This window comes from Sorghum bicolor, chromosome 1, assembly GCF_000003195.3.
Source record: "Sorghum bicolor cultivar BTx623 chromosome 1, Sorghum_bicolor_NCBIv3, whole genome shotgun sequence".
In the NCBI taxonomy this organism is placed as follows: Eukaryota; Viridiplantae; Streptophyta; class Magnoliopsida; order Poales; family Poaceae; genus Sorghum; species Sorghum bicolor.
The window spans coordinates 16,354,659-16,423,503 of NC_012870.2; the positions used below are offsets into that span (position 1 = coordinate 16,354,659).

The window sequence follows — 68,845 nt, forward strand, 5'->3', positions numbered from 1 at the left end:
TTCATATGTGAATTAGCCACATATGTCGCTAGATTTAAATTATGCAACGTCACACCTACGCTCTGGTAAGTGTGAGCTGTGAGAGCATGATCGTCCAAACGGCGGTCTAGGGGAGTGTTCGCGGTGGTTTTCTGGAGTGGTTACATGTCAAAACCATGGAACCACGAAAGAAACTTAATTGGGGAGCATTTAATTTCTCGGGTAGCTGTGGTGTCATTGTTTGTGCATGTTGGGCATGTCCAAGCAATGTGCACTTAGTTTACTGCTTTCTTGAGTGATATATTGGGAACTGTTGGGCTGAAATGAAGTTTTCTGCAGGTACACTAACAGCGCACGTGTAAATCGATAGTTATCGTATCGAGAGACGAATGTATGCCACCGTATATCCGTTAGAATGTTAATTTTCTAAGTTTGTGAGGACGTACGGTTTGTGCATGCATCATGTCGCATTCATACATACATTCTGTCTACTCCTTCCCTTATAATGTCGTCCCTTTTAATTAAATAAATGTTGCTTAAACTAATCCTCTTTTATCCATGGTACTCCTATTCCTTTCCACAGATGGACGCGCCCGCTTCACCCCGTCCCAGTGACACTTTCTTGAGCGAGTTTGGCACTCCTACCCTGCTCTGGAGAGTGTTACAGTCTGTCGGGTATACTGAGCCACCTCAGTATTCTTGGTGGGAGTTGGAGAGCACAGGAGGGATACAGTGGTTTGCTGTGCAGGGAGTTGTCCCTCCACATGGGGACAAGCCTGCCTGGACAGGCTGGACTTGTAGCTCAGATGGGCAGACTCCTTGGGAGGCAGCTCAGGTTGCAGCCCAGACTATCCTGCTCGATATCTGTCAGAGGTGTGGTGATGAGCTGACGGGAGGACCAGCGGCCTCCATTCCCCGTGCTGACCCAGCAGCAGCGGAGTGGAAGTAGGCTGATGGTTGTGCTTTGGTTCGAGGCAGGGGAGAGAGAGCTGAGAGTTCTAGTCCTGCTATGAGTGCTATGATGGCGGTGCTCAAGCTGATCAGTCAGCGAGAGGACACCTATGCACAGGTGATGGTGGCTGTTCGCCAGGCTCAGGAGATGCAACGGAAGGCTGAAAAGCGTGCTCGCAAGTTTCGCAAGCAAGCTAGACTCCTGGAGCAAGCTCAGAAGGACCGCAATGACTGGGAAGACATTGCGGAGTACCGTAGGCAGCAGTGGGTGAAGGCCATTAGGGAGAGGGATCCTAAGCAGGATCAGATGAGTCAGTTAGCTAGAGAGAAGGAGACCATACAGGAGCGCTTGGTGCAGATCACTCGTGAGAGGGACACTGCACTCCGCGTGTCGGAGAACAGGCGCCGGGCATGGGAGATGCACCGAGTTCAGTCGCTTGAGCGGGAGAACTATCTACAGGATCAGATTGAGGCTGGTCTTGTGGAGATTCACCGTCTCAACAACTTGCTACACCCTATTCCTCGCCCTATACCCGTGTATCCAGAGGTGGGACCTCAGGTGATTGTGGCCGATGATGATGGTATGGAGGTCGATGGACCAGCAGTGGCTGCACCACCCCTGCACGAGGACGTGGAGGACGAGGAGCTTGAGCCGGTTAGCGACGAGGATGGAGAGGCGATCTTCGACGCTGACTCGGACGACGAGCCTGGAGTGTAGGGAGTAGTGGGTAGTGTTATGTGAGAATCTTTTGTAGTATGCCAGTCAGCCGTGGTGCTTTTGTACCCATGTTGTAATCTGGAACTTTGACCTTGACTCATGGCATGTACTGTGATGGTGTAATAACTTTGTGGACCCAATGTGTAACCTTAACATGTTCGTATGTTATGACGATGTTTTCCGTTGTGGTGCATATTGCGGATATCTCTGTCATGTGTTGGATTGGTGATGTTGTTTTGTGGAATTGAATTATTGTGCCTTTCTGTAAAGCTATTCTCTCGAATACTTTCAGGCATAAATTTAAGTTCTTCTGCGGCAAATCTTGTCATCATCAATACTCACTGACTGTGTCTTTACAGATGTCTCATGGCACCCGAGGTGCGGAACAGCGTGCAAACATGAATCCACCCCCTCCTCCTCCACCACCAAATCCTGCTAAGTTAATGCAAATGATGGTGGAAAATTAGAGAATGCTCACTGAGACCATCAATCGGATGGCGAATCAGGGTGGTCGTAATGCACATGAAGGGCCAGCTCCTAACCAGTACAGTAGCTTCAAGGACTTCATGGATACAAAGCCCCCACCTTTCAGAGAAGCTGAAGAACCCCTTCAAGCTGAACAATGGCTGAACACTGTGGAACAAAAGTTCCGCTTGCTTCGGTTGACTGAAAGTTTGAAGGCAGAGTATGCAGCTCATCAACTGCAAGGTCCAGCAGGCATCTGGTGGAATCAGTATCGGGAAGCTCTTCCAGCCGACACTGTGCTTGACTGGAATCTTTTCCGTGATGCTTTTAAAGGGCATTTCATTCCTCCTGGTGTCATGGAGATGAAGCATACTGAGTTCATGCAGTTAACCCAGGGTAACAAAACTTTGAAGGAGTATTTGCATGCTTTCAATCATTTGTCTAGGTATGCTCCTGAGTTTGTGAACACTGAGGCGAAAAAGATTGCTAGTTTCAAGCGGGGTTTGGGCCCCAAGTTGCTGAAGACTATGGGCCGCACTAAGTGTGCAACTTTCAATGAGTTTGTCAGTGATGCTCTCACTCAAGAGAACTATAACATTGTGTATACTGCGACCAAGACTCGCAAGAGGGCTTTTGAGGCCGGGGCAGGGTCATCTCAGTCCAAGGCTCCAGTGGCAGCTAAGCCACCGTTCCGTGCTCCCACGCCTAACCAGCGGTATCGCCCTCCGGTGAAGAAGAATCAGGCGAAGACGGGTTTCCGCAAGGGGTACTCTATTGCTCTTCCTAGGGGCAACACGGGTCCCAGCTATGCCAAGACTCCACCTGCCAACCGTCCGTGCTGGAACTGCAATCAGACCGGGCATTGGCAGAGCAACTGTCCTTACCCGCCAAAGAAGGGCAACAAGGGGAACGTCCGTCAGGGGCGTGTTCACTACACAACTGTGGAAGCAATCCCCTGCTGGTGAGGTAGTCACGGCTGGTAAGTTTCTGGTTAACCAACGTGATCAATTGTGCTTTTTGATTCAGGAGCATCGCATTCTTTTGTGAGTTCTGAATTTGTGTCTAAGCATAATATCAAGGCAATTACACTTGATAAGGGCAGTTATTGCATTAGTGCTGCGGGAAATGATATTTCCACCAATCAAGTGGTTTTGGGGGCAACTCTGGAAATAGGAGGCTGTCAGTTTCTTGCTGATTTGGTTGTTCTACCCGGGGTGCGCATAGATGTAATTCTGGGGATGAAGTGGATGAGTGGCAATGGAGTTCTTATCGACACCACCACTCGTGTAGTGATGTTGAAAGACCCAAATACCAAGGAGGCATTTCTAGTGCAACTCCCTCGTGATATTCAAATCCGTAGCACTGTGAATGCAGTTACATCTAAGGCTATTCAGGACATTCCGGTGGTGTGTGAGTTCCCGGATGTATTTCCTGATGATTTACCTGGGCTTCCTCCGGATCGGGATGTGGAGTTCAAAACTGAGTTGATCCCAGGTACCGCTCCTATCTCTAGAAGACCTTATAGAATGCCACCCAATGAATTAGATGAGCTTAAGACCCAACTAAATGAGTTGTTGAAGAAGGGTCTTATCTGTCCTAGTTCGTCTCCATGGGGTTGTCCGGCTACCTTTGTGAAGAAGAAGGATCAATCTTTGCGCATGTGTGTGGACTATCGTCCCTTAAATGCGGTAACCATCAAGAACAAATACCCTCTCCCTCGCATTGATATCTTGTTTGATCAGTTGTCTAAAGCTAAGGTATTCTCCAAGATTGATTTGCGATCTGGGTATCATCAGATCAAGATCTATCCTGAAGATGTACCTAAGACAGCTTTCTCGACGAGGTATGGGTTGTATGAGTATCTCGTCATGTCCTTCGGTCTTACAAATGCACCTGCTCACTTCATGTATCTCATGAATTCGGTGTTCATGCCTGAATTGGACAAGTTTGTGGTGGTCTTCATTGATGATATCTTGGTATATTCCTGCAATGAAGAGGAGCATGCAGAGCATCTGCGTATAGTGTTGTCGCGTTTGCGCCAACATCAGCTTTATGTCAAGTTTAGCAAATGCGAGTTTTGGCTGAAGAAAGTACCTTTCTTGGGCCATGTCTTATCTGAAGAAGGTATATCGGTGGACCCAGCCAAGGTGCAAGAAGTGCTGGATTGGAAAGTTCCAACTTCGGTACACGAGGTTCGGAGTTTTCTCGGTCTGGCTGGATATTATCGTCGATTCATTCCCGAATTCTCAAAAATATCCAAGCCTATGACTCAGCTACTTTAGAAAGATGAGAAGTTTGTGTGGACGCCTGAATGTGGAGAGGCATTCCACAAGTTGAGGACATTGCTGACATCAGCTCCTGTCCTAGCTCAACCTGATGTCGAAAAGCCCTTCGATGTCTTTTGTGACGCGTCAGGCATCGGTCTAGGCTGCGTGTTGATGCAGGAAGGTCGCGTTATCGCGTATGCCTCGCGCCAACTTCGAAAGCATGAGGTCAATTACCCTACTCATGACTTAGAATTGGCAGCAGTTGTTCATGCTTTGAAAATCTTGAGGCATTATTTGCTGGGTAATCTGTGTAATATCTACACCGATCATAAGAGCCTCAAGTATATCTTCACTCAACCTGAACTAAACATGCGGCAGCGAAGGTGGCTTGAGTTGATTAAAGATTATAATCTACAAGTGCACTATCATCCGGGCAAGGCGAACGTGGTTGCGGATGCCTTGAGTCGGAAGCGCACTCTCACTCAATCCAAGTGGAAGATCCGTTATTGTCACATCTTATGCATCCACTTGTGCTCAACCAGATTTCTCTGGAGAGTACTCTTCGCAATCGAGTTACTGAATTGCCGCAAACAGATGTAGGCATCTATCATATAAAGAGGAAAATGAAAGAAGAAGAAACCAAGCATTTCCGAGTCGATGAGAACAGAATTCTTTGGTTCAAGGATCGGCTTGTGGTCCCAAAAGACCGTGAGCTACGAAATCAGATCTTGTCTGAAGCTCATTCATCCAAATTGTCTATCCATCCTGGTAGTAGCAAGATGTATCAGGATTTGAAACCTCTGTTTTGGTGGACAAAGATGAAAAAGGAGATTGCTGCTTTTGTCGCTCGTTGTGACAATTGTTGTCGTGTGAAGGCTGTTCACATGAAAGCTGGTTTACTTCAACCCTTGTCAATTCCCGGCTAGAAATGGGAAGAAGTCAGCATGGATTTCATCGTTGGACTCCCAACTTCTGTTAAGGGTTACGACTCCATCTAGGTAATTGTAGATCGTTTGACCAAGGTTGCTCGATTTATTCCAGTTCGAACTGACTATCGTCCACATCAATATGCAGAGTTGTATTTCGAGCACATTGTTCGTCAGTATGGTGTGCCTCGAACTATTGTATCAGATCGTGGACCCCAGTTCACTGCTCGTTTTTGGGAATCTCTGCATGAGCAGATTGGTACTCATTTAGTCCGTAGCTCTGCTTATCATCCCCAAACGGCTGGTCAAACTGAACGGGTTAACCAAATCCTAGAAGACATGTTGAGGGCATGTGCTCTCTCTTCAAAAGGTTCTCGGGTTAAGTGGTTTCCATTAGCTGAGTTCTCCTACAACAATAGTTATCAGGAGAGTATCAAGATGGCTCCATTGGAAGCCCTGTACGGTCAAAAGTGTCGAACCCCGTTGAATTGGGTAGAAGCCGGAGAGCGAAGGTATTATGGTATCGATTTCGTGAACGAAGCAGAGCAGAAAGTCCGTACCATCCAGCAACATCTGGAAGCTGCTCAAGCTCGTCAGAAAAGTTATGCCGACAAAAGAAGGAAGCCGATTGAGTTTTCAGTTGGCGACCATGTGTATATCAAGGTTTCTCTGATGAAGGGTGTACAAAGGTTCGGAGTCAAGCGAAAGCTTGCACCTCGTTATGTGGGACCTTATCGGATTCTTGAAAAGAAAGGGAATGTGGCGTACAAAGTTCAACTCCCAGTTGCGCTTCGAGCTATTTTCCCTGTCTTCCACGTATCACAATTAAAGAAGTGCCTTCGTGTACCAGAGGAACGAGTGGAAGTTCGAGATATCAAGTTGAAGTCAGACTTGGTGTATGAAGAAAAACCCATAGCGGTTCTTGATCGCAAGGAACGGGAAACTCGTAATCGTGTGGTTAAGTTCTACAAGGTGTTGTGGAGTAACCACGGGGAGGAAGATGCCACTTGGGAGACGGAGGATTATTTAAAAGAAGTTTACAAAACATTCTTCGAAAATCAGTAAGCTTTCAAATCTCGGGACGAGATTTTTGTAAGGAGAGAGGGCTGTAACACCCTAGTGTTATGGTTGCATTAATCATGTGCATAGCATGAGCATCATCATCTACTCAAAGCATATCATGATCATCATCTATCTTGAGCCATGTCATTCTATGCAAATAAGTGATCTAAATTGCTTAAATAGGCTTCCTATGCTTATGTTTGAGTGAACCATGCTTGTGTTTGTGCTCTATGCCTTGGTAATTAGTTTATCTATGCTTAACTTAACCTTGGGAACAATGTTCATGTTGATCACTTCTCCAAAATAATCACTTAAGTCATACTTATGCTAATGGGCCCTAGAAACCTCTTTTCCTTAGGCTTTTAAAAAGTGTTTCATAAAATATTTGCATGTCAAAACTTTCTACAGAAAAGTTGTAGCAAATTTTATAAGGAACAAAAGTTGTTTTATGTCCATCTTATGAAAATGACCACAAATAGCTCAAAATTGACCCACAAGGCAGATTTGGGGCTGTTTCCAACACTTAGGAAATTTTCTAAGTCCTGGAACGAAACCAGTTTGCTTGATCGATTTTGAAAACTCCATATCTTTCAATCCAGGCCGATCTGGCTTTTGCTCTAGTTGACAATGTTGTAGAACTCGATTGGAACTCCAACTTTGTCAACTACACCATCTCCTAACTCGCTCTGGTTTGGAAGTTATTCATCGCTGAAGTCGCTCTGTCACACCCTGATCGCGTCGCTTGATTCAGAGAGGAGCTCGTCGTCGGGAACGTCCAGAGCGCCACCTGTCCGCTAGATGGCGCCCGTACGCCGGTGATGGCCCCGCTCGTCAGCTCCCAGCGCGCGCATCTCATCCACGGCGACGCCCTGAGCGGAGTGGACGCGTCCACTTCCTCTCTGCCTCGCCTCTCTCGCCAAAAGAGCGCCCGCAGCGAGCTCACCGTCGCGAGCTCACTCCGGCGAGCTCGTGTGCGCTCCTCGCTGCGTCTCAGTCCACCAAACTTCACCCACAGCTCCGCCGTGAGCCGCTCTTCACTCTCCACCCTCTAGCTCGCCGCGAAACCCACCGGTGAGCCGATATTTCCTTCTTCCCCCAAATCGGGTCGTCGTGGTCATCTTTTCCGGCGAGCTCAATGCTGGGCTCCTTAGGGCCTCTCGTCTCCTTTGGTTAGGTTCTAGAGGTAGCTTAGGTTCTTAGCTAGCGGTTGCGCCTCTCGGGGAACGCTCTACCGAACCCACCGTCGCCGGACACGATGCGCAGCGCCGCCGTGTTCCGCCGGAGTTGGGGTCTCTCGTGGCCAGCGTGTTCCACGACGTTTCAAGCCAAGCCGCTTACCTAGGAAGCTTCGTCGTAGTCCACTGATGCTGTAGGAGGCCTTAGGTCGCGCTCTACCAGCCTGAGGGCTCCGGCGTAACGCCGAGCACCTCCGCCGAGCCGCCATGATCGACGGCGAGCCCCTTCCGGTGGCTCCGCCGTGGGGAAAAGGGGATCAATCGAGTCGCTAGAGTCTGGGGATCACGTTGGTGCCCTTGGTTTGGCCAGAGACCTCGCCGTCGCGGAGAAATCGCCGGCGAGAGTCGCCTCGGCCGTGAGGGAGAAGAACCTGACATGCATGGCCCGCTGTCAGTGTCACCTCCCTTCCCTCCTTTTCTTTTATTCAAATCTGGATTTTTGGCTTTCTTGCAAAAATCATATCTCCTGTTTCCGAGAACCAAAAATGGTGAAACCAATTTTGTGGTATTCCTTGAGATGGCTAGTTTTTAATAAAAATATAAAATGAATCATGTTTTCCGGAAAAATATTTATTAAGGATTTAATCTTGTTATTCATGAGTAAATTCATATCTTTTGTTATACTGTTTAGTTTGCTCTGAAAATTTTATGGTAGTCTCTGTGTGATACTAGAATGCTATGATAAATATTTCATGATTTTTGGAGTACTGCAGCTTTGTTATGTAATTTATGATTGAAATTTGGCTTGTTTCTTTAATCAAATTATGTAAAATAATTGGTGTTTATGCTGGTGCTCTATTTTGGTGGTAAACTTGTTTATGGCATTCATAATATGTAAATAATCTAAAATCTGTTGTTTGACACTATATAAGTCATGTTTCTAAATTTATGAAATAAAAACCTTGTCACATGTTAAATGCATATCTTTAATTTGGTATGTGCAATTGCTCTGAAATTTTTATGGTGATGCTTTGATGCTACACTTGTGCCTCTGTAATTTTTGTAGATTTTTCTGAGCACCTTGATCAGTATCTTGTAATTATGCTCCTTTCTAGAATTAATTAATAAATGCCTTGTCAAGTAAATGTTTGAGGGTGATCATCTGATGTTCTGGTAACCTTGTGATATGCTTGTGCTCATAAGCCATGTGGTTGGCATGGTTTATGTTTTGGTTGTGTCATCAAATAATTAATTAAAGGGTTAAAGGCTGTTCTGCACAGCAAGGGAGTAATTTAACTTTTGCTTGATGATAACTTGGTTTTCTGGGAAACTTGTCTAAATCAAAGTTGTTGTAAATTTATTGAACTAGCTGTGATTTAAATTTGGGATCATTTGGTCCAGTAGTTTTGAAGTTATGATCTTTCCAAGTGGGGTTCCAGAAATAGGTGTTTTCTGTTTTTCTGGGACAGAACCTAGAACTTTGTTTAAATGAGTTGTTTAATGTATGAATCTGGCTGTAATGTTTAAAGATGAATTGTAGACAATTTCATAAGCTTTCCAAAATGTTCTCCCTCATGTTTGTTGGATCTGCCTAGAACTAGTTATGATCTGTTTACTGAGCTATTTCTGTTATATGTTGCTTGCAGTTATAGTCTATCATGATAGGTTTTGGGGCTAAGTTAACTTGTTAACTTGTGTGAACTTGTTATAACTATTGCTCCGTAAATGAGTGTCCAGTGAGTCCATTATGTTATCAAGCATTCATCTTTTAGCATGTACACCTTCTTATTCCTCGAGCATGCAATAGGTGCATCGGACGCGACAGCCTCCTTCGAGCTGCAAGTGAACCCCGAAGGCTAGGAGGGCAGCCAGGAGGTGGAGGTCCAGCAAGTCGGACTCGAGGAGCCCGAAGAAGAAGTTGAGTGCCCGAGTCACGAGCTAGCCTCGTTCGTGAAAGGCAAGCCCCGGAGCATTTTAAGCCTCCCTTTACTTTTGCAAGTTTATTTAATATGTTATATCTATTGCTGCATTAAGTATAGGAGTTGTGATGAAACCCTTGCTGCATTTTACTCCATCCTTGTCCAGATAACTCACCACACCCTGGTTGTAGAGTTAGGATCGAATAGCAGCTTAGCCATGCTTAATCGGTAGAAGTCGGGTGATTTCCTGTCACCTGCGAGATATAGGGTTGTGTCGGATCACGATGGTCTATATGTGCTATCGTGGATGGAACCTGATTAATTTGACTTAAGCCGGGCGGAGTTTTGCAAGGTTGTAGTAACTCCGTCTGTGGCAGCTAAGGACCGACCGTTGTACGTCCTCTTGTCATGTTGAACGCATGCCTAACACTTAGTTGGCCGGATAACTCGTTCCGACCGCGAAGCCGAGTAGTATGACTCAGGCCGGAAGACCGGCAAGTATAAAGTGCGCACTACCGGAGGAAGTGCGGTGTGCGGGGGACCATTGGCGTAAGCCCAAAGGTAGGTGAGTTAAAATTCCTGACCTCCCTGGCAGAGTGGTAGCCCTGGGAGTGCGGCGCTGATCGGAGCCGCGATTCCTGAGTTGTACCAAAGGTGACCCGTTGGCTCTCCGACGGGGAATGCTTGGGTGAGTGCTAGGAACACACCTCCAGCTGGATAGGAATTTGATTCGAATCGCCGTCTCTCCCGGTTAGTGAGAACTTGACAGAGCAGCGGGAAACGTAGCATTCACTAATGAACTTGGTTCATGATAATGATGATAGCAAAGAAGAACATATGATGAATTTGATATGGTTATTATTGTTTGTAATAATCAAGTGATGTGTTGTAGTACAGGTGCTAATCTAGTGGTAGACTGATGATGAATAAATATGATGCTCTCAAAATAATTTAGTTTTAATGAAAGCTTTTGGCAAACGATGAGTCAACCAGCTCCACTTGATATTAGCCTTGCATGATCCTTGGTGTCTTTTATGTTTTACTAGATGGGTAAGTCTAGCTGAGTACAATCTCGTACTCAGGGTTTATTCCCACCTGTTGCAGATGACATCTTTTATGACGGTTTCTGCAAGACCTGTCTCCATCCCGCTGGGGATGAGGACTAACCATTGGGCGCGGTTCTCTAACAACCTCGTACCTGATGCTTTTAGAAGGATGATGTAGACTCTGGCAGTAACTCGAACTTAAGAACTGATTTTGGAAAGTGTGTGTGTAACTATTTTGCTTCCGCTACTTCAAACAAGTGTTGTAATAACTTAATACTCCGATGTGGTGCCGCTTCGACAGCAATGAATGACTTTGTAACATTCGCTGTGTTGTGCTGAATTATTACGATCTTGGTTTGTTGCAAGTTTGAAGTCCATCGTGATTTCAATTGACTACCGGGATTATATGGGCTCAAGTTTGGAAACTTGATTGCTTGTCGATCGTTTCTACACTTGAACTCTTATAATTTGGTCGGTTCTGTGACAGCGGGCATAAGTGAGTCACCATCAGACCACTCACACATTTGTGTTGTAGACTTGTATGTTGCTTTATCTGTTTAGTTATTAAACCCAACTCTACCTTTTATATTTCCCAAAAAAATTAAAAAACCCTCTCTAGGAAGGTTTGAACCTTTGACTTGTTGGTTTAGGCCTTGTTTAGTTCGCAAAAATTTTTAAGATTCCTCGTCACATCGAATTTTTGGTCGCATACATGGAGTATTAAATATAGATGAAAATAAAAACTAACTGCACAGTTTACCTGTAGTTTGTAAGATAAATCTTTTGAGCCTAGTTACTTTGTGATTGGACAATGTTTATCAAATAAAAACGAAATGCTACATGTTGACACTAGCTAACACCACTTAGATACTAGGTTGTCATCCCTAGCATGGCGCCAGAGTGTACAAAGGTATTTATAAATGTAAAGGCTCTCTAGAAAATAATCTATTCTATCCGCAAGCGCACAAATAAAACACCTCATTGTAGCGTTTCACTAGAATAAGTATTCCAGGTATCGTTATTTATAATTTTGCTCAAGGGATCTAAAGAAGATGAAATTAAATGAAGGGACAAAATCTATCAAGGCATAGACTAGAGATAAACTTGCAAGAACATGATTACTAATGAGAAACTCGTCACACAGTCACTTACTTTAGCAGGAGGTAAACCATAAAGATAATGATAATGAATTATAAGTTCATGGGTAGATAACACAGCGATTAGAAAATAGACTACTCCTCATATATGTAGGTGATGTCGGATTAGCTAGAGAATGGATTCTAAGTTATCTACTAACTACTAAGTCATAATCTACTCTAGTTATCTACAAGATCATATATAGCATAAAAGACTCTTCATTCATGTATAAGGAACATTGATAAAGTAAATCAGAACATCGCATGACTTACTCCACAATACCGGTTCTGCCTGTCCTATCAACGGAGGGTGGACTATATAAGAATCAACGAAGCTGTCACTATCGCGAACTACCACACGACCCGGCCAATAGGATACATTTGCAGATAAATAACATCTAAGCACCACGCTCACATGTGATCTATCACCTAACTCCCTCGCGTCAAGAGCTAAGCGCTTTGCAAACTTATACATAAACTCATTATCAATTAGAACTATATCAAATATAGAACTAGAGCAAACTAAGAACATAATAATTAAAGACATAATGCAATTAGAACAAAGAATTAGAGAAAGATATGAATAATACCAATCTTTATTACCGAAGATCCGAATCCAGAGCGTAGTGCTCTACTTCTCTAATTGCTATCTAATCAAACCTCTAAACTTGAAGGATTAGGGAGTAGCTAATTCTAATTCTCTGTGGGAGAGAAGCTCTAAACCCTAACTTTGATGGCTACCTCTGAATAATGATTTCTTCTCCTCTCCTCCAGGGGCCAGGGGGTCTGGTTTTATAGTCCCCTCAAGTGAACGTGAGCCATTGGATCAAACCGACATAGATTGTATGGTTTAGATTGATCCTTTAGGTCGGTGGAGTTTTGCCCCGAAGCAGAGTCCTGTTTGGGATCCAACCCTGGGCGGGCGCCCAAGGGGGGTGGGCGGCCGCCCTGCCCCCGAGCCCGAATCCCTTCTCGTTCGTTTCCGTGGCTTCTGGACTCTTCTAGATTGAGGAAAATTGCGCGGCACGTAATTATCTCGTTGTAAACATGACATGTGGGCCTTCTCTCCATATTCTCTGATAACCCCCTGCAGAAATAGATAAACACCAAAGCTCGTGGAATTCTGTCAGATAAAACCCTAATTCTAAACGTTTGTTTCATATTGATCCTTTTTCATGTTTATTTGATTATTAATTTTAGTACTTAAGGACCGTCAACACTACAGTAGCCAAAAACAAAAATTTTTGTGAACTAAACAAGGCCTTAGAGGGTGCTACCTTTACAACGAGACCTTTTATGTTCCTGTGGCACATGTTTGTTTATTTGTACACTAATTATTTTTTTAACCCGTCCGACTTGATGGGTCCTATACCCATAATCCGTTATTGGTGGAACACTTCTACGTATGCGCGAGGTGCACTAGGAGCCCTCGCGTGAGTTCGTTCTTGGTGGCTACACGCTTGTATAGGGTCCCCAGGTGATCGCTGCCGATGCCGTGCATCCCCAGCAGGTGATCATCGCCGACGTCGTGTGTCTCCACGTGCGTCCCAGGTGATCGTCAAGTGCGTCCCAGCTGATCGTCGTCGTACGTCCCCATGTGATCGATGCCGTGCGGCCCAGCTTGAATCCTCGCATGCGTCTCCTGGTATTCTTCTTTTGTACATGCATGTATATAGGAAGAACTTTTGCCTTTTCTATTTTTTCCTAAATGGCTAAATTTATGCCGAGTACAAACATGTGTGTTCAATTCAACTAGAGCTACATATAGAAATTCAACTAGAGCTGCATTTAGTTCAATTCAAATAACAAGCACATAGAAATTCATTTAAATAGAAAATACTAAATCTATTTAAAACTTTCTAAAATTCCTACACTACAACATATATATAGGTTCTTCCCTGTCACATCGAATCTTTAGACGTATGCATGAAGTATTAAATATAGACGAAAATAAAAACTAATTGTACAGTTTGGTCGGAATTGACGAGACGAATCTTTTGAGCCTAGTTAGTCTATGATTGGACAATATTTATCAAATACAAACGAAAATGCTACAGTGCCGATATCCCAAAATTTTCTGGAACTAAACAAGGCCTAACTGAGTGGGATCCTCGTTGCCAAATATAGGGCTCGTGGCCATGAATTTTTTTTGGCCCAAAACTGAGATGTATAAAGCCCATTGCAAAACCCTAGCTGTGGTCCTCGACTCCACCACTCAGAAGCCGCCGCCGCTGGTGCCAAATCCTACCTTCCAAGTCCCGACGACATCACCACTATCCGAACAACGCGAACTTGCAGGTGCCCCTCCAGTCGCACGCAAGCAGTTCACGCCCCATGGCGGCGCAGGCGGCTTAGGGCGCCCTCCGGCAGCGCGCGAGCAGGGCGTGGCCCCTCCAATGATGCGTGCAGCTCAGGGGCCGAGCCCCTTCGGTAGCGTGCGGGCAGGACGCGTCCCCTCCGACGGCGGTTGGTCCCAGCCCTAGCATCGCCCCCATCGCCGCACCAGCCATGGCGCTGGCCTCTTGCCTCGTCTTGCGCTCCCATCAGGTTCTTTTGCTTGCCCCTTGGCTTCTCTCTGCATCGCGCTTTGGGAACCCTAGTCTCTTGCTGATCTGATCCGGTGACGTCTGTCTTGAAAATTTCATGATTAGAAAAGGAGATTCCATAGTTCGTTAGCTAGATTGGGAATTGGAGGGGCAGACAGTGGAGACGACACGCTCTTTTTTTACAGATTCTTTCGATCTGAATGTGAATTCCTGTTTAGATATTTTCTCATATGGAACGCCATGGTGTCAATGCAGGCCATGTTTCATTGAGCTCTGTATTAGTCTGAGGCATGTTGGAATTGGCACAAAGACAATGATTGCACATCTGAGGCATGTTGGAATTGGCACAAAGACAATGATTGCACAGGGTATCATATACATATTTTATTTATTAGTTATGTATATACATACAAAACTGACTCAGTACCTTGTTCTTTGATAATATTCAGTACCTTGTTTTACCACCTTTATGTTTCAAGAGTGGAAATATTGAACAGTTGGATGTATGTATTTGGTCATTTCACTGCATTTTTAGTTTATATTGTCTGAACAATCTGATAGGGAATTTGTAGTAGAATCAATGTAGCATTCTTTTTTCTTCAGATGCACTACATTTTACTTCTGTTGTTTCTTTTGTGTGGACAGAATGTACCATTGTTAATCATCAAATTTTGACATCTCAATAAGACATCGTGCATATATTTGTTGTGCAACTGTGCAACCTTTTTAAATTAGCTAGAATTCCTAATCCCATATTGATATTACTGTAAACCAATACTCAAATTCTCGACTATAACAAGATCTGGGACCATTGCACATGGATTTATAACATGTAAAGAACAAAGAAACTTTGTATGTGCAAAAAAAAAGAATGCTTTGGTAAAGGTATCAACTTTGAGCCTGAGTATTTCTAGTTTATCTGTCTAATTCCAAAAGCATAACCCATGTATTGGAATAATTATTTTTTCTGTTTACAATCATGCCTCTGTCCTCATCGCTCATTATTTAGTTAAATAATCCATGTTTTCAATTGTTGTTGTTTTAGCACGGTGACGTTACCATTTTCAATAGGCACAGGCAATATACTAGCTAGTTGAGTACTAAAGTCTTAACTCTAAAAACCTCCCCTGATATATGGCTACGACCTACAGGTGATAGCCCATGTGCTAATGATAGTCCACTGCCTTCTTGGTAGTTGTAACAACTCCTCTCAGATTTCATTCTTAGTCAGTTCGAGAGTAGCAGCAGCAGTATGGGAGGTACTTGATGAACAATTTACAACTTACGTGATGTATTGTATGTAATGTGTTCCTAGTTTTACTAAATAAGTTTTAACGACAAAACTGTATGAATCAGCAAGCTATAATAAAGCTCTCTAACTCAGCCAACATTTTAGAACACTTGGACTGTGTTAGTTTAATTCAGCAGTGAACTTAGATAGATATTTTTCTATAAGTGAAAATATATAATATTTATTGCTATCTGATGAGGGGTAACGATGCTTCTACTTTAATGAGCCATGCTGATTTGAACTCATGTAGTCACGTGCAGCCGCTGCTGGTGCTGTGCGATGTGTTGGTCGCCGTAGGATGAAGACGAGCATGTTCTAGCTGCTGGTGCTGCATAGGGAGGGGCTCATCGGCTGCCGACTCTACAAGACACTGGTGCTGAACTGCTAACTCACGGCTTCTACTTTCCTGTGCATAGTAAGGTCTATTATGTGTGTTAACTGTATAACTTATTTTTTTATAGAGATGCTCATGTTAAAAGTAGCTAAAGCTACAACAGTGAACTTAATAATTGTGAGCTCTGTCTCAGAAAATATATTCTTCTCATGTTTACCTCTTAGTAAATAAATTTGAACTGATTTGACTCAGTATAGATAAAGATCTTTGGTTTGATCTATGTGATTATATAGTTGCAACTGTAGTAGTTACAAGTTTTAGATATTTATTTGATCAACACAGTGTAGGCATTAAGTAAACTGCTGTATTTTTAATAAAAAAATAATGTTATCTCATTTTGATATAATCAGAGAACACACACATGCTCTTGCTTAATCCAGTTACATCTATTTTAGTACTCAATACTCGTTCACAAAGAAGCAGGTGTTGTGTATTAGTATGTTCCCCTAACAAATCCAACTACACACCCCTGTTCAAAGCAGCAACGGTAACTTCTACAGCAAGTGGAAGCACTATAGCAGGAAGCAACACATCAAAGTCAAGCACCAGCTTAGGCAAAGGCAGGGGCTAGCTGGACCATTATTCTCTGAAGTTTGAACTCTAAACCAAACATGACTTATGGTCAGTAGAAGTACTCATTCAGAGTTCAAAATAAACTTCAATTCATTCTCAAATTAGCTACTTGTATTCAGCCACTAATTAATCTATTGCTCATTACAATTAGTTATCAATTTTGATATTTTCTTGCTAGATTATTTTTCTGTCTATTGGTAGCAACAGTATCATTAGTTGTTGTATTCTTTCAAATACATGTTGTCTGATATTTCCTCCTCAGATTCATGCAACAATTAACAACTAACGACGATCTCAAGAGAAGTGAAGAAGCTGAGGAACGACTGGCGAGGACACAGATGTAGATGGAGGAGATGAAGAAGCTGGCAGAGATGAACAGCAAGGCAATGGAGGAGAAAAATACGTTGCTCAAGCATATCTTGTCCATCAACAATGCTTCTTCGATGTGAGAGTTGCTCAGCTGCTGGTAGTAGGACTAGACTAACTAGGAACTGTAGCGGCTGGTGCTTGACATCCTACTGATTTTGATTTTGCAATGACTTGTGTTCTGGTGGTTTGCAAATGTTCTATTTAAACCAAGTGTGTGGTGAACTAAGTTTATGCACTTATGTTGCTAGTGAACCAAGTGTAGCAATGATAATTAAGTTATGAGTAATGGATCTTTAGTTTTATGCATGTTTTCGGTGAATTCAATATTTCTTGCATTTTGAAATGAAATTAGCAGTTGCCACTGTGATGAAATAATTATTCTGTGATGATATTATAATTCAATTAGTGACGAATTTATATTTTAATCTATGACAAAAAATATATGCAATCAGACCTGGACACGTGGACTAACCAGAGGATGCCACATCAGCATGCTATGTGGAAGCCATGGCAACACGACACGTGGCATTCAATCAGCACGCAACATGGCAGACACGTCAGCACGCCACGTGGCGGCCACGTCACCAAGCCACGTGGCGGCCACGTCACCACGCCATGTGGTGGCCACGTCACTTGCCAGCGTGGCAAACGCCGTTTGGTAGCCTGATGGATTGCCATGCTATGACTAAATGTTCGGCACAACAACGACGAAAACATTTCATCATGGAATGAAATCTCTTCTGTGACGATACTATTTTCATCATAGAATGGGTCCTCATCTATGACGAAAATTGCCATTTCGTCACCGTTGTCAATCAGTGACGCTCATTCCATGACGAACACTATTCCGTCACTAATTCGTCACAGAAGGAACTCCATGACGATTTTGGTAGCTTCAGTGACGAAAGAGTAGTGTCATTAACGAGCACATACCTAGTATAAAATTGATACTTAAGAACCGTCAACAATCGGTTAAAGGCTTTGATAAGTATAGAAGAAAATAAAAAGAGAGTTGCCCGATGGTATGATAAAAAGGTAAAGGCTAAGGAGTTCGCTGATGGAGATTTGGTATGGAAATTAATATTACCGATTGGGACTAAAAGTTCAAAGTTTAGTAAGTGGTCTCCCAATTGGGAAGGTCCTTATCGGATAAATCGATCTGCTCCAAGTAATGCCTTATTTTGGAAACTCTCGAAGGGGTTGAATTTCCTAGAGCATTGAATGGAAAACATTTAAAGAAGTATTACCCAAGTATATGGGTCGATGCATAAAAGTTTAAGTGCCGATAACACTCCTATCGGCTGGATTAAAGTGTGTTCAGACTGAATATGATGTTTCGAGGAAATACCGATAACAGTCCTATCGGCTAGACCAAAATAATCAGCAGCTTTGAAGAAAAAGAAAAACATGTCGCCGACGAAGGATTCATACATTCAGCAGGGCTTGGATGGTCGATATAGCACGCAGACGAATTTGATCGGTCTCTTCTATCTCCTTGATATCTTCATCGGCAGAGCCTTCCACCGGTTTCAGCTTCTTCTTCATCTGCAGTGCCTTGCGAGCTTGGACGTTTCGCTCTTGTTCGAGGGTCTTGATCGTCTCGGGCAGCTGGCTTTCTTCCTATTAAGTTTGGGATAGAGCTTCTTCTATTTGTTTGAGCTCTGCCAACAGGGTTTCCCTTTTTGCCGATAGATCAGAGATCTTTTGTTTCAGCGCATCTCCTGAGGATTTCAGAATGCCGATGCTCTTGTGTTTTTCATCGGCAAGGTGCTTTACTCTCATTACCTCCTCTGAAAGCTGGGCATGAGTAGCTCTATCGGCAAGGCGCTGAGTGGCCTTTTGGTACTGGAGTTGTCGACTCTCCAAGTGAGCAGCCTTGAAGAGAATTTCCTTGGCATCGGCAGGGATTTGGCCTCTGAGAGTTTTAAACAGAACCTTGGCTGGATCGGAGTCATCAACTAGTTGGGCCGTATCCTGATGGAGCAGAGCCAACAAATCTTCCAGCTTTGCTCTGATTTCTGCCGATGAGATCCCGATTGCTTGAGAAGAACTTGCTTCTTCGCCTTCATCTTCGGAGATTTCGATAGCGAAGGAGAATAGGCTGTTGGGAGAATCTTGTTCCTGAAAAAGAAAAGGAGATAGGTTATTTGATGATGAAATATTAGTAAAATAAAGAATGATAATCAAATAGCTTACTTATTTCAGAGCTATCTCTCGCCTCTGGCTGGTTCAGGCTGATAGTACCACAGGTTGATCGCCCGGAGTTGCTGATGGAACGATGTCAGCTGAAAAAAAAATAAATAAAAATAATAACAAGGATAATTATAAGGTGGGAAGATAAGTCCATCGGTGATGATTTCATAGATAGTACTTTACCTTGAGGGGATGCAGTGCTCGTCTGGATGGAGGAGACTACCGATGAAATGATTGATCCCACTGGATCGATGGTCTACTCAGGTACATCGGCTGATATTTCTTCTGGCTGAGGTACCTCTTGTGGTTGAGGTGGAGATGGTGCTTGCTGCGTCCGAGCCTCTGGTGAAGAAGGAGATGATTCCACTTGAATCGGTGACCCTGGAGGAGGGGGAGGAGGTGATACTGTCCTCTGACGCTTTGCTTGTGACTTGGTACTCTTGGGACCCTTTCTCTTTACTTGGCTGGACTAGGGGGCATCAGCAGTCATCTTGGTACTTCTAGTCTTTGCCGATCTGCCAGTTTGCTGATACAACGGTAAAAATTTCATAAGTACAAGGGTAACAGAGTATTAATGAAATTTTGGTTGAGACAGTGAAAGTTACCGATGAAGTTCCCATAGCAGCCGATGTGTCCTGAAAAAGTTGTGTAAGTATGGAATGGAATCAGTATAAGTTGAAGAAGTCAAGAGTTTACCTTGAAAGCTTGCGCCAAAGCGGTAGCAGCTACCGATGGGGATGTCTTCGCTCGCCTGGTGGTAATTTTCTTGAAACGCACACCCCGGTGCATTAAGGCCGCCAAGCTTGGCGCATTGTTACCGATCAGAGAGATCGGGCCCGATGGAAGGAGTTCGATCTGCCTTCCACTTCTGCTGATCGTCGGTGGTATATCATCGACCTGATTAAAGAGAGAGAAAGTAAGTTACCGTTGAAAATAAAAGCAATATAAGGAGATTGAAGCATCGGTTGGAAACTTACAGTGTTCTCGGAAATTTTGTACTTGGGGTCGATCATGCCGCGGTACGTGAGGGCTGATCTACATAACAGGTGTTCCTTCCACTCCTCCCACCACTGCTTGTATGCCTGGGTGATGAAAAGAGCCAGAATCCAAGCCGATAGATCGACGTCTGTATCGGCATTGGTGGAAGTTGAGCTATTCTGATCCACTCGAGACCGCTGGTTTTGGTTTCCCTTGGTTTAACCACATCGGCGTAGCAGAGCGCAATCGGCAGCTGTCCAAAGGCTAGTTGGCGAGCTAGTGCCGATGGGTTATAGAACTCATAAGTCAGATTGGAGGCTTTCCCACTACCAAAGAAAATTCACTGGTATAGCTCTTGGAGTGATAATTGCCATCATCAGATCATGGTCCTTGTTGAGAGCATTTTCAAAAGGGATGAAAAGTCAGAGGAAATCTGGTGTCTTGATCCTCATAAGGCATCCATGCTTGCTGCTCTCGGGCCAAACCTTCATAAAGAGTCTGAAAGAATCGGCTGACCTGGTCTTCATTGCCTCCAGTGCCAGGTAAGACTTTGGCAGCTTCACCATAGTTCAGAGGGGAACGAGTTGCCGATTCTTCTTCATCCAATTCATGATCTTCGGCTATATCTCTGGGGAAGCGTTGTGTAAAAAGGTCAAATCCAAGGGGCTTATGCATGTGGACACTAAGCCACATGTTGAGAACCACCAGGGTCCCCCTAAGTTGCCGATGGATTAGCCTAGCAGGAGTTTCTTAGCTACCTGGTGGAGGAGGTGGTAAACAGAGCTGAGCAAGTATCGGCCAAGAGGAAATCGGCCACCATTGGCCAGTCTTTCCGCTGCCGATAGATAGACAGAGGTTGGTCCTGCCGATCGGCCACAGAACACAAACTTATCCAACCACATGTTCAAGAAAATTGTCTGCTCCCTTTCCCCAACAGATCTTGTCTTTCGATACTTCTGAATGTATCCAGACCAACCACCGATAGCGCAAGTTTCTACTTTAGAACTGGGCTTGGTGTCAAACAGGTGACTGTTATCGGCAGTGAATATGTCTAAGCCGGTGAACATAAGTACATCGGCAAGAGTGGGTGGAGCAGGGCCATGGCCGAATACAAAAGCATTGAGCGTGTCTGACCAAAAATACAAAGCAGCTATCAGCAGTGACTCGTTTCTCTCCATATCGGCAAGAGATAGTCTGATGCATTGGTCTAATTTCCGCTCACCCCATTGGACTTCATTTGAATGGCTGACTCTCAAGAACCAGTCTTTCCATCCCTTGGTGGGACTAGGCCAAGAGCGAAAGGCATCTTTCCACAGATCTAAGGAAAAGTTTTTGGCTCTGAAGGGGATTTTATTTGTCTCTGCATTTATTAGATCGGTGGGATCTGGATTTCCTAACGGGCCGAAACTGCTCATCATTGTAGTTTGTTCAATTAGGCTGGCAGATAGCAAGCACTAACGTCAATATCAAAAAAATGCATACAAACAGATCATACTGCAGGAGCGCGATTGATAGTTATTGTCATTTCTCAATTTCATAACCTCAAGGAACTGACATAAGAGATTAAGAAATGAATATATTAAGCAAAAGAGATTTCATAAATTGGAGGAGACATTAGTTGCACTGTTGCAGTTCACAGTAGCATAAAAGCTTAGTTCTTCTGTCAAAAGTGTGGACTAAAGGAAATATGACCTTACCACTAAATCCTCCAGGGTGAGGTGTAGGCAAATTGAAGAAATTTGGTTTCATTGGAGAAGCAAATAACTAAATTGCTATCGGCCCACTATGACCGTTGTTCCAGCATAAAGCGCATTAGTGCTAGCAAAGAAACATTCTAACTAGTAGTAGAGTTCATGTAAAAAGAAAGAAACTAAATGATCAGATAGTGTAAAAAACAAATTCTAATCGTAAGGTGAAACTAACATGCAGCAGCATCAATGGCATTGCATAGAGTAGAAGCAAATAATGTCGTATGGGACCATAAAAACTTAAATTATGTTGATTGTCGTCAACTGAAAAAAAAACTCTATTATTTGCTACTAATGTGGCCTAACCACAAATATTGTCATGTGTGACCACAAAAACTTAAATGCTATGCACTCTAGCATCATGTGTTGATTTCTTATAACTATAAATAATTTGTATCAATGGTGATCATCTCTGAACAATAACATTCTGCACATCTGAACAGGTACTAGAACTGGTCCCTCAGCTGACAAAACAGTGGTAAATACCACCAGCCCTCTCTGAATGAATCAGAACTGACAAGCTTCCTCATTCGGTCAGCAAATCGATGCACAGTTACAATAACGTAGCCTTACATCACGTGTAGGAGGCCAGGTTGCAAACCAAGGGCTGCGAAGTGACATCCATCGAGAGGCATCTTCGAATGAATACACTATATTACACAACACAATTGGTATTGGTAACAGTTACACAATCAGCATTGGCAGTCAAGACAAACTCACCTTGCTGCAGTTCAAGAGGAGCTCCTGGCCGTGACCTAGGCCGAACGCATACTACAGTCGAATCATCAAACTGAATCAAGAAGGGAAACGGGAAGTAGGAGATGTGCAAACGAGGAGCAAGAGAAGGGGATCTGGAGGAGGGGAACCTGGATCTGCCAGTAGTGTTGGCAGGTGATGCGGTGGTGGCCCTGGTGGCGGGTAGGACGACCGCCCTAGGTGTATCGACCTCGCTGGTGCCGAACCCAGCAGCAACAGTCAGTGCTCACCCTCACCTGCGCCTTCAAAACCGCAACCACGACCAATAGCGACAGGGATCTGAGGGGTTGAGAGGAGGAGGGAGAGAGACGGTGCCAGGAAGGTCCTCGGCGGCGGCGAAGCAAGAGGACGAAGGTGGCGGCGAGCTATGCTCATTCGACGGAGGGGGCAGCGAGCTGGGGGAACTGGCGTCTCCTCGGCTCCTCCTCCCCACGATCTCCAAATTGGAACGGATGAAAAAAAGGGGATACAATTAGAATAAACAGGAGGCGGCGGGTGGAGTGGACACCCGTGGGTTGGCTCGGTTACGGTCACCTGGGCGGTGGGCTAGCTCGGGTACCGATTATTATTCAGTACCCAGGGTAATATATAGAGAAGATATACATATATATATTACTAAAACATATACTCTTAGCAAGTATAACATAATGCTTACATGCATTTTTCGTATTCACGGGAGTAATTACTCTCATTTTTAATAAACTACATTACGTATGTATTCATACTCGTTTATCGGTTTGAGTATGTTCATATATTTATATTAAGATATTCTAGATCTTACCATGCAAAAAATTTTCAAAGGAATTCATATTTTTTAATATATTACTAAAATGTCACTAGTATATATAATAAGTATAATCACATACTCTATGTATGCATGCATACTTAATATATATACTACTTCAAATGGTTTAGTACGATTCTACGTATACTTCATCGGGCCATGTATGCCATAAATCTAGAGATATTCAGATATATGTCTCAGTGGGCCCGAAAGGCCCGACAAGAGGATGCCGAACGTTTCTTCGGCCATGAAGGCCCAACCACGAGCGAACTTCGTAGACGCCGATATATATCGTATTTATCCTTCGTTTTAGGTTTCTTCCCCCGCCGCCGTCACCGCCGCTCAGATCTGGCGGAGACGCTCCCTGCTCCTCCAGTTCGCACGGAAGAAGATCGCTATCCCCACTGATCCGTCAACCATGAGCCGATCCTTAGTCCTTGCCCGTCCGCCTCTGTTGTACCCCGACGATCTGGATCCGCCTCCGGCTTCCATCCTCGTCGACCCGCGCGGCTACATCGACGACCGCACCAACGCCACCACCGCCGAAGGCGTCACAAGCAAAGGCAAGCGCATCAAGGTAACCTTCTGGATTGTTAACCCGCCGCGCTGCTCCTGCTTCACAGTCTACAGCCCGGATTTAGAGAAATCCGCGTTCGGCGGCATTCCCATGCTCCTCAGCACAGAAGACGACCTCGCCATGCTTCGCGTCCCGATCTGCCGTCTGGGTGGGGACGGTGTCGCGTGGAACAACGACCACTTTGTCTATCACGCCGGCGACGAGAATAAGCCTCCGTCGCTGGATTTGATCCCCAGGGATCCCGGCCGAGTCTTTGACGAAAACGTTGGCCTCCTGCGCTGCCGTGCTGGCGACATGTATTTCATTGCTATACTCTGCTGGGCATACTGCGTGGGAAAGTACGAACTGCACCTCTACAGCTCCAAGACAGAGACATGGAGCTGCAAGATGATGTACCTTGCTTCATTAGAGCAGAAGTTGCTCTACACCTACCCCAGCAAGGTGATCACTATTGGAGGGGAGCATGGGTCCATAGGTTGGGTTGACCTCTGGCGAGGCATCCTCGTATGCGACGTCCTCAAGGACAGCTCCGAGCTTCGCTACATCCCACTGCCACCTCCATTGGTGCCCAGGAAACTCAAGGGTCCTCCATTGTATGTTCGTGACATCATTGTTGTTGAAGGCTACATCAAGTACTTCGAGATGTGTTCACATATTGTCGGACCTGAAGCTTGGAAGGCAGTCACATGGGAAAGGAAGGATTCTTGGGATGAGTGGAAGAAGGACTGCGTGATTGAAGTTCCCAAGTACCCAGCACAGACCAACCCTGATCAGCAGGAGGCTGAAACCAAAACCCTACCAACCTTGAAGGGATTCTACTCAGGTTATCCAGCCCTGAGCCACCACGACAGTGGTGTTGTTTACATATTGGACAGACACGGCCTCGAGGACACAGACGTAACTGTGCTTGCAGTTGATATGAGGAAACAGACTCTAAAGGGTGTGGCTAATTGTTACTCTCCGAGGCCGCTGGGTTACAGTTCCGTCTACTTTGGAAGTGGGATCTCCAAACATCTGCTTTCCCCCAGGTAATGTTGTATTGTAGACTCATTATGTGTATGCTTATGTCTCAGGCTTACATACACAACTTCTTACCTAGGTCTCGCATTTGGAACTGCATATAAAGGCTACATTATGGTTCTAGCATGTATAGATACTAAATGCTGTTTTAAACACATCCATACTTGTGTTAATTATAATGTACGCCCTTTCATTTTATGGGGCAGTCACGAGTTTTATAATGTAATAATCCAGTAGTCTCCAACCAAGAATGAGCCTCACATAAAAATTATATTGTTGGATTCATACCTGAAAAGTAGTTTCTATTTGTTATTAACTTATGACTACATATTTTAGTGTTGTAGTGGAGTAGACACTAAAAGTCAGTCTAGCTTTGGAGAGCATGCTTAGTCAAACCATGCTGTATACTGCCTCCATCCCATAACAGTTGTCATTCTAGCCTTCTACACTTGTCTCAGATTAGGCCCTCTTTGGTAGGACTTTGGCTTCTCCAAAAACAGAAGCAAGGAAAATATGGGACTGTTTGGTTAGGTGGCTAATTCCTGACCAGGCCTGCTGGAGCTAAGATGAAGATGTTTGGTTCCCTGTTCTTAAGCCTTAGCCAGGCTAGAGCTCGCCGCCGTACAGGCCTTGGCCTGGCTCCCAGAGAATGGACATGGGATCCGTTTTTCTGGGGCCAGGCTTGGGCCAGCTCACTCGTGAAGTCTTTCCCGATTCCTGTCACCCCCTCTGCTCTCCTTTTGCTCGCCTCCTCTGCTCGTGAAGTCAGTGCCTTGTGGAGTCCTCCGCCACACTTCTCCTCGCCCTCTCTCTCCCTGTTGCTGTTGGCCAAGCAGAAGCACGCGGCGGTGGGGGAGCACGGCGACGTGACTGTGGGTCCGACGAGCTCTGCCAGGAACATGGCCAGCAAGGCCCGCGCACTGCAGCGGTAGGCCTTGAAGAGCAGCTTCATGTGCGCCGGGGACGGGGAGGATGGGTTCGAGGCAGGGGACTCGTGCACAGGCACTTCGAGCATGGACGCGGGTGGCATTGGACGCGACATGGTGTGGAAGTTGAGCTCAGGTCATGGGCGCGGCGGGTGGAGGTGGCGCAGCGGACGCCATGGGCGCATCGGAGGCTAACAGCATAGAGGTCAACGCCCGGAAACCGCGACACAACTGCTTTGTTGGTTATCCAAAGCACACACACGAACGCTGCGGGCTGCTCAGCTCCATCAGGCAGCAGCTTTGGTCCGCTCGCTAGCTCCAGCTTGCAGCAGATCGTGTGTCCGTGCCATTAGCATTGCTACTTCCATGGCCCACCACAAGCAGGGGCAAAGGCAGAGAGAGAGAGAGAGAGAGAGAGGGGGGGGGGAGGGAGGGAGGGAGGTAGAGAGAGAGATGCCCAGCACCTGTTCAATAGAATGCTGCAAAGAGGGTAATCTTACCAGGCTCAAAATGTGGTGATCCTATACAAACCAAAGCAAGCAGCCAAACAAACTCTCATAGAAACGAGACCAAGGATAGAAGTCCAACCAAACACACATGTTGGCCTACTAAAGACAGGCCTAACTTGACCAGGCTCCGATCGTAGGCAGGCTCCAATTAAGCCAAGAAACCAAACAGACCCTATATGTTTCAGTGGCTTTGGCTTCTAGGCCCAAAACAACTTTAGCTTCAATGCTTTTGGCTTCGGTTCCGTTCCTGTGCGTGCTTGTTCAGTAGGGCTTCTAGTTAAGCTGGTGGAGAAGCCCCTACAAAAGCCATACATCTCCTCGTTCCCTGTGCACCACACCTTTTTCACTCCTTAATCCCTGTGTCCAGAGCTAGAATGAAAACTAATATGGCATGGATGGATTGCTATTTTATAATGTGAAGATTCAGTTCTATGTATTAAGTTTATCTTAAAATGAGGAGTTCAAGTCTGACCACCAAATACCATCCTTATATTCATTAGATGGTATTCAAATTGATTGTAATATTCTTTACTTAGGTCTCTGTCCTCAAATTTTCTGTGCTGTAACTTGTTCCTGTTATCGATCAGACCGATGCAAAATTTGCAATCACAAAGCAACACTTCTTGCACATAATCATATTAGTTAGATAATTGTTCTGCTATTACGGCATGTTGTAGTTAGATAATCTACTTTGCTCATCTTCTTGCTGTCATTTGAACTAAAAATATTTCCATCAAACAGAAATTAAGCACAATTACTGAGTTGTCTAGAACTACCAATTTGTGAGCCTGCTTCTTTGTGGTCTGTTCTGAATTTACTACTGTTCAATTTAAACTGATTTTGTACCAGAGCAGATTTTGTTAAATAATATACACTGTTTTACAGAGGGAACGCTGCTACTGAACCAAGTAAGCACAAAACTCTGCAATTTGGCAATCAAGGAGGTCCAAGGAAGAATGTGCAATCTGAGATGAGTTCTAAAAAGTTGATGGAACACACTGCAAGTGTAGAGGAAGACGATGCCGTCGTAACCAAGCTGACAACCTAGAAGTTCCTGTGAAGAATGATATCAACTGAACTCCTAAGCTTATGGAAGAAGCCACGAGTTTAGAGAAAGACAGGAAGTAAGGTGTGCAAGGAATTCTTGCGGTGGAACAAATGACTAGTTCTGTGTGTGGTCTAGAGGCTTGTTATGGTATAATGCACCCGAAATCAGAAGCTAGATGCTGTCTGTATTCTGTTTCTTTATCCTCGTACCAACATTGTCTTCTGTTTGCTCTATTGGAAGTCGACAACTATGCCAACGCTTAAACTTATCTGCTTACGTCATCAGTTCATCTTGGTTGGGTGCGAATGAAGGGAATGTTCATGCGGGGTGAATCCATAAAAGAATAAATTTCACTGCTTTTTGCCCTCTTTATCACTGCTACCATGCTTATCCCTTGAGTAGCCGGCTACCAAGCTTAGTTGTGATCAGTAACTAGTTTTACTATAATAAGGCCTTGTTTACTTCTAAATTTTTTTGCAAAATATAAATAGTAGTACTTTCGTTTGTATTTGACAAATATTGTCCAATTATGGACTAACTAGACTCAAAAGATTCGTCTTGCCAATTCTGACCAAATTATGCAGTTAGTTTTTATTTTCATCTATATTTAATACTCTATGCATACGTTTAAAGATTCGATGTGACGGGGAATTTGAAAATTTTTGAAAAAAATTTGAGGAACTAAATAAGAAGTCCATAGTATCTCTCTCACTAATAGAACGAATTAACGAAACATAGTAATTCCTGAATGGACGATGTCTGTGGACTGTGTATTTGAGAAGAGAGCTCATCGCCCAGTCAGATCATCCAAGCTGTAGCTAATTGATCTTCTCGATTTCATTACAGTGCTTGCCTTCTAGTTTCTGCTAGATACTTCCTCCGTTTCAAATTATAAGTCATTCTAAGAATCTTGGAGAGTCAAAGAGAAATATAAAGATTTATGTCATAAAATAGGTACACTATGAAAATATAACTAACAAAGAATCTAATGATACTTGGTTGGTACCAAAAATATTATTATTTTACTATATAAATTTGGTCAAACTTGAAAAACTTTGACTCTCCAAGATTCTTGGAATAACTTATAATTTGGAACAGAGGGAGTACAAAAGTATAGAATCTCAGCTAAGCGCTGTAAAGGTTTATATATCAAGTCAGGAACGAGATATTTGCTATTATAGCAACCACACATTCAGTCTAGACATGCCAGAGATTAAGTTTGTTTTTATAATTAAGGAATAAGGCCTTGTTTAGATTCAAAAATTTTTTTGGATTTTGACACTGTAGCACTTTCGTTTTTATTTGACAAACATTGTCCAATTATGGAGTAACTAGGCTTAAAAGATTTGTATCGTGATTTACAGATAAACTGTGTAATTAGTTATCTTTTTTATCTATATTTAATGTTCTATGTATGTGCCGTAAGATTTGATGTGATGGGAAATCTTGTAAAGTTTTGGGTTTTTGGGTGCATCTAAACAAGACCTAAAGCATTCTGCCCAGCCATACGCCAGACACTAGTTTTCTTTTGAATTTTCTCCAATCCAAATTGGGCCTAATCATGTGTGGGCCTGGCCCGTTCCATCTCCAGCCTAGCAGTCACGACTCCTGCAGGACGACATAGTGCTGGAGCTCCTCCATTGTGCCTCAATGCTGGTATTCCCCAGCTTGACTTTGACGCTCTCCAGTGAAGCGTGAATGCCGGCGCGGGACTTCCTCGGCTTGACTTCCACCCCCTCTAGAGAGGCTTGAATGGCGGCGTGGAGCAGGAGCGCTGTAGCGGCATGACTTCCCATGTCGGTGTGAGGACCGGTCAGGCCGTCGGGGAGCTGTGGGTGCGGCGTGGCGCGGTGACGCCTGGTGCGGGAGGGGCTGCGGCATGACGCCTGAACCTCCGCGTGGGAAAAGTGAAAAATCTCTGAATTCCGAGGTTGCAGGGGTAGGGGAGGCACAGTTACCATACTAACCTTCCACTCATAAGATTAATTAGAGATTAAAGATATCTACCTACAAGGTATGAAGATTTCTGTTAAAAATAGCAAGTCAACACTTCTGTTATAAAGATACCTACTTGGCTTTATGATGAACCTTTATGCAGTATTTCCTCTGATCTTTTTAAACTTTGCAATCAGAAGGAGATTACTGTTTCCCAGGTGGTCAGCGATGGATTCCTATCACCTTTTGTAGATGGCTAACTCCTAAACTTATGATTGGGTGGGATAAAATCTTAGCTGACATTATGAAAGTTCAAATTGAGACTGAGCAGGATTGTGTCTTGGAAACTGTCTAATAAAGACAAGTTTCCAGTGAAGCCCATTTATAATGCTCTTACTAGTGCTGAGTTGGGTCCTTTTAAATTCATTTGGAAAGCAAAAATCCCTGCGAAGATCAAAATCCTCTTATGGTTAGTAGCAAATAATGCTATTTTAACCAAGGATAATATGATTAAAAGACAATGGAAAGGTGATCCAAGCTGTTATTTCTGCAATTGCCCTGAATCTATGCAACATCTATTGTTCACTTGTCCTGTTGCCAAAATCATTTGGGCAACTGTTGCAACGTGCATTGGTGCGTCTAATATTCCAATCTTTTTTGAACAAAGTTGGAATTGGTGTGAAAGATGGATTTCTAATGGCAAGCAATTTCATGCAGTTGGAACTGCTGCTATTTGTTGGGCAATTTGGAAAATGAGAAACCGAGTATGCTTTGATGGAGTTAAGCTGCATAATCCACTTGCGATTGTGAGTCATGCGTGTGCGCTTATGAAATTTTGGGCAGGTCTTCAAAAAGAGGTGGACAGAGAAGTGTTGATTAAGGGCGTAGACGATATGCTTGAGATTGCTGTGAAGCTGTTAAATGAGAAGCGTCAAGGGACCAGTCAGGTCTACAGGCTTCGTGATGGGGCTGAAGATGATGACACCAAGCAAGAGTCTAGACATTGATCGGACTGGTGGAAAAGCTAGCGGATGAGGAGTCCCAAGCAAAAATGCTTTGTTCTGTTAGCTGTGTTGTGGGTTGTGCTGTAACGCGAGAGTTTGAAACTCTTTGCCTCCCTTTTTTTTTTGTTTCTGAACCTGCCTGGGCAGTCTAAACTTGTCTAAAACTCTGATGTATTTCCGTTCTCTTGCAATGAAAATGGGGGTGATCCCTAATTCGAAAAAATAAGATTAATTAGAGCTAATAAATTACTTAGGAACCAAGAGAAATGTAGAAATACCCCAACCACTGTAAAAGAGCTCTAGAGATTTTAGTAAAAAGATTATATTCTAACAACTTCTTTAATTGAATTTTAAATATACTTACCTTTCATTCCAGATTTCTCAAATAACTATCTAAAGTACGTACATAACTGCTATATATAAATGATTTTTAAAATGATAATTTAGCGTGTGACAATAAAGTTGCCAAATTGATACCGTACATAACTGCTATATATAAATGGTTGTTGAAGTACTAATAATTTAGAGTGTGACTGAAAGTTGCCAAATTGATACCACGCTGCACGCATGTCGCTGCTCGTTTGTATTTTTCTGACCGGCGGTGACGGTGATACAAACGATCACGTTGTCGCAGCCAGAATCGCAGATACCAAGGCCTGTTTAGTTCTCGAATGAAAGATTTTGGTAATAGATTACTTCCGTTCGTATTTAATAATTACTAGAAAAAATACTAATTACTAGAAAAAATACCCATATGTTGCAACAGGAGAAGAAAATGCTATTAAATCTATATCTGTACCTCTATTATATATATAAGATTATAGTAACTCCTTACTAAGTGGTTTACTATAACATTACGATAAATATCCCCATGTGTTATAGTAACCCAACTATCGTAAATATGTATACATATTATCGTAAATTAGTATATAAAATTATCGTAAATGGAAGTGGCTACAGAATATCATATTTTGTAGCTAGCTACAGAGTATACTCTCCTACAAGTGCTATTCTACACCCTAGGTATATATATATATATATATATATATATATATATACACACACCATATATATATGAATTGAGATGAAAACAAAAATAAATTCCGTCCAGAATCCTTTCTAACACACCACCTCAATCCAGTAAATCACACATGGTTTCAGATGGATAGAGGTACAACCAAACAACGGCTAAGGATTTATTTGAACTAGGATAGAAAATTAACTAGTTTTTGAACCCCCCCCCCCCAACCCCAAAAAAATATATGTGGATTAGAGTGGACTGAAGTGCAACAGAAGAAAGCCTAAAGAGTTTAGTGGATTTTTCTCCAAAGACGTGGATCTGTACCCAAGAACTTGATGAAATTTGAATTAGGCAAGGAAAATATAGGAATGAAAGGATAGGAGTATAGGACTGGCACGACACCTATATTGGCGTAGATGAGGGGCTAATGTCAATGCAGGAGTCATTGACTCTTTAATTACAAAGTAGATTGGATTAGCTAGGCCTTAAACGAAGTAATGGAAAAACATCAAAGTTAGGAGAGCGGTACCCACCAACCCTGCCAGAGCTTTGCCACTGCCTACCGCAAAGTAGGCTAACGGTGCAAGGCAAGGCCCACGGCACGCCAAGCTAGAACAACATTCTATTGTGGACTAGCTCGGCACCGTTGTTTTGCCGCACCAAATGCCTTTAAAATTTGGTTAAACAGGTTAAAAAAACAACAAATCAGACATGACATCGACCAAAAACCAGTCACAAAATAAATCCATACTTATAAACACGGCCTATCAATTCACCTCGATCAACCATATCAATAGTGGTTCAAAATGTACTCTGCAATATACCGCCCCATCGACATATACAACAAAATTCAGTAGTCCAGCGTGCATGCGAAGGGAACATATCGAGATAGTTGATTTTGCCAGCAACTTATTCATTCACACCCTCTTGACCCTGCAAATTAACACAAAATACAATCATGCATTAGTAGAAATACTTCAAATGCCACATCAATGACCAAGTCAACTCAATATTCTACAGAAATCAATTGCGATGACTCACATCATCACCTAGTAGCATGCTACTAAGCCACTCGTCCATTTCACTCTCCCCAATGATATCTGAGCTGAAAAAAATGAAGAAAGACAATGAAGACAAAAATGTTAACGACGATGTTCAGCGTCTTAGAATAAGTTGGTTAAAAGGATGAGATTCATTTTTGGCCAGAGCTTAAGTTGGCAATGCAATTTGAAAATAAATCAAACTACTACTATAGTTGGTTATCTTATCAAGCGTTGTCAGCCTAAAAGCAGCTTTGTAAGAACCCCAATTCCCACCAAAATTCCCAGTGAAAGAGTAGTAGAGATAAGCATCTCCAGTGCCTTGGGTGTCTGGCCTTCTAGGTCCTTCGGGAGTTCTAGCGGCTCAGAGGGTGCCGAGCTACAGTAACACTACTGTAGCCTCTAGCGGTCTAACTTCCAATTCCACCTAGAATCAGTTATCTAATCCATCCATCCCACGTTCCTCTTCTCAGTCTGACTGTTTCCCAGCTCAATCCACTCTCTCTCTCTCTCACCTTTCTTCCATTTGATAGCTTTCCTGGCTGGTTAATTTGGTCTGGAAGGCCAGGCCACGGCGGGGATAGGTGGAGAGTAGGTGCCTCTGGGCAAAGGATGAGGGAAATTTGCAGGATCTGCTGAGCGGCCTACTTCTCACTTTTCTTCCATTTGTGACACCACCAGCAAAGGCCCAGCTGCCACGACTCCGGCATGTCTCATCTCCACGCCAGTGGCTTCTGCATCTTCTGTGGCAATCCCAGCAACCCCCACAACACCGGTACCTGCAGCATCACCTCCTCTCAGCATCACCTCCTACACCACCAGCATCACCAATGCAGGACATCGCCCCTACACCAAACTTTCGCAAACATGGTGACCACATCAAGGCCTCTTGCACCATCGCCAACAGTTTTACTGGCAGCCACAACAACACTTGCAGCACCCTTGGCAACAGTTCAGGTTGCGGCGCCTCCAGACTTTATGTCCACGGCCCCTGCAACCTTGGGCTGTACCCCCATCCCGTGGGCACTCGTCCACCTGGGACCACCAGCCGTCGCGATGGGACTAGCAACCCACTACTCGTAAAGGCAACTGCCGGGGTGGGAGCATGAAGTCCAGGTGCGGGGCTCAGCATCACAGCCACCCAAAACAGGTTTCTGGGGTGAGAATTAATTTGGGTCATTGCCTTTGGAACTCTTTTGATGGCCACAGAACTATCATATAGGTCTGCAGGCCTTGCTGTCCTGTTTTGGTACCTTTGTTTGCTGATGAAGGAAAAAAAAAAAAAAACAGCTACAACTCTGTATAACATCACTAATAGGGCAGGTTTGCTTGACAACATGGCCTGGGAGGTGCTGGACAACCTCTTTACCTCCTGATCAGTAGATCTTCGCACTGAGACCTGGAAAGCTGGAACCCTAGTCTGCTGGTACCACCATCTGCTGCTCTTGACGAACATTAGTAAAGTTCAGGCCTTTCTTGTTTAACACTGTTGTGCGTCAACTGTCAATCCATGAGGCTCACTGCCTGGAAAGTTAACATGGTTTCAAAAGCAACTAGGCGTCCAAGCAAGAGCTGTGTCTGCCTGGACGCCTAGGTGACAAGGCGCCACTCTTCCCCAAGGCGTGCTGGGTACACCTGGACGCCTAGGTGACGCCTTTGAAACAAAGCAGTTAACACTTGCTACCTTTTAAAACTTGATCCTGATGGTATTAATTTTAAATCTAGACATTGTCCTGGAAACTCTAAAAAAAGGCGAGCAAGAGGGGGTATCCATTTTGGTGAAGTTTGAAATTTGAACGCAGTACGGTCTTCGTACAGAATGGGGAAGAAACTACTCATTTGATAGGGGAACAAGGCTTGGCTGGGATAAGTCCCTCTTATGCTACCAAAATCATAAGTGTGAATGGAAATCCCTGTTTTTTTAGAGAAAAAAGAGTCAAATAAATTACCTGTTGGGGTAATCCTTGTAAGCCTTCCATACATCTACAAGCCTAGAAAACATAATAACAGAATAAAAGCAACAAAGTTACACCATAAAATACAACAAGAAACCTGCATAGTTTTAAAAAAATGTAAATGCAAACTTACATCCCACTGATGCAGTTTGCTTTCACCACAAGTAGCAGCAGAAGATCCCAAACAACTTCGGCAACTGCCACTGCAGCACCAGTCTCACTTTCCTCGAGACTTTGCATGTATTGCTTTCGTGGCTTGTTCTCAGGATCATAAAAATTACCATCAGAATCCACTATTTGTTTTCTCTTCTCTTTCGAATGATCAGGACCGTGGTGAAATGTGTGTCTCATATACTCGACAAAAGACTCTAGATTTTCAGAAAAGATCTCATCAGCCTTGTCGTCTTCAACAACTTGACCACTCCTTTTATCTTTATCATTTTCTTTCTTGCCGTGATCCGTCCTTGGATCAAAACATAACACAGCAGTGCAGACTGTATTTGCTAAAGTCTTGATTTGACGAATCCAACTAACTGTGCCGCCAGCAAGTTTCAATGTAGATTTGAATGTAGCATCAGAATCTGACAAATCATGTGCACGGCATGCTGTGTAGATGCCTGATAGCAAATAAGATCTGATTATCGAAGGTTTCAAGAAAGGATGATTTATTAGTAATTCACGGAACCTTTCTGCTGTCTTTTCATCTAACCAATACTTAGCAAATTCCTCCATTTTACTCAAGATGTCATTAAAGCTTCCAAGATAGGGAATGTCCCTGTCCCCATTGGACACAAATGCAATAAGCTCTGAGAGGAACAATTTGGTGTATTGGCGGAAGTCCTCTTCCATAGCTTTTATCAGCTCAGCTAAGTCTGTGAACTTGTTTGGAGATTTACGGATTAAGAAGATCCTCCCGTTGAATACATCAACATCATCAGTGTCAAAGTTTCCACCCCAAGAAAAACCTTTCTTATGCTTTGAAATCATATCACATAAGATGCCTTTTAGCATCAAGAGAGCCTCTGTTGTAGGCTTGTAAATAACACTCTTAGACTGTGGTGGAGAATTTTGCAATGTGGATCGGTTGTGTCCATACACTTCCATAGGCTTTGCGAAAATACATGTACGCATTCGATAGCCTATCCAGGTTTCATGCCTGCATAAATAGAGAACATTTTGTAACACATCCCTGCAATAATTTTTTCATGCTGATTGAGATAAAAACCATGAATTGAGTTAACAAGGTTTGACTTTTTTTTCTCTCTTGAACGACGCGGGAGAGCTGCGTTGTCATTTCATTAGGATAGAAAAAAAACAAGAATTAACATGGTTCATTTTCTAGAAGAATTACAGTGAATAACAATGTGTGTATGGAGTATGCAAAATATAAAGTCTTCTGTCAACTGAAATCCAGCCTAGAGAAAGTCAGAGTACAATTTTTTATGTTCAATGTTCCAGAATTGCAGATATAATACCAGTATGTGCTGAAAGAGAACATCATATGAAGTACCATGCCTAATTTAAATAAATGATGAAAACATTGTAAAAAGGGACAGGGGACAAAGCAGGCTAAATGGTTTGACAAAAATTGCTAAATGGAGGTCTTAGATGAAATAGAATAAAAACTCAACTGAGGCACATTATCACTAACATTTCATTATAAGCAAAAGGCTTCCTAGCATATGCAAGTATGCAACTTGAAGCAATTCCATAAAATGACCTCTGAAATAGATTAGTTTGTGCCCATAAAAGATGAGTAATGACTTCACAAGCACCCCTCAGCTACCAACTAGGTGCAATGGCAAATTCTTGTTCATCTACAATTCTACTGGCATGTATAAAAAAAAGTAAGCAACACTCACATAAAAGCATATATTTCATAAGGCCATAAGGGCAATCACTAAAGGCACTTCAGCAAGTTTATAAACATAACACAGCAACACAATTCTGCTGCAGTTGGCCTTACATTTAGCACTCAAACAGTCAAACTCACATTTTAACTGCACAGGTTCAGGAGACTCAATTTATGTTCAGCCAATAAAACATGAAAGATCCCAAATTGAGCATGCTGGACATGAACCTTCTGGCCAGGGCATTTGCACAGATGATTTGAGCTGCAGCCTGAAGCATAATTACACCTTATGGTCGTTTTTATTCATCATATGGACCAGAGGAGCAGGAATTCAACTCAATCCCTACTTTTCAAATAAACTCACTACAGCCTAAAACATCCACTAGCCCCAAACTCAATGAGTTAAAGCACCCCTATATTTGTTTCTTTTCAGAGGACCAGCACAAAAGATGCAGATATAGGCCCTGTTTGGTTCTCCTTGCTAAATTTTAGCTAGCTAAACTTTAGTCACTTTAGTAGCTAAAGTTCCAAACACATTGACTAAAAGGAGCTAAAATAGTTTAGTTACATTAGTCATCCAAGAGTAGCTAAAATAATTTTAGCTAGCTAAAATTTTGCAAGGGGAACCAAACAGGCCCATAGTCATGGTTATCAAAGCAGTAAGGCGAGGCAACACCTTACCAAGGAAAAATTTTAAACAGCAGCTCAGAGCAGTATATAGATGACAAAGAAAAAAGGAAAGGAAAAAAGAAAAAGAAGCCCTGTACAAGCAGCACATTATCTTAGGCCTTGTTTAGATCCGAAATTTTTTTGGATTCTGACACTGTAGCACTTTTGTTTTTATTTGACAAACAGTCCAATCATGGAGTAACTAGGATTAAAAGATTTGTCTCGTGTGCGATTAGTTTTTGTTTTCATCTATATTTAATGCTCCATGCATGTGCCGCAAGATTTGATGTGACGGGGAATCTTGAAAAGTTTTTGGTTTTTGAGGTGAACTAAACAAGGCCTTACACACAAGACTTATGCTATCATGACTTACCTTAGAGGACGCTGAAGAATTTTCAAAATAACCTTAGGATCAGATCCCTTGGACTCCTTAAAGAAATCTATTGCAGCTGCCTCCAGTTTCTTAGTTAACCTGATGCAGAAATAAAACCTTAGCATACAATAATGGAAATTGGATTTAAAAGGCGAACAATGTAGACGAAGTACACACCTGCTGTAGTCTTTGCACAATGTCATAGCAAGATGTCGAGAGTACTTTAGAATGTCACAATATGAAACATTAAGTAGAAATGAGCTGTCACCACTGAGAATCCCTTTCAAGCATTGATAATTTGTGTTCAAGAACTTCTGAAAAAGTTCTATGACTTCCTCATCCGGCAATTTCGCTGCCACATCTAAATATGTTGTGCTATCACCATCATGGGGAGAATATTTGTAAAAAGCTGGAGGAACTGTTGTCTGCAATTTCTTATCAGGCTTCTCAAATTTCGACGAGGTTTTTGCTCGCGCAACAGACTTATGTCGTTGGGATGGTACAGGTAACTGCGGAGTCATGGCCTTCTTCATTTTCTTCTTGCCAACAAAAGTCCATTGGTCCTCTTTGACTAAGAGTGCAGGAGGAGGTACTATGTCTCCCACTCTTTCATAAAAGAGTAAGAATGCCTCACAGGCCAGAACTTCTGTTTCATGAACTGGTTCTACTATGTCATCACTTGCACGGAACCAAGTGCTGCCTGATTTAGTATATGAAATGTAATGACCATCAAGACCTGGGGTTCCAGAGTGTTCAATAACAGCAACCAAATTGTACATGGCATTCCTGGTGTCCACGGATCTGCAGTTCACATAAAAAAAAGTGATGATCAGACGAAATGTAAAGTTGCAAAGTTTTTTTTTTCTGCTTTAGTAACGAACAAGTTGACTGGTACAGGAACATTCAGTACCTTGGGTGCAAGAATTCACTCATGTCAAGAACAAGCGGAAAGCTAACATGACCATACAACTTCTTATCAACATCTACTGTTCTGCCCAAACTAATAGTCAAAACTATTGGAGCCCTCATTATACAAGACCTTTTATCAGCATCTACTCTGACAATAGGTTCTGTCTCTTTTCTTCCAGAATTACACTCAGTACATTCCCATTTTGGTATATGAACTTGCCCAAAGTACGCTTTCAAGCAGTCATCAAGTGATATTGGACCATCCACCACATCTCTATCTCCAAGAGATTTTGATGGAGCTGATAGCAACAGTTCACCAAATGGGGTCGCTCCACTGGGAGAAGAGTGCTTGCACACTTTACCAGTTACAGTTGAACATTGGGTTCCTATAAAAATAAAGTTTGGTATTGTTATATGATCTTCAATTGAAGCATCCTTCGCTCGCTTCCATTCCTCAACCTCCTCCCAATGCAAAGACCAACGAAAAGAAACGAAACAATCATGACTACACTGCATTTTTTTGTCTGCAAATTGACTGTTGATGTCTAAAAATGCATGTAGGAGCCTCCCAATGTTAAGTTCAGCTGCTGTTCTACTTGAAGCTTCTGTCATCAGAAACAGTTCCCTTAACTGCATGGCAAGATGGCCAGCTTGAACATCCGACCTTAGTATTATTGCACGCATGCTACTAAGTGCAAGTAAACTCTGAATGACTGCATTGAAATAGCATGTATTACCATAATTTTTCAGCCCTTTAACGATATTACGTGCCTTTGTGATCACCAGGCCCTCCTCAGCAGCAGCAGATTTACTAGTCACTCCAGGTGGTGAGACTTTTAGCTGTTCCGTATTAGTGTCAGCAGATGTTTTGATATCTGGAGATGGTGTCACCTTCAGGTCAGTATCCAGTGGACCCAACACCTGGTGAGATCCCCCTTCAGAACATGATGGAGCATGCGGCATCGTCTGATCTACTGGAGGTGATGACACCATCAGATCTGATGGAGGAGACAGCACATCCTCCAACTTTTTTATCACCTTCTTCATTGCCATCTTACCCCCCTCTGGTTTTGTCTCCATCAGCTTAAAATCTAGAAAACTGATTGAGACTTCCTTCTTACACTTGAAGCAGTAGATTGAAGTTGGGTCTTCAGGACTTGCAGCCCACAAATGACCATTATCCCGATAGTGTGGTCTGATATGGCCTTGTGGCACCTTATCTCTACCACCGCAGAACATCCTTCCACAATGCAAGCATACCCAAATTGCCTGGTCATTGGCTTGTCCCTTAGTGACTGTTGCGCGACTCTTTTTCTTCTTCGCGGTCTGCTTCCTTTCCGTGCGGGCATCTTTTTGGCAAGACTCACACAAGGTAGCACCTTTGAAAGACCATATATCCGTCCAATTGGTCTTCAAGCGGGAAGCATCCTTGTCAGTGTAGTGTGGGCAGTTAACCTTTGGCTGCACCACATCAGCGCCTCCTGTGCCTCCTTCCCCAATCTACATACAAAAAAATGATCTATATTATGATGTCACACCAGATACATGTTGAAAGAAGGAAAGACCCATATACTCATAGAACAATAGAATACTAGAGGCCACTGAAAAAAAAAATGGACCACAATGTTCACCGATATAACAGAATCTGAATTTCAACAACGAAACACAGATTGAGCAACAAACAAGGAACTTATTTTTTTAAAACAGACATATATACTATTAAATAATCTCCAGGAACATATAATAGTGAACTAATGCAGTGATTCCTGTAATATAAATGTTATTTCAACGATCTGGAGCATTATGCATCTGCAGCTAATAGCATCATACATCTAGAATGCAATTTAACATGAGAACAAGCAACAAAAAGAAATTCTAGGATGCGATCATTTGTGATACAATGAACTGTAGAATGCTTGTCCATTATTCCTTTTGCAATTGATACTGACCTTGAACTCTAAAAAATATAACTGATTGCATATACAAAAGCGTATAGAAGAACACAAACAAGAGTAATCTAATTGGAAGCAAACAGCACAAGCCCTTTTCAAGTAAATAAGGCAGGAAAATTTCTAGAACAAACCAAGTACTGCTGCTGTGCATATCAGTCATCCTAATTACAAGAAAACCATATACTCTGTGGTACATAGAAGAAAATGATATTACTAGTGCACACTAGGAAAGGCTTAATAAGCTCATATGGTTCCCACAGGTACACTATGATTTGAACTATGAGAATGGCAATAGCCAATCAGAAACTCTGAGAAAAGTTTGTGATCGAAAAACTAATGCAGAAATATGTACTGCTTGGTTCAAAACCTGAAGAAGTCAAAATGCATGCGGTTAGAGACATGGGCACAGGTTCTATCAAATTTAAATTCAAACAAAAAGTTGTGTTGTTCTTCAGGGCATATTAGGACATAAATGGGATGCCATTTCACGTGCAAGCAGCAGCAAGAATGGAAACCAACTACTGACACAACCTGCTCCTGGAACCCACAAAAATTAAGCGTGACGGAAGGATAAATTAAAAGTGAACCGGAGTGCATCATCAATTAATTGACAATTTTTAGAGGCTCCCTCTTGGAGAAATGATTTGTGGCCAAACGTACTATTTTTCCTAATAAAAATTTGAAACCACCGTAGTCTCATTTGGACCTACATAAATTCATTGCAGCCTCATGAAATCTAAATGCAAAAAGGACCCTTCAAAACAACAGGAATCCAGACGTTTTACCGGCTCCCAGTTTTGAGAAACCCCTAAATTAACCAGACAAGCTAAGTACAAAAACACCACCACCATGTATAAGTTCATGGGTTAGCAACGTTCAAAACCAAAGAAATCTGAACCAAAAAAAAAGGAGAAGCACCGCTCTTGTTTAGAGCGAATTCAACATGACGATACAACCTAGTAAAGAACCCCTCCTTCGAGGCATTGCTTCCGAATCAGTTAAGGAATTAAAACAAGCAAGCAGCTGGGAAAAAACTGACTCTGTTTGGTTAGCTACCAAAAATTGCCATACCAAAGATTTGGCAAGAAAAAATAACAAAACTAAGGCAAGAATGTTTGCCATAAATTTGGCAATGTCAATTGTGAGATGTTGGCGTAGCCAACCAGATGGCTGCCAAAATTAAGTTTCGGTAACCAAATTTTGGCCATCAGCCAACTTATAGTATGGCAGAGAAACTTAGGCGATCTGGAAGCAACTGACGTGTGCTCTGAACCGATCGAATTAGAACCGTTGGAACTTGTAAACAGAAATTAGCATTAGCAGAGACTAGAGGGACTCCAAAAGCCCCCTACCAAAACCCAAAACCTCAAAAAAGCACTGCTCAAGCACAAGTACGCTAGAATCACACAGAATTAGAGGGGACAAACAATCACCCAGTAAATAATCCAAACATAACACCCAGTCAATAATCCAAACATAGCTACCCAATCACTAAACCGGCGAGAAACAAACCTTGCCGGTGAGGTCCTGCCCCTCCTTGTTGGCCTGCCCCTCCTTGTTGGCCTGCTTCATAAAGTTTTTCAATACATCCATTTTTTTTTGGATGTCTGTCATAGTCTGCCTGTACTCCTCCTTATCCACAAAGTTCGGCAGCTGCAGTTCGTCCTACGGACACCGAAAACATCCCAAATTAGTCAAAAAAAAAAAAACACCACACTCTGAACGACGCGCAGCGGGCTAGGTTTCCGCACCTTGTGGACCGCGTTGTGCGCTGTAATCGCGGCCGGTGCGGACGCCGACGACGGGCCGATCGCGCGGACCGGAGGGGTGCCTGTAGGATGGGGTTTACTTGCCGTCGCGCGCGCCGCGGAGAAGCTCGGCGTGGCCCCCATCGACCTCGTGCTCCACGACTCCGCACTCGCATCCCCGAGCTCGTCGCCGTCCTCCTCGCCCCTCCTCGGCGACGCCCCGGCCTCCCCGCCTTCGTGCCCCGCGGCCGCACCCTCGCACCCCACCATAGCTACAGCGGCGGCGGGAGGAGGCCGGGGCTTAGCGAGAGCACGAGCGCGCTGCAGGACGTGGAGAGGAAAAGACGCCAAAACCCTATATAACGCACTAATTACGGGTCGGCGACGCCGGCTTCGTTCTTTTTTTTTCCCTACCGCACCGCACCAAACAGGCCGCAAGCAGCGGAACAAAGCTGTCTACATGATCCAATTACGAAACTAGCCCTGGGAAGGGGAAGTGTGCCTCTCTCCTAGGCTTTGTCTAAAAAATTTTGTAAAATTTTCAGATTCCTCGTCACATCGAATCTTTAGACGCATGTATGAAGTATTAAATATAAACGAAAATAAAAACTAATTGCATAATTTGGTCGGAATTGACGAGACGAATCTTTTAAGGCTAGTTAGTCTATGATTGGACAATATTTGTCAAATACAAACGAAAGTGCTACAGTATCGATTTCCCAAAAATTTTTGGAACTAAACAAGGCCCTACACTTTTTCTTTTTGGCCTTGTTTAGTTCATACCAAAACACTAAAAAAGTTTTTAAAATTTCTCGTCGCATTGAATCTTGTGATACATGTATGAAACATTAAATATAAACAAAAATAAAAATTAATTGTATAGGTTGTTTATAAATTATAAGATAAATCTTTTAAGCTTAATTAGTTTATAATTAGACAATAATTATTAAATAAAAAATAAAAATATTACAGCACCCAAAACAAAAAAAAAATAGGAAAAACAAGGCCACTTGAACTGCCTGCCTTCGTGAATAAAGTTTATTGTAGCGATGAAGCTCTATCTTTGGCGCTATCGGTCGCTTAACTTATTCGCCTGGTTTATCCGTTATATTATAGTATTTTCTCTCACAGTAAGATTTTTTTTTTCTTTACGACTTCGTGAATGAATTTTATTGTAGTAATGAAGCTCCTCCTAGATTTATCTTTAGCACTATTGTTCACTTGGTTTATCAGTATATTTTATTTCATAACAAATCAGCGAACAATGCTATTTTAGCTTATCTTGATATTTCTCATTCCGGCATTATTTAGTTACATTAAAAATCTAAAACATTTTAGTGCAAACTATCTACATCAAAGCAGCTACGCGCGGCTAGTCTGACAGTCATGTTGCTGCCGTGGACGTCCAATCCACCGCCCTGCTCCTGCTGAATGCCGCTGACCACGGTCCACAGCAAACCAAGCGAGCAAGGTATTGTTTAGTTCAAACAAAATCCAAAAACTTTTCAAGATTTCTTATCACATCAAATTTTAAAACACATACATGAAACATTATATATAGACGAAAACAAAATCTAATTATATAGTTTACTTGTAAATTACGAGATGAATCTTTTAAACCTATTTAGTCTATAATTAAATAATATTTATCAAATAAAAACAAAAATACTATAATACCGAAATTCGAAATTTTTTCAGAACTAAACAAAGCCCGAGCAAAAGATTTTCATGTCCAGCAGCAAAAACAGAGCTGCGCTTGGCGGCGCGGCCTCTGACATCTCATCACCGTACCACGTTCACGGGTCCGGGCCCGGGGCCGAGTGTACTTATTTCAAACTCTGGCATTGTTTAGTGGTGTAAGATTCGATATGATAGAGAATTTTAATTTTTTTTTTATTTTTAGTAAGAACTAAACAAGGCCCCTATAACAAACATTTATCATGATGATGATGCTTCATACAGCAGAGCTATTTCCATGAAACATTTTTTAAAAAAATACCCAAACATACTAACGGTTAGCATGAAGCGTTAATAAGTATTTTAGGTCTTGTTTACTTCCATCCAAAAATCTAAAATTTTTCAAGATTCCTCGTCACATCGAATCTTTAGACACATGCATGGAGTATTAGATGTAGATGAAAATAAAAACTAATTGCACAGTTTGGTCGAAATTGACGAGACGAATCTTTTGAGCCTAGTTAATCCATGGTTGGACAATAATTACCACAAACAAACGAAAGTGCTACAGTGTCGCGAATTTTTTTCCTTCACGAACTAAACAAGGCCATGTGTGTGACGACTAAAATTACATGCTTTTTTTTTGGGAGCAGACTAAAATTACATGCTAACGGTGTGTTTAGCCATACAGCTTAATTTCATACAGCAAAGCTAAGGAATCGATGGGCGTGTCATGTATACTGCCTCCGATCCTTCCGATTGTTGCAAGAGGAGGGGGACGTGACAACGAAATGCATGGCTGTGGTCATGGTGGTCCGGTGGACACCAGGGGAGGTCAGGAGAGGAGGCTCGGCACGCGCCGGAGCCCAACCGCCCGCCCATCCATTTTGCAAGGGCTGGAGGAGGAGGAGGCTAGGCCTAGGCCTAGGCTGCTGCTAGTCTCTGTCATGTTCCTGCCGTGCCGTGTGTGAATGCCGCTGACCACGGCGCACCCCCATGATGGCAGCAAAACCAAAACCAGGCGAGCAAGCAAAAGATTTTACCGCCGCGAAAGCCGCTGGGCCGCTGCAGAGCGCGCATGACCGCACTGCGTAACGCCACTACCCGTCCACGCCCGCACCCGCCACAGTCAAAAGTCAAAACCATGGATGTCATGCCACGAACCCATCCAATTCCTTCCTATACTGCTTGTCTGCTTCCTCGTCCTAAGATCAATACATGTTTCATGAGAGTGTCATACACATTAAATAAGATGCCACATAAGTAAAATTGCTGACTTGACAGAATCATTAAATGAAGAAGTTTCATCAGATGAGAAAAGAGTTTCATCCCCATGAAACTCTTGTGGCTCGGTTACTTAGTTTATAGTCTTGGTAACTGTGTTATGAAACTATGCATTGAGACTGGCCTAAGCCCGTGTTTAGTTCCTCGTGAAACTTTTTTTTATTACTGTAACACTTTCGTTTGTTTGTGGTAATTATTGTCTAATTATAGACTAACTAGGCTCAAAAGATTCGTCTCATAAATTTTGATCAAACTGTGCAATTAGTTTTCATTTTCGTCTATATTTAATACTCTATACATGCGTCTAAAGATTCGATATAACGGAGAATCTTAAAAAATTTTGGATTTTTAGGTAGAAGTAAACAAGGCCTAAAAAGAAACAAAACTGATTTTAATCAAATGTTGTACATAAAAAAGAAAAAATTTGAAATACATTTGATGTTCATATATACACATCATTAAATAATAACTTGGTCATATAATCTTTAGTACTCACGTAAATTAACATTATAAGATTGACATTGCAGTTATAAATGATAGCTGGTGTTTAGGAAATGGGAAATGGTGGTTGGGACAGGGAAACAAGGGGTGCAATTATGTGATAGATTTGGTCCCATTTTTGAGAAATAGAAAATGAAGATGGTGTTTGGGAAATGGGAAATGGTGGTTGGGATAGGGAAATAAAGGTTGCAATTATGGGATAGATTTGGTCCCATATTTGAGAAATAGGAAATGAAGATGGTGTTTGGGAGATGGTGGTGGGGATAGATAAATAAGGGGTACGATTGTGGATAGATTTGATCTCATATTTGAAAAATTGAAAATAAAGATATGACACATAAATAAATAGTCCATTCGCTCCAAATTATAAGTATAGGAAGGAATTGGATGGGTTCGTGGCATGACATCCATGGTTTTCACAATTTATCTAGACATAGTGTATATCTAAGTGCGGAGAAAAATAATGAATCTAGAAAAATCAAAACATCTTATAATTTGAAATGGATTGAGTACTAACATATGTATCTTTTTATTCCAATCTATTTCCCTTTTCCTATCTCAACCCCGATCCAGACATGTCCCGAATGTTAATGTACAAGATGTGCCACTCTTTTATGCATTCCAAAATACCACTTCCATTTCATGGGTCGCCCAAGCACCCTTCTGCTCTATTTCTTCTATATTTTCCCCCGAGTAGAATCCTTCAATGCAACACTAGTGCTCGTGAACCGTGTGGATGTTATGCTATCTGTTTATAAGTTGTTATATGGTAAAAACTTAATGCGAGTGCTATTATATAGTACTCTTTCCATCTCAAATTGTAAGTCATTCTAAGAATCTTGGAGAGTCAAAACATCTCATGTTTAACCAAAATTATAGAAAAAAATACAAAGTTTTATGGCATCAAATAGATAGTATTATGAAAATATAATTAATGAATAACCTAATAATACTTAGTTGATATCATAAATGTTATTATCCGACTATATAAATTTGATCAAACTTGAAATATTTTGACTTTCCAAGATTCTTGGAATAACTTACAATTTGAGATGAAGGGAGTGGAATCCGTCAATGCAGCATATCTGAGTTGAAGTTCACATTATTGTATGTTATTATATCTTAAAAGTGTTGCATTAACTTGACTCACAACTTAATGCGAGTGCTTACATTTTGTTTATATTTGTATTAAAATTTAACTATACTATTTTTAAGTAATAGATAATGTACTCCACTCCTATGCGGTTGGATTTCATCAACTTGGAGTGGAGATGCGCCTGGCTATTTTCCTGGAAGGCAGCAATTGTCGTTCTCGGTACAGAGATAATTTTACTATCTTAGATTTAAAAAAAGTACAGAGATAAATTGATCTAGCTGTGATTGAGGCACATTTAAATTTGCATTTCACTATTAATATTCGGATATGGGGCAGTAAAAATATTTGTTAGTTTCGAACCAAGCAGTGGTACTCCGTAGAACGGGTTCAGCGAAGTGAGTAGTAATATCGTGGTTGTGGCAAGGAAAAAAAAAAGAGAAAGAAGAAGAAGAAACCGTGTGGGCAAGAAAAAAAAGAAAAGAAGAAACCGTGTGGAGAGAGAAGAGATACAGAACTTGTAATAGTAGCAGTTGGATAGGAGTACAAGAAGTTGCTAGCGGTTTTATCAGAAAGAAAAAATTGCTACGGTTTATAAAAAAGTTACTACGGTTAAGATCTTTTTTCTCTCTGTTTCTTGTGATCAACATCTATTCCTTTTTTTTCATCTCTCATGATTAGCATATTAGATAAAAGTAGAAACATAAATTTTTATAAACAGATGGAATTATTCTTTATTCTTTTAATGTTAATAATCATTATAAATTTACAATAGATCCTACTAGTGATGAAAACAATGCGGATATTTGCTGTATTTAAGACCAAATTCATTTAGAGGGGAATAATGTCTGTATCCAAATTCGGATATTGAACATCCAATACATATCTGTATTCGAATATTCAAATCATATATTTATGATGTTGATGTTCAATCATATCTTATTTGACATAGGAGTAGTTGACACTATCCGTATTCCAATATAAATCCCAACAGATATTATAAAGACAAATATAATATGAGTAATATCTGTCTTTGTCGGATCCTTTGTCATCCCTAGATCCTACACCAACATTCATTCTAGTCAAGCATAAGTTAGTTTGATTGATTGCCCGAATAAACTTGTATTTATGTTTCTACAATGTGATTTATTTATGTTTAGTGTTATTTGTATACAGATAAGTAAATAACATATAGGTTACGTAAGCCGAAGCACACATAAAAACAAAATATTCTCAACTTTATATTTCTACAAGACATATAAGATCAGAAAGTAAAACATAAAAATAACTACATGCAACAAAAATATAAAGAACCAAGTATACATTTTATTTTCACTATCTATAATAGTTAGCTCCCTAATAATTTATTATACAATTTAATCTAGATAGTGAGATAGGTCAAAGCTAACAATCAACTAATCTATTATCTATATCTATTTGGATCCAAAATAGATAATTACTAGCACTATATGGAGTCTAAATACAATTTGTTTATACATAGAGCAAGGCCTTGTTTAGTTCCAAAAATATTTTGGTTTTCGGGACTATGGGGGTGTTTGGGACTGCTCTGCTCCACGTTTTTCAGCTCCGCTCTACGTTTTTTTAGCCAAACGGTTTCAGCTCCACGCACTGAGTTCAAGAAAAAAGGTGGAGTTGTGAGAGCACCTAAAGGGGTACTCCACAAACTCCAGTTTTTTGTGGAGCTCTCCATGGTGGAGTTTGTGGAGCAGTCCCAAACACCCCCTATAGCACTTTCGTTTTTACTTGACAAACATTGTCCAATCATGGAGTAACTAGGCTTAAAAGATTCATCTCGCGATTTACAGGTAAACTATGCAATTAGTTTCTATTTTCATCTATATTTAGTGCTTCATACATGTGCTACAAGATTCGATGTGACGAACAATCTTGAAAAGTTTTTGATTTTTGGGTGAACTAAACAAGGCCCAACTAAATATCAGGATACTGCATATATTTACTTTGGATTTTCTTTTAGAACATATTTACTATGGATAATGTCTACTAGTACAAAACTTCAATTCAATGCAACCGTTTCCTATCACGCCTCCGCTCTGGCCGCCTCCTACATTGCTTCCACCTTTTTTCCTCTCCTTTTCCTCCTCCCACCCATTTTCACTGCGCCCCGCCGCCCCCGCACCCTTCCGCCGCTCTCGAGTCGCGGCCTCGCGGGACTCGGACTCCTCGTACTACTCATTGGAGGCCTCCTCCGCTCGGGAGTCGGGACTCCGGCATTGGCGTCGGTAAACTCCTCGCCCTCCCTCGCGATCGTCCTGTTCCTTCGTCTTGCACGGTTGCCTTCTCCTCTCTTCTTATCTCGCCGGTGCAATCGCTGCCGGTTACCGCGCGATGTGTTTAGGGTTTATTAACAGTCCAAAACACCCCAGTGCGGATTGCCTCCAAGGTGGGATCTTCGCTTTGCATCCTGTTCGCTCCAGTTCTTTGCTCTCTCTTTATTTTCTTTTTTTTTCTTTGAGAGGAGACGCTAGTACTTTATACTTAATGAAGATTCGAATCCTTTGCATATTTCTACCTTTTTATTAATTGTGCGCTTTTAAATTGAGTTTTTTTTTCCGCTTCCCTTTTTTTATTATTCCCCGTGAAATCGCCCGTTCTTGCATTCTACTACTGATCGATTTCTCTTTATTATTAGTGTGCATTTATTTGCACCATCGATTGCTACTTTGGGGTTTTGGTCCTCATGTTTGGGTGGCTCTCTGAGTTCTTTGTCTGGTGAATAATAATTTGGGGTTGATTGGTGTCACGTGAACAGCATCGCCTATCTGATCATCGTCCGATGTTCTATGGATCTCAGATTAATCTGTGACGACGACGACGACCGGAGGCCAAGGCGAAATCCACACATCCACACCGGCTGCGGGGACGACAAGGTATAGCTCTTCTCTCCGTTGTTCCATGCATGGACTGCTCCTAGTTCTGCTCCAGACTGCATTGCTTCAGTCTATTCGCATCTATGGCCGTTTCCCTCCACCTGCCGGGTTCAGTGGCTTCGCTACATAAATTGGGCATTTTCTGTTTGGGATCAATTGGCAAGTTCATGTTTGTTTTACCAAACAAAGATTGAAAGGTTGGGCGTTATCAGTTATGAGGGATGCAGTGATGTTTGGTCGGTGCTGGCCAAGCCCAAGCGTGTCCTTTTTTGTTGCTCAACTAACCATTTTGATTTTGGGGCCCCCCTTGTCTCTACCTGGGGAGACCAAAAATGCATGGACTGGGGACTGGGGCTCTAGATGGGCACTACTGATGCAACGCTTTCTTTCGTTGTCAAATGTATAAGGAAAGATTAGAGACTCAATTTTTGGTAGTGTCACATTTTTCTGCAGTTCTATATTTGGAGGGAGACGCTTTTGGTTTGTTTTCGGTATTATTCTGCGCATATTTGTGGATACCATCTTTTCTGAGTCTTAGATGTGAAAGTAGTACTCCAATATGTATGCTTTTTTTTTACCACAAGTTCCACATGTATCAAATATTTACCAAGGGGAACACATGACATTAATAGAATTCTAACTCCAAATTCAAGAATTTTTAACTCCAAAACCATGCTGTCTCGCTTATTTATTATCACAAAATGATGGTAGTATTCAATTCAAGTCTTTTACAGATAATATTTACTTTGCACGTACATAATACATATTGGGGCATCTCTTACAAATTATTCCTGGATCCTGTTGTATACCTCTTTAGTTAATGTAACAAATTCGCACAAAAAATGATCTCTAAGCAATGTGAGGAATGCTATAAATTACATGCTATCAAATAAATTTTCACATCGAAACTCATCATATACTATGAGAAACAACTATATATTGCATGTGGGGCTACCAGAGTTTTTCTTTCAAGGAAAAAAATATGTCAGTAAGGTTTATTTTGTGATTTATCTCGTTACTACATATAACAAAGTTTGAGTATTGACCTAAAATTTTTGCATATGTTGATGATGACTTTGATGACAATGCTTACAGTTTTTAAATCTTCTCTTGTTGATTTGAAGTCATACCGAAAGGCCGAAAGGGTAAGCATGGTAGTTGACGCAGGCTTTGAGTAGATATGGACTATATCTACCATCGTATAGATTCAAATGCCTTTTAATTACTAAGTAGTACGCATGATTGCAAGACTTAGGCATATATTATTATTGCCAATGCATATTGGGCAACCAAAAACTAAAGTTACATATGCGTACATGTCAACTTTTGCTTTTATTTGTTTTCTTACATCAAACTCCAGCTGTTCTAAAATATAAGGTATAGTTTCTTTTTCTGCCATTTTGCTTTTCCTTCAAAATATAAGGTTTCGATGCCGTTTGGACCGTCCTCTCTTCTGCATTTGAGTGAACACAACACAATTATTCTCCCCTTCTTGCCAAGACATCAGCATCACATATACTATCTATATTCCTCTACCATTTTCTTGGCTCCATAAGCTCCTTATCCTTTGTGACCAGAGATAGTATGCTGTATAAAGGGATTGTGGTGACTCTCTTTCTGCCAGATGCCAGATTTTACAGTTCAGTTTTTTACTGGAGAGACTACCATTCAATTGTACTTATTACTGTTTTCCTGTGCTGAAAGTATAGGGCTGGATGCTACCATTTACTTTGAAGGATGATTTAGGGAGTATGAACTAAAGTGATCCTTGGTAGAAACTGGTAATTCATCTGCTAAATTGCTTTTCAAGGGCCATTTTGCAAGATTATCCAATGATTCTCTATGGGTATTGTTGCTAGGAAGCAAGTGAGAAGGTAATAAGGATTCAAATCAGCTTCCCAGTCTCATCTGTGATATTTGAGCTTGCATGTAAGTGCCCGCTTCATTCAAGTGCAGCTGGATAACAAATGGGTTCAAAAAGGTCATTGTTGTCATCATTACATGGAGAAATTTTGGTACAAGCATCACAAAGTCATTCGCGCTCAAAGAAGTATGAGTGGGAAAACTTAATCCTTCGTCAGAGTGATCAAGCAACAATGGAGCAACCTGATCATGTTGCAACCCTGCCCTTGCCTCTGCATATGCCTGGCAGGTTATTCTCTTAATCAATGCATGAATTAAATTTCAGATTTCATGCTATCCTGATATGTTGCTGTTAGTTTTATAGATTCAAATTTATCTTCTATTTGATGGAATTATGTGATATTGTGATGTGAAAACAGGGTAGAAGATTCTATGGCTGAGCCTAGAGGTTATGATTTTCACAGAACTGGAGAGATTGTGAGCAATAGATATTGTAAGTTTGCTACTTATGGTGTCAAGAGGTATGTCGTGTGCACCTATTTCCATGCTTGGATGCTCATTATTACTTGTACCAAATATTTCAGTTTTGTGGAACTTTGATGCTTTGGCATGCAGGTTGGGGCCATCACATGGTCATGGACATTCCTCTGAGATTTATAGCCCTGGAGATGGGGTAGGTGGCCGTCATGGTAAATATCATGCTTCCCACAACCATTCATCAGAATCGGCCAGGCACAGCATTTCACCTGAACCTGGTCCCATCAGATCTTACTGGTAATCTCTTGTTCTGACCCTAAATATTTGTCGTTATGCATTTCCAACAACTTTTCATACTATCTAGTCCTGGTATTTTAATAGTTTGTTTCTTAATCCAGGAGAAAGAGAAGCCCTTCCTTCGATCATGTTCCTGACAGACGGATACATCCAGCAGCAGATTGTAGGAAGAATTATTCTGCTAACCAGGGGAGTAGCAGTCAGAACAGACAGTATCATGATGATATATATCTATCAACTAAATTCCTGGATGACCATTTTTCTGAGATAGATGCAGCAAGACATCGGTCTTACTTGCGCAATTTTCAATCTTCAAGTAACCATATTCCTGTTCACCCCTTGCATGGTCAATCATGTCAAAGGGATGAAGTAGCAAAAGCTCACCCCAAGGGACCAGTTAATGGATTTTGTCCCATCCACTATGAGCAACTTGAGCTTTCACCTAATGAAGATTTTTATGAATGCTTTGATAACAGTCGAAACCTCAGAAATGCTTATAATGGCAAGGTAGTAAAAAGGAAAATTACAAAACAAGATTTCCTTGGAAACACTTACAATGGTGCTTGTGCTGATAGATATGATAGAAACAATAGCAGGAAAAGGAATGCAGATCATTTGGGTGGAAAGAAAACTAGGAAGAATGATGCTAATAAGGACAAATCTAAAAGGCTCCGTGGCCCCATCGAGCAGGACCAACAACAACAGGTTGAGTCTGACAAGATGAGAAATGATAGTCGGGAGGGAAATGTTGAAATAACCAAGTTAGTGTGTCAAGATGGAGCAAAAAGGAACTTGAACCCAAAGAAGAATGCTACAGCTCCTGCTTCTAGTGGCTCAACAAAGTGTGATGGGGAAAACATGTTGAGTCCCAAGTGCAGCAAAACTTTTGCTTCATCACACGCACCAAATTTGAGTGAAGGAAGTAAAGACATGGATCTAGGATCTGACAACGATGTTGATGGTTGCACTGAAAGACGTATAGTGCATCATATTCCAGTCACCCATCCAGAGAGGAATATACAACTGAAAATATCAGATAATGTTTCTCAGTCTGAGGCACTTCGCCAAGATTGTTTAATCCTGTGGAGAAAAAGACAATTAAGAAAGAATAGTGCTGCTAAGGCTGGTAACATCGTGAAAGCTGACCAACAACAGGCTGCACAAAGAAGCAAGATGTCAACTGGAAGAAGAGTGAGGAGTGGAGGACCTGCTGCATCTTCTAGCTCAGAAAGTGATAATAAAGATGACACTGCTTCAGAGTGTTCTGACCAATTTAGTAGTGCAAAATCATCTGATGAACTACAAAAGTGTGGTGAAGGAAGAGCTAACAAAAAGTTGGAGCAGACCATCAAATCCCCCAGTAACAGTAAATGCAACAAAAGGCCTCAAAACACAGCAGCTGAGAAAGGACTGAAGTATAGTCTCAAGCCTCTGCCAGAAGCAAATCCTCTTGAAATTGCACAACCTAAAGGAAAGGAAAAACTTGTTGACAGGAGGCAGGTATCAACTGATCATCCAGATGCCAAGGTGCATAGTAGTTTGAATGGTTGTTCTGACACTTGTAAGATGGATCAAGCAGCTGTTTCACATTGTGATAATAGTGCACATCAGGATATTTCTCAACAGGAGACAAACACTGCTGATTCGGATGCAGGAAGGGAAGAGAAACCAGGTGGAAAATGTGAAAAGAAAGCAGGAGGCCATGGTGCCAAACTGGCTGAACAATCTACTGGTTTGTATGCTGACCCAATATTGCTGGACAAAGAGACTGTTGCTAGTTGCTCTATGTATGGCATTTCGAAGGTAAATGCACTAAAGACTCCAGATCATGAGATTGGAAGTACTTCCTTCCATGGGTCAATGCTGCCTAGAGGAACTGCAAACATGTGCCAAAAGAAGTCCATCAATTGGTCTAGTGAAAGTTACTGCATAGATTTGGAAAATTGTTTAGATGGAAATGATTGTAGAGACAACCAACAGGAAACCACGTATGATAATGTCTTGAGGAAGAAGCAAGAATGTTCCCTGCTGGCAGAGACTGAAGATGAGCTGAATGTGAAAACTAGAAAGGAGGATTGTCAGCCTCAAGCCCGTAGGGTTGAGATCACATCAAATCAACGGATAACAACAGAGGATCGTGCTTCTGATACAATACATTCTGGCATTACTAAACAAGATGACCGGATCCTACGTCCTTCAATACCAGACTTGAATTGCTCGCCTAGTATGATCAGCGATGAAGATTTTATGGCACCACCTGAGGAACCGGTTTGCCAGGTAAGTGCAGACAGTCTCAAACCCCAGAGCATCTCTATGAGTCTTTCAGCTTCATTAACTGGACCCACTTCAAAGGGAGAACAGATTAAGCAAGTAGGGGAAAAACAGTGTAATCAAGCTGAGGCAACAAACCAAATCACCAGAGAAGCTTGCAAAGACGGTACCTCTGATGCAGCAACTCAGTTGCAGATCTCCGAGTCAAATACTGGGCCTCCGCAACTAAGTGCAGTCGAAGAAAGTAGCACCTCAATGAATGAACTCAAGTTTGCCTTGTGCGAATTTGTCAAAGGCTTTGTAAAACCTCTGTGGGAAAACGGGCTGCTATCTCGTGAAGTCCACAAGATTATAGTGAAGAAGGCTGTGGATAAAGTGGCAGCCGTCTGGGTCCACTCGGCAGAGATAGACATCCCAAGAATTTTGTCCGATGAAGCTGAAAATATAAGGACCCTTGTCAAGGTAGATTACCAATCCTCGTTACAATATATTCTTATACCGCAATGGTGCGTAATACCACGATCAATTGGCTAATGTAACATTCACGCTGTCTTGCAGGGCTACCTACAGATGTATGTGGGAAGGGAGGTCCTTAAGAAAAGTATCCCCAAAAGTTCTCGAGCAAAGTGAAACACGATGTAGGTGCCTTTGGTTCCTAGTTTCTGCATTTCCGTAGGTTTTTTTTTTCTGCAGGTAGTTCTGCACAGGTAGGATGTGAAGTTTTACAAGGCGGTGGATATTAACAGATTGAACGCTGACAAAGTTTGACCATCTTGGAACCCTGTTTAGTTGGTCGTGATGTGCGCCTGTTTAATTTAAGTGCATCATCATCGACTGAGGTTCGCCTGGCTGATTTGTGCTGAATGACTCGCAAGCAGATAAAGAACAAGCTAACAATAACTTTGTGTGTGTACTATCTGTTTACTCGGCTTTCGGCCGGTGATTGCATCACTTTTTCCTCTGCAATCATGAAAGTGTCACTCTGGTTGTGAAATGATGCGCAGGGCGCAGCCGAAAAGGCGAAGTTGGGTGTGGTGGTGAAATGGTGCGCGTCTCATCTAATTTGATCTGATTTGATTCATTTCATGGGCTCTGGTGGTGCCTGGTGCGTGATGCTTTTGGAGCAAATGTTGCTTCCAGCAGACCAGCACAGGTTTCGTGGAGGCTGTCAGGCAACTTCTGGGGGACACTTTTTTTTAATCGTGTTTTTACTTTTCTTCCCCTGTATCAATTGTTCATTCAGACAAACTTTTACAGACACATTTTGAGCAAATGTCTGCTTTAAACACATCTTATATATATATAGGCCTTGTTTACTTCCACCCAAAAATTTTCAAGATTCTCCATCAAATCTTTAGACGCATGCATGAAGTATTAAATATAAACGAAAATAAAAACTAATTGCACAATTTGGTCGAAATCTACGAGACGAATCTTTTAAGCCTAGTTAGTCTATAGTTGGACAATAATTACTACAAACAAAAATGCTACAGTGTCGCGAAATTTTTTCCTTCGCGAATTAAACACGGCCATATATAACATGAAAAAAAAAATATTGGCGCCTTCATTGATAGTGACAGTCCAGCAGTGAAAAGAAAAAAAAAATACTAAAATGGCGCCTTCTTTGAACTGTGCTCTACCAGAAATGACCTGTTCCAGAGGTAGTCCGCCATACAAGGATACAGCCCCAGCCCCCCAGAGGACGAGGAGTGCCTACTCTCCTGCCATGGCCGCGCCTCCGCTCCCCTTCCCCCTCCTGATACTCCTGCTCCTACTCGCTGTATCCTCCTCCACCGTCGCCGCCGCCGCGGCAATCGGGGCTCCGGTGCTAGGGGAGGACTACGTCCGTCCGCCGCCGTCGCGGTCGCACCGCAAGGCACTCCTTAGCCTCTTCCCTTGGAGCAAGAAGAAGGAGTCATCCTCCGCCTCCGATCCGCAGCAGGTGAACTCTCGTGCCTCATCCCTGTCGATTTGATACCTTGAGCTGAATTTGGGGGGTGTTCTGGGGATTGGTCCAGCAAAGGAACCTTTCTTGTTTTGACAGCAACCGGGTCTATCCGGATACTTCTTCATCTGGTGAAGCTTGGCTGGATCGAACTAGTCGATTTGATGCTAGCTGTTTGTGGCCATCTATCAACACTTTTTTGGTCAAGTCTATCAACACTTTCCCCTTACTAACTACACTTAATAAGTATGTTTAATTCAAGGGCTTCAGCTGATTTACTGTGTATTGAATGGTTCTATCTCGGTATCTGCGTTCAGAAATAGCTCCGTTCGTCCAATTCGCTGAATATTCACTCCACCCTAGTCGTATCTGACTCGTCTTTGGTGAGTGAGGTCATGCCAATTCCAACGCAAACTAGTCGTAGCACTCAGTCGTGGTTCTCGATTACTAGTAACTAAATCAAAACCATGTTTTTGGTGCTGTTAGGGAGAGATCACTGGTTGTTCCTTCTAAGGTGCCCAAACACTGATTAGCTGGACATGACAGCATGCACAAGAATTTCCCCCTGTAGGAGCCTAGGAGCTTGTGGGGGTGGGCTCAGAATAGTAGGCTGAACGAATCTATGAAGCCTTCTGAAGGTATTTAAAGTTCAACTTTCCGGTGTGATAAAGCAGAAACTCTATATCAGTGCATGCTTGGGCACTTCACTACTCATGTGCATTATATGTCCATTCCACTTGGTAACATGTTAGCAGCGCAGTGTGATGACCATAAAGTTTACTAGTCCTGCAACGTTTTTCTTCTTTCTTATCCTTTATATAATCCGTCTTGGCTGCTCATACTTTGTACTTTGTAGGAACATAGATAGACAGATATAAATATAGGACCACAAGCTCATGAGGCCTACAAAAACCCCACCCAAATAGTTGAATCATGATTCTGGACCACTAATTTTTGTTTTGCAGCTTTCTACCTTTTTTTTCATTTGTATGACCATACTCCACTCAGCCACAACCCTGATGAGGGTTTTCTGTTGGATTTTATGGCTTTACACCCAAATGTTAATTGTGTTACATGCGACTTGGTGCCTAAATGTTGAAGATGTTAACATCCATTAGCATCTTTACTGTGAAACATAAGGTAGTTTTTTAGTCCCTGGCTGATTTGGAACTTGGCATGACCAGTTGAATTTAATGGCGCCTCATCCATTTCTTTAGACCTCTACTAAATTTAATGCACATTTTAAATGATTCCCTACTTACAGGTGCAGGCTATTAGTTCTACATCTGATAAGAGCAGACTAGTTACCTAAACTGGCACCGTTTTAAACCTGGGAGAAGTATAATTTGACCTTGTATTATGAAGTTGAGGGAATGCTTAATTTTCATGTGGTTAGTTGATGGCAAATTTAATTATTGGCACATTAAATTTTTCATGTGGTTACTGCTGATCTTTCTTTCGAAGCCTGGTGGGGCAGGGCAGAATATGCTGTTAGTGCTGAAGTGCGTAAGGGATTAAACTCCCTCATCACCCTTGGCGCTTGCATTATCTGGAAGCTCAGGAATGACTGTGTATTTATTGGGGCTGTCCCTAATATGTCTACTGCTTTGAACCTTGCTAGGGATGAAGCCCATCTTTGGTGCTTGGCTGGAGCCAAGGGATTATCCCTGCTCCCAGCAAGAGGTGTTGCTTAGAGTGCCTTTGGGTCAGGTCTCACCTTTCCGTTTTTCTGGTAATTAAGTCCAATGTTTTCAGGTCGTCCGATTAATCGCGATTAATCGCGCTGGTCGGTCAGGAGTGCTCGATTAGGAGGTCCGACCCGACCAGGTCGACCAGAAACCTGGTCGTCCGATTAGTCGTCCACTTATCGCGATTAATCGTCCGATTAGGACATGGACGACCAGGTTGTGTGCTCTGTTTTTGGGCTTTTTTGACTGGGCAGATATGTGGGGGGTATGGAGATGCTGTTGGTTGTCCCAGTTCTCCAGAAATAGTTTAGAAGGAGATGTTGGTTTACATCAAAAAGAGTTGAAGATGAAGAGGAATGTTGGTTTACCGTAATGCAGTCTTGATGCTTCCTTTATTGTGTATAATATAGTGTATATATAGAGGTATATATATAGGTCGACCAGCTGATATGCCTGGATGACCAGGGACGACCAGGGGGACGACCAGGGTCGATTAATCGACCTGGTCGCTGATTAATCGCGATTAATCGCCTGGTCGGTCCCAGGTCGACCAGGATCGACCAGCCGACCAGAAAACATTGATGAAGTCCTGTTAGTTTCTGTGGATGTGTGTGTGTGTGTGTGTGTTTGGGTCTCTGTATGACTCTTATCCTTCTATTAATACAATGATATGCAGCTCTCCTGCGTGTTCGAGAAAAAAAAACTAGTTGTGTTAATATTCATGGGTAATGTGTTAATGTGCCATATGGATGTCTTAGGCCTTCTTATTTGGGTTTTTTCCTTGATGGATATCCTAACTTCTCTGTGTCCATGATAAACAAGAGGGTCATAATTTGAGATATAAGGAAGTACTAATTGACTTCATTAGTTTATCTGTTCTCGGAAGCTAAATTTCTTTGCAGCAGATCCTTTGTGCAGTTCATTGGTACTTTCTTAGTCCTTTACTTCCTTTTATTGTTGACAATATTTGCTCTTGAACCACTCATGTAATGGCACGATTTTCAGGTGCACATTTCACTAGCTGGAGAAAAGCACATGAGAATAACATGGATTACCGATGATAACTCTGTCCCATCTGTGGTAGACTATGGAACCAAAGAAGGTGCATACACAATGAAATCTCAAGGAGAAAGCACATCCTACAGTTACTTATTGTATAGCTCAGGAAAAATTCATCATGTTGTCGTCGGACCTCTTGAAGACAACACTATTTATTACTACCGATGTGGAGGGCAAGGTCCAGAATTCCAATTTAAGACCCCGCCCTCCCAATTTCCATTGTCATTGGCTGTTGTTGGTGATCTTGGTCAGACTAGTTGGACAACATCTACCCTGAATCACATTAAGCAGTGTGAGCATGATATGCTTTTACTCCCTGGTGATCTCTCTTATGCTGATTATATGCAACATTTGTGGGATTCCTTCGGCACATTGGTGGAGCCACTTGCTAGCAACCGGCCTTGGATGGTGACAGAAGGCAACCATGAGAAGGAGAAAATTCCACTTTTTAAGTCAGGATTTCAATCTTATAATGCACGATGGAAAATGCCTTATGAAGAGAGTGGATCTAGATCAAATTTGTACTACTCTTTTGAAGTTGCTGGTGCACACATCATAATGCTAGGTTCATACACAGATTATGATGATAGCTCAGATCAGTATGCTTGGCTAAAGGTATAAAACTTTGCAATGATAATATCCATATCAGATTGCATTACAATTGTTTGGAGTGAGAAGGGATTGTCTATACTGAGAAGAACCATGTTTTGCTAATATTAAATTACTAAGAAGAGTAAAGATAGACTAATGATTTGAAGTCAATACCTAATGTATCGCTCATCTTGAATTTCAATTACTAGTTATTTTATCTATGGCCATGTATATTTTATTTGTCTTAACTTGAAGAGGATGTCTTTAACTTCAAAACCTCTCAGCTATTCTTGCTAATAGTAGATATGATTTTTTTTGGTGTATTAACTTTCAGGCTGATCTTGCCAAGGTTGATAGAGAGAGGACACCCTGGCTCATTGTGTTGTTGCATGTACCATGGTACAATAGCAATTGGGCTCATCAGGGTGAAGGTGACAGTATGATGGCTTCAATGGAGACTTTGCTGTATGCTGCTCGTGTGGACATGGTAATAGCAGGTCATGTCCATGCTTATGAACGTGCGGTATGACTCCCTATATATATATATCCACGAACTGCAGTCTGCAGACGTGTTCAAATTTTGATTGATCTGAATGAAAATTACATATGGTTATTTCACCCTTCCTGCAGGAGCGAGTCTACAATGGCAGACTTGATCCTTGTGGTGCTGTTCACATAACTATCGGGGATGGTGGGAACCGTGAAGGCTTGGCCCACAGGTACCACTTGACCACCACTGTATATGCGCCTCTGAATCTTAGTAACTTATATAAGCATCACTATAGGTATGCTTAATTGCTTCTTGGCATCTTCAGGTATCGTAATCCGAAGCCAGCTTGGTCAGTCTTCAGGGAAGCGAGCTTTGGGCATGGCGAGCTAAAGATCGTGAACTCCACCCATGCCCACTGGACCTGGCACAGGAACGACGACGAGGAGCCCGTGAGAACTGATGACGTGTGGATCAACTCTCTTGCTGGTTCAGGGTGCATCCTGGAAGGCAGCCGTGAGTTGAGGAAGATCCTAACGTCTCCTTGATGCTACATACGTAGTTTATAGCTTAGTCTAAAAGGGCCTGCGATGTACTGTATATATGCTTGCAACTTTGATAATCTAACACCGCAAAGTTAATGCGTCGTGCTGCCTGTGTATTGGGTGTTTCTTGCTCTTGTTGTACCACTATGGATGTTTGTAGCAAGTGACATTTCTGTATACGATGGTGTTGTAATGGACTGAAGATGATACTTCACTTATCGGAAGATACAGTAATTGTTGTACGATGTGCTGGTAGGAGTCAAATAAAACTAGTTTGTTGAGATATATCTGAATAAAACCCAAACCAAAAGGGCTATATGGGCGCCTTCGGTAGGTAGGCTACAGCCTGCAGGAGTCGTGACTGGTAGGCTGGAGATGGAACGGGCCAGGCCCACACATGATTAGGCCCTATTTGGATTGGAGAAAATTCAAAAGAAAACTAGTGTCTGGCGTATGGCTGGCCAGAATGCTTTATTCCTTAATTATAAAAACAAACTTAGTCTCTGGCATGTCTAGACTGAATGTGTGGTTCCTGACAGTGACTTGATATATAAACCTTTACAGCGCTTAGCCGAGATTCTATACTTTTATATCTAGCAGAAACTAGAAGGCAAGCACTGTAATGAAATCGAGAAGATCAATTCGCTACAGCTTGGATAATCTGACTTGGGCGATGAGCTTTCTTCTCAATACACTGTCCACAAACATTACCTTCCTCAGTCTCTTGTAGTGCGCGACCTGAAATGTAGTTCACACAAACTCGTTACGGTGTTATTAGAAGGGTCATATTCAGTTGATGCAGGAGTACAGGACATCGTCCATTCGGGAATTACTATGTTTCATTAATTCGTTCTATTAGTGAGAGAGATACTATGGTCTTCTTATTATAGTAAAACTAGTTACTGATCACAACTAAGCTTGGTAGATCGGATGCCAAAATAGGCTGCTCAAGGGATAAGCATGGTAGAAGTGATAGAGGGCAAAAAGATGCAGTGAAATTTCTAGTCTATTATGGATTCACTCCGCATGAACATTCCCTCCATTCGCACCCAACCAAGATGAACTGATGACGTAAGCAGATAAGTTTAAGGGTTGGCATAGTTGTCGACTTCCAATAGAGCAAACAGAAGACAATGTTGGTACGATGAAAAAGAAACAGAATACAGACATCATCTAGTTTCTGATTTCGTATGCATTACACCATAACAAGCCTCTAGACCACACACAGAACCAGTCCATTTGTTCCACCGCAAGAATTCCTTGCACACCTTACTTCCTGTCTTTCTCTAAACTTGTGGCTTCTTCCATCAGCTTAGGAGTTCAGTTGATATCATTCTTCACAGGAACTTCTAGGTTGTCAGCTTGGTTAAGACGGCAACGTCTTCCTCTACACTTGCAGTATGTTCCATCAACTTTTTAGAACTCATTCAGATTGCACATTCTTCGTTGGACCTCCTTGATTGCCAAATTGCAGAGTTTTGTGCTTACTTGGTTCAGTAGCAGCGTTCCCTCTGTAAAACAGTGTATATTATTTAACAAAATCTGCTCTGGTACAAAATCAGTTTAAATTTAACAGTAGTAAATTCAGAAACAGACCACAAAGAAGCAGGCTCACAAAATTGGTAGTTCTAGAATCTAGACTATACAACTCAGATGCAATGATAGAAATTATGCTTAATTTCTGTTTGATGGAAATATTTTTAGTTCAAATGACAGCAAGAAGATGAGCAAAGTAGATTATCTAACTACAACATGCCATAATAGCAGAACAATTATCTAACTAAAATGATTATGTGCAAGAAATGTTGCTTTGTGATTGCAAATTTGGCATCGGTCTGATTGATAACAGGAACAAGTTACAGCACAGAAATTTTGAGGACAGAGACCTAAGTAAAGAATATTACAATCACTTTGAATACCATCTAATGAATAAAAGAATGGTATTTTGTGGTCAGACTTGAACTCCTCATTTTGCGATAAACTTAATACATAGAACTGAATCTTCACATTATAAAATAGCAATCCATCCATGCCATATTAGTTTTCATTCTAGCTCTGGACACAGGGATTAAGGAGTGAAAAAGGTGTGGTGCACAGGGAACGAGGAGAGAGATGTATGGCTTTTGCAGGGGCTTCTCCACCAGCTTAACTAGAAGCCCTACTGAACAAGCACGCACAGGAACAGAACCTGAAGCCAAAAGCATTGAAGCTAAAGTTGTTTTGGGCCTAGAAGCCAGTTTTTGGAGAAGCCAAAGCCCTAACAAAGAGGGCCTAATCTGAGACAAGTATATAGAAGGCTAGAATGACAATTGTTATGGGATGGAGGCAGTATACAGCATGGTTTGACTAAGCATGCTCTCCAAAGCTAGACTGACTTTTAGTATCTACTCCACTACAACACTAAAATACGTAGTCATAAGTTAATAACAAATAGAAACTACTTTTCAGGTATGAATCCAACAATATAATTTTCATGTGAGGCTCATTTGAGGTTGGAGGCTACTGGATTATTACATTATAAAACTTGTGACTGCCCCATAAAATGAAAGGGCGTACATTATAACTAACACAAGTATGGATGTGTTTAAAACATCATTTAGTGTCTATACATGCTAGAACCATAATGTCGCTTTTATATGCAGTTCCAAATGCGAGACCTAAGTAAGAAGTTGTGTATATAAGCCTGAGACATAAGCATACACATAATAATGAGTCTACAATACAAAATTACCTGGGGGAAAGCAGATGTTTGGAGATCCCACTTCCAAAGTAGACGGAACTGTAAAGCAGCGGCCTCGGAGAGTAACAATCAGCCACACCCTTTAGAGTCTGTTTGCTCATATCAACAGCAAGCACAGTTACGTTTGTGTCCTCAAGGCCGTGTCTGTCCAATATGTAAACAACACCAATATCGTGGTGGCTCAGGACTGGATAACCTGAATAGAATCCGTTCAAGATTGGCAGGTTTTTGGTTTCAGCCTCCTGCTGATCAGGGTTGGTATGTGCTGGGTACTTGGGAACTTCGATCACGCTGTCCTTCTTCCACTCATCCCAAGAATCCTTCCTTTCCCATGTGACTGCCTTCCAGGCTTCAGGTCCGACAATATGTGAACACATCTCGAAGTACTTGATGTAGCCTTCAACAGCAATGATGTCCCGAACATACAATGGAGGACCCTTGAGTTTCCTGGGCACCAATGGAGGTGGCAGTGGGATGTAGCGAAGCTCGGAGCTGTCCTTGAGGACGTCGCATACGAGGATGCCTCGCCAGAGGTCAACCCAGCCTATGGACCCAAGCTCCCCTCCAATAGTGATCACCTTGCTTGGGTAGGTGTAGAGCAACTTCTGCTCTGATGAAGCAAGATACATAATCTTGCAGCTCCATGTATCTGTCTTGGAGCTGTAGAGGTGCAGTTTGTACTTTCCCTGGCAGTATGCCCAGCAGAGTATAGCTATGAAATACATGTCGCCACCATCACGGCAGCGCAGGAGGCCAACGTTTTCGTCAAAGAAGACTCTGCCGGGAGCCCTGGGGATCAAATCCAGCGAAGGAGGCTTATTCTCGTCGCCGGCGTGATAGACAAAGTGGTCGTTGTTCCAAGCGACACCGTCCCGACCCAGACGGCAGATCGGGAGGCGAAGCAAGGCGAGGTCGTCCTCCGTGCTGAGGAGCATGGGGATGCCGCCGAACGCGGACTCCTCTAGATCCGGGCTGTAGACTGTGAAGCAGGAGCAGCGCGGCGGGCTAACCATCCAGAAGGTTACCCTGATGCGCTTGCCGCTGCCTGTGACGCCTTCGGCGGTGGTGGCGTTGGTGCGGTCGTCGATGTAGCCTCGCGGGTCGACGAGGATGGAAGCCGGAGGCGGATCCAGATCGTCGGGGTACAACAGAGGCGGACGGGCAAGGACTAAGGATCGGCTCATGGCTGACGGATCAGTGGGGATAGCGGCTCATCTTCTCCCGTGCGAACTGGAGGGGCAGGGAGCGTCTCCGCCAGATCTGGGCGGCGGCGGCGGGCGGCGGCGGCGGCCGAAGAAACTTAAAACCAAGATAAATACGAGTATAAGTTTTATGGTCCATTTTGATAAATATTTTATAATGGCTTTGGAGTAAAAATTTTATACTTATTAGATAATTCATAACTTAGTTTATTTAGATTAACAAGAATAAACTCTAAATAATTTTTCAACTAAGTTATAGATGATCTAGTAAGTATGAAATTTTTACTGTAGTTAAAGTATATTATAAGTAGGTCACAATAAAAATTTTACCACAATAGAACTATTGAAACTGCAGTTATAAATTATTCTAATTAGTTATAGAAAATCATAGATCAAAATCTACAGTAAAAATTTTATACTAAAACATACCATATTATGTGTTTATATATATATATATATATATATATATATATATATATATATATATATATATATATATATATATATATATATATATATATATATATATATATATATATATATATATATATATATATATATATATATATATATATATATATATATATATATATATATATATATATGACTTGAAAACCATTTATAACTAGACCAGGGAGGTAAAATGTACGGTTTAAAAGTTGACAAAGGTGGTTTTGTTCAGATAGAGAAAACAGATTTTCATAAAAAATGAGGGAGGAAAAATATATTTTCCCCTTAGAACAAAGGAATTGCATATTCCCTTCCTCCCGAATCCTGTAGCCAGATCATCTATTCCAGTATGCTCAGATTGTCTAAAAGTCCTAGATACTTAGGCCTGGTTTAGTTACACCTAAAATCTAAAAACCTTTTAAAATTTCTCATCGTATCAAATCTTGCGGTACATGTATGGAGTATTAAATCTAAAATAAAATAAATAACTAATTTCATAATTTACCTGGAGCATCTCCAACAGTTTGGTATACGACTTTCCATCCTTCAAAATTTGGCAAAATAAGCAAAAATCAACCTCCAACAATTTGCCAAAGTGACTTGCCAAATTTCTCAGCTTGCTATCCCTCGCCGCGCACGTATATTTGCGCACGTGAATCCGACTATGTATCCCTCTGCGCACGCCTACGACTCCTCTTCCTGCGCGGTCGAGGAATTTTCCTCTCCTTCCCACGTGACCGAGGCGAGTCCTCCTCTACTTCCCGCGCCTCCGTCCTCGCGAGTTCTATGCCAAGACCTGCCTCCGTCATCGCAAGGTCTCCCCGCGCGCCGAAGTCGTGGCCTCGTCCTGGTCGTTGTCACGGGCAGGAAGTAGCCCGGCCTTGACGATTCCCGATTGGATCCAGCAGCTACCCGACCAAGACGTCCACCCTCTCGTGTTGAGGTACGTATGTCCACCCGACCAAGATCGATCTCGTACGATAGCATGTGTTCTAGTAACCGATCGTGTTGAGGTACGTACGTACGTCCACGCGTGTTCACTAATCCTTGATCGGATAGCATATGTTCTAGTGCCCTTGATCGGATAGGCAAGACAGGGTTCTCGTAATCTACGTACACTCATCTTGTGATAGTATATAGGTAGGGTTCAGTAATTTAGGTGACAGATGATATTGTATCCTGGTAATCTACGTAAACCCATCCATGATCAGGCTTCGATGACCCTTGTTGATGATCGATGATAGAGTTAGTTTCTGATCATGATATTGTTTATTGATGAATATTTGTTCGCAATGCATTCTTCTCAATTCTTTTTTTTTACATTTTTTAGACTCATGGAGATGGAAGAAGAAGGTTTCTTGTCGAACATTGTGCCACCAAGTCATGCTAACAAGGTAACTCGGCGGTCCAAAAATTTTAATTTTTTTGGAAGACGAAGTTATTTAATCAGGCTGGTTGAACGCTAGCAAAGATCCCATCCACATGGCCAACCAAAATCGTAATACGTTTTGGGGTTGAGTGCATGCTTTTTTGAGAAGAGTGTGCGCGACGGGAGGAGTACAAGGGCACGACGATCCTCTTCCTGCGGCGGCGTGAGGTAGGCGGAGAAAGTCGAGGTCGCGCATGATGATCGATCAGGGACACGCACACGCGAACAAAGGGAAGGTGCACAATGTACCGGTCAACAACCTCACCTGGTGTGCCCTCCTCTTTTTTTGATTTGGCAAGTTAAAAAATAGGTAATTGTTGGAGATGGCCTCTTTTCAACTTGGTAAATTATTATAGCAACTTGCTAAAACACAATATTTGACAAGTGAGATATACCAAACTGTTGGAGATGCTGGTTTATTACACCCAAAATCCTAAAACTTTTTAAGATTTATCATCATATCAAATCTTGCGGCACATGTATGGAGTATTAAATATAAGTAAAATAAATAACTAATTTTATATTTACCTATAATTTGCGAGACGATTCTTTTGAGCATAATTAGTCTATGATTGAATAATAATTGCCACGTACAAATGAAAGTGCTACATGAGCCTAAAAACTTTTTGCAATGGAACTAAACAAGGCCTCAGTCACATGTGAAAAAAAAATGTACTCTGAGCTCTTTTTTTCCAGTACAGGTCTGGCGCTGAGGAGGAGGGGGGGGGGGGCGGATATGCCAAGTCCAAAAATCCGATCAACTAGTACTAGTAACTAGTAATAGGAAAAGAGGGGCCTGGTGGCGTCTAGCCCTCGGCACAAAACCCGATACCCGAACCCGAAATACCCGGACTCCGACTCGAAAAACCCAAACCCGCAGTACCCGAACTCTAGTTCGGATAGTGAATGTTAAAACCCAAATTTATTTCGAGTAAATCGGGTAACATACCTCGGTACCTGAAGTACCCGAACTCTTGAAGCTAAGATTTAGATTTTGAACCATCAATTATTTTGTACAGTATGGACTATGGAGGATTAGATGTCTCATGTCTGGTTGCCGTCAGTGAAGTCTAGACTTTGGAGCCTGGAGGCCTGGATTATGTTGTTCTCGTGTGAAGCAAGCACTGTTGTGATGGCAAGCAGCAAACTTGATCTTTGCTCTTGTATCTTGTCAGTAGTAATTATAATTAAGTAGTTAGTATCTCAGTACTTGTCGCGGTTTGCACCTCGGTTAAAAACTTGAATGCGTCATGGTTTGAACTTGTTCTTTTATCTGTCACATGAATGAGTTATCATCTATTCTATGCAAAATTCTATGATGTTATCACTTTTGTTATGATTTTATACATTTCGAGTATATCGGGTATACCCGAACCCGAATCCGAAGTTGCGGATACCCGAACCTACGGGTAGTAGTTATTTTGGGCTGTTTTCGGATAATAATTTTTATTACCCGAACTTTTAAAAACCCGAACTATCCGACCCAAACTTTGCGGGTTACCGGAACGCCCAGGGCTAGTGGCGTCCACGTTCCAGTAGCAGAAAAGCGAGCAGACACCACCAGCAGCAAAGGCCCCTCACGTGATCCCTGGATCCTGGCTGATCCCGAAGTCCCTATTCCAAATTCCATCATCCATATGTTCGGCTTCGCCAGCTTCGGCAGTTCAGTGAGGCGCCAGGTAGGAATCTGAAATTTAGTTACTAATTGGCTAATTGTTTCTCACGTGATCTCTATTTTATAAAGTTGTAGTTACTAATTGTTTCTCTAATTTTTTTTAAAGATTAAGTCTAATTTTAGCCTCTCAACTATTGGCTGAGTTTAATTTTAGTCCTCAACTACAAAACTGTATGTTTTTCACCCTCAACTATCAAAACCGGGTCACTTTTAGCACCCGGAGAGAGGACAGGACGGTTTTGAGCCACTTTGAGCGGTTTTTTCCATTTTCTTTTCTATGGTTAAACCTGTGAATTTTATTGTGAATTTTTGAAGCATTGGAAATTCATTAAATTTTTTGGGTAGCCTTTTCATGATGTTCTCTATGTAGAAAAAATGTGAAACTATGAAAGTAAGTATTTTTTGATGCTAAAAAATTAGCTTTTTTAATTAATAAATACATGTTCTATGATTTTTGTAGGATAATATATATATCCTATGATCATAAAACTTCTTGTGACCTTCAAAAAAGTTTAAGATTAATTTAATGATGTTTGCTTATGTCCCTAATTTATATGTAATTAATAAAGCATATAAATTAGAGATATAATCAAACATCATCAAATTAATCTCAAACTTTTTGTGATGGTCTATCTTAGTATAAAACAGTTATGCAAAAAGTTTCATGATTATAGGATATATATATATATATATATATATATATATATATATATATATATATATATATATATATATATATATATATATATATATATATATATCCTAAAAAATGATAGAACATGTATTTATTAATTAAAAGATCTATTTTTTTAGCATAAAACACTACTTATTTTTATAGTTTCATATTT

The 68,845-nt window shown here is 42.0% G+C and overlaps 5 protein-coding genes across 7 annotated transcripts; 3 read left to right on the forward strand and 2 right to left on the reverse strand.

The window, feature by feature from the left end:
• Window positions 23,578-27,688, forward strand: LOC8065649. Its single transcript, XM_021451153.1, has 2 exons — window positions 23,578-24,881; window positions 27,194-27,688. The coding sequence occupies exons 1-2, from the start codon at window positions 23,695-23,697 to the stop codon at window positions 27,354-27,356; spliced, it is 1,350 nt and encodes a 449-aa protein (XP_021306828.1). The 5' UTR covers window positions 23,578-23,694; the 3' UTR covers window positions 27,357-27,688.
• On the reverse strand, window positions 32,029-42,172 carry LOC110434056. The gene is made up of 9 exons (XM_021457720.1): window positions 41,818-42,172; window positions 41,579-41,731; window positions 38,116-39,614; window positions 37,383-38,006; window positions 37,206-37,304; window positions 34,445-35,467; window positions 34,306-34,347; window positions 32,358-32,421; window positions 32,029-32,249 (listed from the first exon to the last, which is right to left on the reverse strand). The coding sequence occupies exons 1-9, from the start codon at window positions 42,082-42,084 to the stop codon at window positions 32,226-32,228; spliced, it is 3,795 nt and encodes a 1,264-aa protein (XP_021313395.1). The 5' UTR covers window positions 42,085-42,172; the 3' UTR covers window positions 32,029-32,225.
• On the forward strand, window positions 50,985-55,474 carry LOC110436514. Of its 3 annotated transcripts, XM_021463669.1 has the most exons (7): window positions 50,985-51,059; window positions 51,138-51,430; window positions 51,561-51,662; window positions 51,757-51,915; window positions 52,017-54,648; window positions 54,745-54,824; window positions 55,191-55,474. In XM_021463669.1, exons 2-6 carry the CDS (start codon window positions 51,246-51,248, stop codon window positions 54,814-54,816), a joined length of 3,150 nt encoding a protein of 1,049 aa, XP_021319344.1. In that variant the 5' UTR covers window positions 50,985-51,059; window positions 51,138-51,245; the 3' UTR covers window positions 54,817-54,824; window positions 55,191-55,474. The 3 variants fall into 3 exon arrangements, with proteins under 3 accessions (XP_021319344.1, XP_021319339.1, XP_021319341.1); XM_021463664.1 differs by having other exon boundaries at window positions 54,745-55,474; XM_021463666.1 differs by having other exon boundaries at window positions 51,036-51,430; window positions 54,745-55,474.
• Window positions 55,816-60,746, forward strand: LOC8063036 (purple acid phosphatase 18). The gene is made up of 5 exons (XM_002464282.2): window positions 55,816-56,128; window positions 58,825-59,493; window positions 59,804-59,992; window positions 60,100-60,188; window positions 60,285-60,746. Exons 1-5 carry the CDS (start codon window positions 55,832-55,834, stop codon window positions 60,502-60,504), a joined length of 1,464 nt encoding a protein of 487 aa, XP_002464327.1. The 5' UTR covers window positions 55,816-55,831; the 3' UTR covers window positions 60,505-60,746.
• On the reverse strand, window positions 61,544-64,560 carry LOC8155744. The gene is made up of 2 exons (XM_021445833.1): window positions 63,233-64,560; window positions 61,544-62,012 (listed from the first exon to the last, which is right to left on the reverse strand). The coding sequence occupies exons 1-2, from the start codon at window positions 64,423-64,425 to the stop codon at window positions 61,925-61,927; spliced, it is 1,281 nt and encodes a 426-aa protein (XP_021301508.1). The 5' UTR covers window positions 64,426-64,560; the 3' UTR covers window positions 61,544-61,924.

Excerpts from the sequence above, each read along its gene's own strand:
- LOC8063036 (XM_002464282.2), top strand. The coding sequence starts at position 55,832 with ATGACCTGTTCCAGAGGTAGTCCGCCATACAAGGATACAGCCCCAGCC. Across the intron at positions 59,993-60,099 it reads TCCATGCTTATGAACGTGCG|GAGCGAGTCTACAATGGCAG; the intron begins GTATGACTCCCT and ends CCCTTCCTGCAG. Across the intron at positions 60,189-60,284 it reads CGTGAAGGCTTGGCCCACAG|GTATCGTAATCCGAAGCCAG; the intron begins GTACCACTTGAC and ends TGGCATCTTCAG.
- LOC8065649 (XM_021451153.1), top strand. The coding sequence starts at position 23,695 with ATGAGCCGATCCTTAGTCCTTGCCCGTCCGCCTCTGTTGTACCCCGAC. Across the intron at positions 24,882-27,193 it reads AAACATCTGCTTTCCCCCAG|AGGGAACGCTGCTACTGAAC; the intron begins GTAATGTTGTAT and ends ACTGTTTTACAG.
- LOC8155744 (XM_021445833.1), bottom strand. The coding sequence starts at position 64,425 with ATGAGCCGATCCTTAGTCCTTGCCCGTCCGCCTCTGTTGTACCCCGAC. Across the intron at positions 62,013-63,232 it reads AAACATCTGCTTTCCCCCAG|AGGGAACGCTGCTACTGAAC; the intron begins GTAATTTTGTAT and ends ACTGTTTTACAG.
- LOC110434056 (XM_021457720.1), bottom strand. The coding sequence starts at position 42,084 with ATGGTGGGGTGCGAGGGTGCGGCCGCGGGGCACGAAGGCGGGGAGGCC. Across the intron at positions 41,732-41,817 it reads CGCACAACGCGGTCCACAAG|GACGAACTGCAGCTGCCGAA; the intron begins GTGCGGAAACCT and ends CGGTGTCCGTAG. Across the intron at positions 32,250-32,357 it reads GCATGCTACTAGGTGATGAT|GGTCAAGAGGGTGTGAATGA; the intron begins GTGAGTCATCGC and ends GTTAATTTGCAG.
- LOC110436514 (XM_021463664.1), top strand. The coding sequence starts at position 51,246 with ATGGGTTCAAAAAGGTCATTGTTGTCATCATTACATGGAGAAATTTTG. Across the intron at positions 51,663-51,756 it reads GCTACTTATGGTGTCAAGAG|GTTGGGGCCATCACATGGTC; the intron begins GTATGTCGTGTG and ends TTTGGCATGCAG. Across the intron at positions 54,649-54,744 it reads ATATAAGGACCCTTGTCAAG|GGCTACCTACAGATGTATGT; the intron begins GTAGATTACCAA and ends GCTGTCTTGCAG.